At 52.3% G+C, this 68,672-nt stretch overlaps 2 protein-coding genes across 4 annotated transcripts; one reads left to right on the forward strand and one right to left on the reverse strand.

Annotated features, from left to right (window-relative positions):
• The first annotated feature begins 2,359 nt into the window (after positions 1-2,359).
• On the forward strand, positions 2,360-33,411 carry COL2A1 (collagen type II alpha 1 chain). 3 transcript variants are annotated; one of them, XM_016201193.2, is made up of 54 exons: positions 2,360-2,592; positions 6,631-6,837; positions 8,292-8,308; positions 8,503-8,535; positions 8,640-8,672; positions 8,769-8,822; positions 8,959-9,060; positions 10,039-10,116; positions 10,747-10,791; positions 10,890-10,943; positions 11,326-11,379; positions 12,149-12,202; positions 12,572-12,625; positions 12,756-12,809; positions 13,103-13,147; positions 13,665-13,718; positions 16,241-16,285; positions 16,977-17,030; positions 18,491-18,589; positions 18,893-18,937; positions 19,030-19,128; positions 19,305-19,358; positions 19,749-19,856; positions 20,230-20,283; positions 20,366-20,464; positions 20,609-20,662; positions 21,081-21,179; positions 21,561-21,614; positions 21,993-22,046; positions 22,388-22,441; positions 22,647-22,700; positions 22,920-22,964; positions 23,153-23,251; positions 23,536-23,643; positions 23,974-24,027; positions 24,347-24,400; positions 24,757-24,810; positions 25,210-25,263; positions 25,564-25,671; positions 26,259-26,312; positions 26,747-26,800; positions 27,568-27,729; positions 27,978-28,085; positions 28,310-28,417; positions 28,772-28,825; positions 29,000-29,107; positions 29,217-29,270; positions 29,430-29,537; positions 29,881-29,934; positions 30,325-30,432; positions 30,786-31,074; positions 31,534-31,721; positions 32,053-32,295; positions 32,828-33,411. In XM_016201193.2, exons 1-54 carry the CDS (start codon positions 2,508-2,510, stop codon positions 32,972-32,974), a joined length of 4,464 nt encoding a protein of 1,487 aa, XP_016056679.1. In that variant the 5' UTR covers positions 2,360-2,507; the 3' UTR covers positions 32,975-33,411. The 3 variants fall into 3 exon arrangements, with proteins under 3 accessions (XP_016056679.1, XP_016056680.1, XP_087670821.1); XM_087814695.1 differs by having other exon boundaries at positions 2,507-2,592; positions 6,636-6,837; XM_016201194.2 differs by lacking the exon at positions 6,631-6,837.
• A 3,352-nt stretch (positions 33,412-36,763) lies between these two features.
• Positions 36,764-41,815, reverse strand: TMEM106C (transmembrane protein 106C). Its single transcript, XM_016201065.2, has 7 exons — positions 41,612-41,815; positions 40,238-40,301; positions 39,593-39,752; positions 39,364-39,504; positions 38,873-38,922; positions 38,362-38,415; positions 36,764-37,462 (listed from the first exon to the last, which is right to left on the reverse strand). The coding sequence occupies exons 1-7, from the start codon at positions 41,793-41,795 to the stop codon at positions 37,366-37,368; spliced, it is 750 nt and encodes a 249-aa protein (XP_016056551.1). The 5' UTR covers positions 41,796-41,815; the 3' UTR covers positions 36,764-37,365.
• Positions 41,816-68,672: the final 26,857 nt, after the last annotated feature.

Below are 68,672 nucleotides of genomic sequence, written 5' to 3' on the forward strand. Positions count from 1 at the left end.
ACCAGAGTTGGAGAATAAAGTCAAGAGCAACTTAGCAATAAAACTATGTATCTCTTTGCTGCCCACTGACCTAGATCACTTTAAAATAGGCTTCAAGTTTTCACATATCCTAGTGTTTTCACCAAAACCCTTTATTTTTAACTTGAATTCTTATGAGACTGACGTGCTACCTACTGCGCTAATGAGGCACCTTAACTTGAATTCTTATGGACACTAGTAATTGAGGTCAGTAGTGGGAATGCCTAACTTTGCAGTTGCTGGTGTATTAAATCGTAGCTTGCATTTAAATGCATTAGTCCACAGAGGTTTAGATTGCTCTAGGCACTGTTCTTGTCCTCAAGGAGCTTCCAGGCTCATTGGTAAGATAAGATCAATGAATGCAAGGGGGAAAAATGAGAACTACACATAAAGTAGGTAGCTTAGAGTATAACTGTGGATACAGGGTATAAATGCCAGAGAGATGCAGAGAGGCAGGAAGACACTGCCTTCTAGAGATATCAGGGAAGGATTCTCAGAGGGGTTTAACCTAGACGGTCTTGAGAAATGAGTGGGATTTGGTCAATTTACCTTCCAGGTGGAGAAGATAGAACCCATGACCCCAAGGAGGGCACGGGACACTGTGGCCCTGAGATGAGCTTTCTCTTGGCAGAGGCTGGGGCTGGGAAGTGGCTCAGAGTTCAATGCAAGGACTTGAACAGAAGGATGGGAAAAGAGCCAAGGAAGGCCCATGGCCCAAGAGGAGAAGCTGGAATAGGTGGTTGAATCCTTCAGCCACCTCCATCCAGCCTGGACAAAACGTGGTAGGTGTCTTTAAACAATGAAACTTCTTTCCCTTTCCAGCAGCACACTTGCACAGAAGTTAAGTTCTGCACACTTGGAACTCAGAAGCTTCAAATCATGGGTGGGGTGGGGGGGACCCCTGTGGAAGCCTGCAACTTGGGGGGTGGGGGAGGGAATAGAAGCGGCATCTTCCAAGTGCCCTCAAATTCTAGGAGGAAAGCGCTGCAGAAACCTAACTGCTGGGGAGGGGAGTTCTGGTTAAGCCAGAGCCCAATTCTAAGTTTCATGAAAGTTTGCATTTGCCTGAAGTTATCTGGGGGAACCGTATAATCCTCAGGGACAGAAAACTATCTCCTCAAGAGGAAGAAGGTCACTTGAAGGCTTTTCCTCCCTCCTGTCAAAGGAGGCACCAGGAAGCACCCAAGTACAGCTGAGCCCTTGGGTGAAGGTGACAGAGGGTGCTCACCAGAGAAGGTGAGGTGAGGTGGGCAGTGCAGGGCCAAGGCGCCAACTAGGAAATTCTGGCTTTTCCCTCGGCTCCCGGAAATCTGTCCAGCTGGAGAGGCCTCCTCGCTCCCTGGACAGGGCTGCAGCAGTGACCAGCCGGCTCTGGCCAGGGCTGCTCAACCAGGGCGGCAGCGCCCACTCCTCCCGGGACTCCGGAGCCTGGCCAGGAAGGGCAGACACCACGTCTGAGCCTGGAACTAGACGGTCCCCCACCTCGGCAGCGTGCAAGGTTTAGTCTCGGCTTCCTCCGTTCTCTCTGGCTCCTCGATCCCCCTTCCCAGGACCTGTCCCCGCCCTCCCCCCGTCACACAGGTCTCCTTCTGTACTGGAACACACCGGCCCCTTGGCTGGCGACCTGCTCCGGCCAACGTCTGCTCAGGCTCCAGAGGAGGCTCTTTCATCGCCTAGCTGGGTGGGGGAGGGGTTCGGAGGCTGTGGTTCTGAACTTCCAGGTGGGAGCCCCGGGGGCCAGGTATCCCAGAAAGGAGCCCCCAAACCCGGCCCTGCTTGCCAGTCTCCAAGATTTAGGGCTCCAGATACCCTCGAGGGCTCCCCTTGCGCCTTAGCCCCCGTGCCCCCACCGCCCAAGGTCCCAGCGCGGTGCCCCCTCTTCCTCCCCCGCTGCTCCTTTCTACCACTTTTCCCTCCTCCTTCCCAAGTCTTTTCCGTCCGGGTCTAGGGCTCGCGGCCTGTGCCTCTGCAAACACCCCCCGCCCCTCCAATCCGGGCAGAACTCCGAGGGGAAGGGCCGGAGGCCCCCCTCCCCGACTGTGGTCGGAGGGGGCAGCGCCGCAGCCCCTGATGGGGTGGGAGGACAGGGGCCGACTCTGCGCCCCGCCTGATCAGGCCACTCGGCGCGCTAGGGGTGGGGGGCGGGAAGCAGGGCTAGCAGAGAGGGGGGTCCGGCGCAGGCAGGTGCGGGCGCTGGCTGGGCCTGGGCGGGCTCCGGGAGCGGGGTCTCAGGTTACAGCCTCGCGGGGGGCCGGGGGCGGCCCGCGGTTTGGGCCAGTTCACCAGCTTCGAGTGGGGCCCGGCGCATATAACGGGCGCCGCGGCGGGGAGAAGACGCAGAGCGCTGCTGGGCTGCCGGGTCCCTGCCCCCTCCTCCTGCCCCCAGGGCCTCCTGCATGAGGGCGCGGTAGAGACCCGGACCCACGCCGTGCTCCTGCCGCCTCGCTGAGCTCCGCTCGGCCCGGCTCTGCCAGGCCCCGCGGGGAGCCATGATCCGCCTCGGGGCTCCCCAGACGCTGGTGCTGCTGACGCTGCTCGTCGCCGCTGTCCTTCGGTGTCACGGCCAGGATGTCCGTAAGTCGCCCACAGCCCCTGCCCGCCACCCTTCCATGCAGTCCCTCCGCATCCTCTTACCCGGCCCTCTGTTGATTTGAAGCCCGCGGGTCCGGATTAGGTGGCTCCTGGGGTCACCGTGCGCCGAGACTCGGGCGCAGGATGGGCAGGAGCTCACCGAGCGGAGCTCTGCGAGGCGGCGGCTCTGTCCGATTGTCCTCCAGGCGGGCCACGGTTAGAGGCATTTGCGGGTCCCTACACTGCCTAGGAATATTAAACATGCAAAGTGTCGGATTGGAGAGGTTTGCGCGCAGGTTTATGCGCGCCCTTTTTCACCAACTTTGATAACTGGGAGCACACGCACACATCTCGCCTCGCCGAAGCACTCAGAGTTCAGCAAAACAGGTCGTGGCCCGTCGTTCTTAGAAGTAGGAGAGAAAGAGTGCTGGCGAAGGAGCGAGCAAGCGCCAAGGGGTGGACTTCTCAGTCGTGCCCAGGGGTTGGTCGCTGGTGGGTTCAAAGAGGAGGCAGACAAAGGAGATGCTCTGGAACTGGTGGGCTGAAATCCGAGGCCACAAAGAAAGGCTTCGGAGAGGCGCACTGAGCCCTCAGCGCCTCGCGGTTCCCTCCCCCTCCTGGCTGGCCCTGGAGCAAGGTGCAGCCCTCTGTCGCAGCTCGGCTTTCCCCCTGAAACTTCCCGTAAGAGAGGCCGGCTGAAAGGCGATAACATTCCAGGCAGACCTCGCAGTTCCAACGCCCGGGAAAAGAGCGCCCCCTCCCTGCGGGGTCTTCTCTCCTAAAAGCCCCCCCCTCCCCCACGAGGTACTACAACGAGTTACTTTCTTGTTTCTGAAACTCTCCGAGCCAGGCTGCGGGTGTGTGTGTGTGTGTGTGTGTGTGTGTGTGTGGTTGGTCTATTGCTATAACTATTTCAACCGAATATAGTTAAAGATAGATGACAGTTTTACAATCTGGTTCAAAGGCAATTCGGTCCCACCGTGCCATCGCCTCCTTCGGTAAAGTCCCCTGTCTGGGATTATATTCAGGACAAACGAAGCCTGGAAAGTGTATTAGGTAGAGAGATTTTTTTCCACGTGTTTGGGCACGTTTCCGATGGCTGGGATTCCAGCCCTGTCTTTGTATGTTACAGATTGTAAATCAATCGCAGGGCAAACTTTTTGGGGGGGGGGTGAATCAGAGTCCCTCCACGGGGCTCTATGCTGTCTCGTCTGCCACCAGGCTGTCTCCAGAGATGGTTTGGAAGGCTGCGGACCTGGGAGGACTTTCCGTTCATTAATGTGGCTGACCCGGGCGGGGGCAAGCCTGGAGCCCGCGCAGCCGCAGGGAGCCGAGGCCAGGTTGCTGCGTGGTGTGCAAAGTTGGCGGGTGCGCTCCTGGACACCTGTTGAATACGGTGTCTCTAAGATGTCATGTAAATTTAGGACTGACTGTATTTTTGTCCTAAATTTACATGAACACACCCACAAAGCTGTTTTCTTGACTGACTTCTGTTTTAGTGCATAATGGAATTAGCTAGGTGACTGTAAGATAATTCCCAAATTCTCCACCTGGTGTTGGAGGCGCTCACTTAAGTGGCAGAGCTCTCTCACCGCCGCCGCTTTCCCAGAAGGGAGTGAATTCCACAGTTTCTTGGGCCCAGCTCTTCCAGTCGCTGCTTCTCCTTCCCGGGCCAGTGCATCGGAGCAGCTGGTTTTGCGCCCTGGAGCATCCCAGCTCCATCGCTTATAGTCTGCGGACCTAAAAATGTGACACGGGGGAAAGGCGCAGTCTGCGTGGACGTCGGAAATGTCAGAGACCTGGAGCTCGGGCACGCCCCTCCTCCCCATCTTTCCAAGAGTTTGAGAAACTTATTGGCGGTGGCGTCTTTGACCCACATCTGCATTTCACAGCCCTCGCCTCCGAAAGTGCCCGTCGGCTGCGGGGAGAGACCTCAATCCTCCTTTGTGAGGCTTGTTTGCGTTGGGAGATTGGCAGCGATGGCTTCCAGATGGGGCTGAAACGCTGCCCGTATTTATTTAAACTGGTTCCTTGCGGAGACCCGTGAATCGGGCTCTGTGTGCGCTCGAGAAAAGCCCCATTCATGCGAGGCGAGGTCCAGTGGGTTCCCCTGGATTCCCCGACACCCTCTCCCACAATGCCCCCCTGTGCCCGCCCGCCGCCACCTCCCGGACTCCAGCCCTGCGCAATTCGGCCGGCGGAGCGAAACAGTTCCCCGAAAGAGGTAACTTTTTAATTGGCCTGCTACAAAGAATCACTTATACGGCGCTGCAGTAATGAGCGGAACCCGATCGGGCGCGCCGGGATGCTATCTGCAGTCGTTTGGAACAGCAATTATGGTGGTGCTGGGCTCCTCCGTCCACACCTAGGGGATCCGGTTACGGTGCTGGCTCCTTTCTGGGCCAGTCATTTAATCCCACTTTTCACCCTCCCAGTGTCTGTGGGCAAGCCATGTCCAGAGCCGCCTCCACAAAGAGTCACCCAGCGGCTCTCACACCCAGAGCCGCCGGGCCCCGCCCCTGCGCCCGCGCATCCCAGCTGCCCTGCCAAGCGAAATCCGATCTGCATTAGGGGTGCACCTCCTCCCGCCTGCATTTCCCTCTCTTTCCATCCTGGGCCCTCTTGGGTGAGAGTGGGCTCTCCCTTAGTCCGGACCGAGATCATTAACCTCTCCTTCCCATTCCCGGCTCGGGGCTTTCTACAGTGCCAGCACTTTGAGCGGTGGGTGTGTCCCAGCGGCTTCTGTATATCCCCTGGGATCCCCTCCCCTCCCCGTGATTGTCTTGCCTAAAGGCTGAGTGGATTTCTTCTAGTGGAAAAGAAAAAAAGAAAGGTTTATCTTTAGATTTTCAGAGTCTGCTTAAAGAGCAGGGGGCAGGCCCGTTTCTGTCTCCACCCACCTGGTTTGTGGCTCTTTCCTATTATTCATGCCCTGCAGTTGCCATTGCTTTGGGGATTTTGATGAGAAAAACAGTGCTGGGCGCTCCCTAGCACGTGGTGCGGGCTCTTCAGCCCTTGGCGCTCTCGCAGCGCTCTTGTCAGCACAGGTTTCATTTGCCGGGTGGATTCCAGATGGCAGGACGCTTGTGGAAGGGACTAGTCCCTGCCATTCTTGGTCTGCATTCTTGGTGGAGACCAGGCCGGCACTGGCTAATCTTAGCCCAGGCCCAGCATTCAAACCCCCCTGCCCTGCAAATTGGTGTGTTGTCTTCGGATGGGGGCAGGGCCTTTCCAGGGAGGGCTACAACTGGAGGTCAGCACTGGGAGCCCTTTGGCCCTGCTTGCCTCCCAAGGCATTTTATTAGTCTGCGTGTGTGTCCCAAGTGTATTATTTGAATAGGCCTATCCTTCCCAAATTGGCCTTAATCCTAATATAGTTTAAAGAATCGGACAAGATCCTAATTCTAATAGCTCCTTCTTTCAGCTGCCCCACCCCATATCCTCGGTTGGCACCTGACTCTTTATAGCTTCTCATTTTTGTGAGTAGAATTTTCTACATGTCCTCTGAATTTTAGCTGTCAGTGGTATTTAGCAAATCCCGTAATTCCTGGGGGAAGGCAGAAAAAAGAAGGCCTCTGCTCCTGTGCTGGTGTGTGTGTGTGTGTGTGTGTGTGTGTGTCTCCCTTTCCCCCTCTCCTCTATCTTTACAGCCCCCGAGTTGCCATTAGGAGCCTCATCTCCTCCTGCTCCCACTCTAGTTCGTTGCTGCCCCCCCATCAGGTCTCCCTCATGCTAGAGGCATGAGGAGAATACAGTGCAGTCAGTACAGTATCCCCCCCCCTTCATTGCTGGCTCAGGACTTTTGCTGGGGAATAGACAGCATGATGCCAGGCGCACAATAAATATTTGTTGAAAACATGGAAGATGAATGATGTCTTAGAAAAATAATTTTCAGGTTCTTTATGTCTGGAATAGCCCACGTCCACGGGCTTCAGCATTTGAATGACGTCAAGTTGACTGCAACCTTTCTCTTTTTCTCTTCTGACTCCCACCCCCTCCTTCCCTTCGCTCGCTGCTTCTCCTGCTCCACCCTTGGTGCAGAGAAGGCTGGCAGCTGTGTGCAGGATGGGCAGAGGTATAATGATAAGGATGTGTGGAAGCCCGAGCCCTGCCGGATCTGTGTCTGTGACACTGGGACTGTCCTCTGCGACGACATAATCTGTGAAGACATGAAAGACTGCCTCAGCCCCGAGACCCCCTTCGGAGAGTGCTGCCCCATCTGCTCAACTGACCTCGCCACTGCCAGTGGTCGTAATTTATTTATTTCCTGTTCCACATAAATAAATTACTTGCAGGTGCAGCAAATGCCCTCCCATGGATGCTGGTCATCTCTGCAAAGCGGAGGGGCTGGTTATCCATGGGACCCCAGCAGCTGAGGCGGAAAGGAAAGGCCACCTCTCGCAGGCTGAAACTGAGTGAGCATGAAACATGCTTCCTCACCTAACACCTCCAAAATATATGCTTCCCAGACACGTGGAAGGACGGATGTGATGCCACAGAGTGCCTCTCTGGAACCATCCCTGCAAATTATTAGAGCCACAGTGGAGATCGAATGCTCCATCTGGCCAAAGCACAGATGAGTTCCTCCTCTATGGCCCACACCTCGTCTTCTCCTTAGAAGACCTCCAAAGATGTGGTCTCCAGCGAGGAGAAGCCTCTGCTGGCTAGTGGGAGACAGAGGGCAGGCTCCCTCTTTGAAATGGGAACATTGACGGCAGCTTCCTTTGTTTCTGCCTCTCTTGGAGTTGGCTGCCAGTTATGAGAGGAAGAGCTGGGCTCTGGGAGTCCTCGTATGAAGGGTGAGATGGGGCTGGGACAGCGTCCCTGTGCCTGCACTCGGGCGGGCAGTTACTAACTCCCAGCTGGAATCAGTGCTGGCGGACGATATGTGTGCAGGTGATCCCCCAGCCCTTGAGCACTGGCCCTGTCTCCCTGCAGGGTGGATGGGGACCCACGTCTAGGCTTTGTGGGTGGGTTCACTGTCCCCTTCCTGTTCAGGTAGAGAAGAAGTTGAAAGGGAGGTGAGAGGTTGCCTTTCCTTAACACTTCATCAACACTGGGAAGCTGCTCCGGGAAGCCGCTTTTAGGGTCCAGGTTCCCAGATCATTTCTGAGGCGGCCTCTGAGTGAAGTGTTGGCTGCCTTTCCTGCTGCTGCTGCAAAGGGCAAGGGGTTGATTTGGGGTGGCGCTGGCTGCAATGCCCTTTATAACTCCTGTGCCCTACTGTGTTTTCTGTTTTTTTGTTGGTTTTTGTATGCTTGCTTCGAGGAGACCCAGCTTGAATGTAAGACCTTTTTAACTACCTAACTCTTTCTCTGGGAGGGCTTGGGCCGCGGGAAGAGCTTCCTACACTGTGGGGAAAGAAGAGACTGAACCTTCTGCCAGCTTTTGGTGCTTTCTGGGTGGCTGATTAGATCTCGAGCTCTTTGTTTCGTCTTTTCACTGGCCCCGCTCCATTCTTTTGCATGCTGGCTGCTTTTTGAATAACAAAGTCTGGGTCATCTCTGTTCCTCTTGGGACCTCAGCAACCCCAGGACCCCAGCGACTCTAACACCCCAGCAGAGGGTCCGGTGGAGTAACAGGAAGCTGCCTCCTTCCTCGGTTGTGTCCTTTGGTTTGATCCTTTAAAGACTGAGTGACAAGAACTTGTACTTTATCTCAGGAGTCTTACCTTCTCCTTCTCTATTTTTTTCCACTTGCAGGGCAACCAGGACCAAAGGTAAGGATTTTTTCTGGTTTTGCTTTTGCTTTTGCCTTTATAGTTCCTTCTTCAGGAGCTACGCTGTGCTCGTGCAGCCTGTCACTTCTTAGATGTCAGCAGAGGTCTATTTCAGAGGGCAGCTGGGGCAGGATTTTGTGTTTGGGGCTTGGTGGGCTTGCTCTGCTCAATCCTGAGACTGTGTCACATTTCAGGGACAGAAAGGAGAACCTGGAGACATCAAGGATGTAAGTAAAATTTATTTTCACAGCATGTTGCTTCTGTTGCTCTAACTGGGTCATTTTCTCGTGGTCCCCTCTCACTTGCCTTTGTGTGGGTCTCTCTCTCACAGATTGTAGGACCCAAAGGACCCCCTGGGCCTCAGGTAAGAAAGAGAGAAAGCCTTTCCTCCACTCCTTCCTCAAGCTGCTGATCTGCAGGCCCTGGTCTTGCTGTCATCTCAACATTTCTTCACCTTCAGGGACCTGCAGGTGAACAAGGACCCAGAGGTGATCGCGGCGACAAAGGTGAAAAAGTGAGTAGAGAAACAATGCTGCCCGACCCTCTGAGATCCCCTACATGCCAGACCACCACCTCAGGGGCAGCCAGTGGGCAGATGGCTCATGCATGAACACTGCTTCACATTGGTGCCTTTGTCTCTTTTTGCCAAGGGTGCTCCTGGACCTCGTGGCAGAGATGGAGAGCCTGGGACCCCTGGAAATCCTGGCCCCCCTGGCCCTCCCGGCCCCCCTGGCCCCCCTGGCCTTGGTGGAGTAAGTATCCTTATATCCCCTTTTTTCAGGATGTCCCTCCAGAAATGTGGCTTCTAAATTGCTACTCACCCTTACCTGGCTGGCTCCCAGGGCTGCCAACAGTGTGTACACAGCCTGTCCGTGGGCCTCTCCCCCAGGCCTGTAATTTAGTGGAATCACATATTAGGCATGAGACTGTGGCACTAAGAGTTGGCTTTTTTCACTCACTGGGTTTCTGCAAAGAAAAGTCTTCAGTTACCTGGCTCCCTGGCGTCTGTACTGTGTGGTCAATTCTTGGGAGTGGGTGTGGGGGTTGGGGGAGAGGATGACTGGGCACTTGTAGTTCCCTGGAAGAAGAGTGACCACTGTCCTTGGAAGACATTTATTCTTGGTTCTTGCCAAGTACATTCCAAGCAACTATTCATTCTCATGAAAGAGCCCCACTGAGTGAAGGTGTGTGGCTAAAGTCTGTTTTGGAATCAGACAAATCAACGAATTATATTATTGCCTACTTTTTTCAGGTTTGCCATTTTGATGTTTGCTATGTTTTAAATTTTTAAACTTTAAACTTGCAGACGCCTACTACATCCCTTGCTAAAATATTTCAAGACTGTTGATTTTAGTCTTTTGCTGGGCATTAAAATATTGGGGGGACACCACCTTTAAAAGTGAAGTTCCAGTCATATTTCTCAATATATGTTAAATAACATAGTTAATATTTTAGAATTAAAAATAATAACTTTATAAAATGAAATGCAAATAACTGATATACTCTTCCAAATAACACTTAATCTCCTGGGGATATTATTATGCCACTGTCATCTAATAACACATCTCCAAAGCCGGTTTTCAGGAATTGCTAGTAGTTCTGATCAATGATAGCTTAATCTCCAATGGAAAGAGTTTATCCAGAGTTTTTTCTCTCCATATATAGCTTACCTAGCCAAGTAGGAAAAAGCTGGCCTCTCAAGCTCCTAACGTTGTTGGGTTTATTTGCAGAACTTTGCTGCCCAGATGGCTGGTGGATTTGATGAGAAGGCTGGTGGTGCCCAGATGGGAGTGATGCAAGGACCAATGGTAAGAAAAGACACCAGTTCTTTGCAGCCAAAATGGCAGGAGGTGGCCCTTAGCAGAGCCAGAGACCCTGAAAACCTCACTTTACAGATAATTGCTTAGAGCAGCTCTTCCCCATCAGTTATGTAACCTCCCATTTAGTTAGCCCAAAGCGTTTGTTTTTTAATGGCCATGGGTGCCAGTTTTAATGATGCGCTGGGGCAACTAAGAAGAACCAGAATGGAGAGATGCATATAGGCCGATCTATTAGAAGGTCAGTTGCTATTGCTCTTGGAATGAGAACTGAAGCATGCAGACAGCAGGCACTGTTCTCCAGCATCCACAAGACTTCCAGCAGGAAATCTCAGCCCTGCAGCTCTGACTTGGCACAGGCTAAATGAAACTCAGACCTTAGTAAACATGGCTGCCGTCCAAGAGAAAGCAAGGCCAGCTTCTCTGTCCAAATGGTGCCTATAAATAAAAATGGACTGTTGCGTGGGGAGTGGGAAATGAGAGGGAGCAGCCACTGTAGGCCCCCTGCCCACAGAGTAGCTCCTTGTCCTTTGTCTGGGCTGCTGGCTGGGAGGAGGTGGCACACTGGAGGCTGCTGGTGAAGCATTTCCAGTAACCTCTTCATTTTCTGTCCCAACGCAGGGCCCCATGGGACCTCGAGGACCTCCAGGCCCTGCTGGTGCTCCCGTAAGTACTGGTCTTTTCTTCTTGGTTGCAGTGCAGCTGCTCTCAGGCTGTCGGTCAGTTCGTGGGGGTCAACCTTGTGTTCTCACATTACTTTCTAGGGACCTCAAGGATTTCAAGGCAACCCTGGTGAACCTGGGGAACCCGGCGTCTCTGTGAGTCCCAATGTGTGCCCTGCCCTCCTCCTGGGGAACCTCTAAGATGTACCACTCAGACCCCAGTCCTATCACTGCCCCCCTCCACCTGCCCTGGGATTTCCCACAGTCCAGATGTCACTTCTTAGCTATGGGGGACTCTGATAGAGAACCACATGTGCCAAGGACCACCAGGAGCTCCTTTGGTCCATTGCTGGCCTGTGCTGTCTGCTGTCTCCCACTAGGATCTGCTGTGCACCTTTGCTCTCTCTTAGCACAAAGTGAACTTTTCCATCTTTCTTCCATAGAAGGGAACTAGCTTCCAAAAGTATAGTCTCAAAGCTTTGTCCACTGATTCAGTGTCTTCCCCCTCAACCATCTCTCAACCTCTCTTACTTTGTAGGGTCCCATGGGTCCCCGTGGTCCTCCAGGCCCCCCTGGAAAACCTGGTGATGATGTGAGTATTTCTGAGTAGTCACGTGAGCAGCTGCCTCCGTGAAGGGCCTGGAGGGTGCGTGCTGGGCGGTGATGGGGTGGGCCCGGGATGGAGGCACCCCAAAGGCCAGGACTGGTCAGTCAGAGACGGGGACCCCATCTGCTGTCTACACTCCCGCTTGCAACTTAGCTTTCAAGTGTCCCAGGGAGTGCTGTGCACTCACTGGGAAGGGAAATAATTAAAACATCATTAGCTCCAGGAAGGGAAATTGAGAAATGAGAGAAGGGACAGGGCATACACCAGGGGAAAAGATACAGAGAATAAAAAACAAAGAAAGAAACGTTCAGCAACCCAACATTATCTTAATTGTAAATGAGTTAGGATGAGCTCAGCCTGAGTCAGGATGTCTACAAGGGATGCAAAGGAAGTGAAGAGACAAGAGATGGCACTCGGGCTGTGCTTACGAATAGCGAATGGCATTAGACAGCCAAGGTCTCCCAAGGTTAGGGAGCTCGAGCCCTGCCAGGAGAGCTCAGAAGAGCAGAGAGCCCACCAGGGAAGTGGGGGCTGGTAGGGATGAGAAGCTGGCCCACCCAGAGTGTAGCTGTCCTAAAGAATACCGTGACCTAGAAAAGGCATTTAGGGAAGTCTGGAAAGTAAAGGAGGCGAGGGAGGTGAGCAAGCAGGTGGCAAATGCATGGAGGGCTGAGAGAAGAGACGCCCACCGTTTGGAATGTGCCAGTTATGCTACCGTGTCTCCGAGGAAGCTGAGGTACATCTCTCCCTGCAGGGTGAAGCTGGAAAGCCTGGAAAATCTGGTGAAAGAGGCCCTCCCGGCCCTCAGGTAACCCCCGCTTTGCCAGCCTCAAGCCTCCCTTTTTGCTCATCCAGCTCAGTTAGCTCACTTCCAAAAGAAAATTCCAACAGTCCCCACATGTATCACACCTTCATGCTGATGGTCATGCCTATGATCCTAACATGGGCCCACTGGGGAGGCTCGGCAGTTGTCCTTTCTACCCATTTTGCATGAGATGGGGCGAAGCAAAGTGAGGGCTCCGTTCTGGTATTTACTGAAAGAACTGCCCTAGTGCTAGGCTTCTCCACAGCTCCCTGGCGGTTGGAGGGAGCTGGCTCCAAGGATGTCTAGCAGCTAAGGGCAGCCTTTACAGGGCTCTTCTGCTCTGTGCCCTGACATCTCCTTTTTGGATTTCAGGGTGCTCGGGGCTTCCCAGGAACCCCCGGCCTACCTGGTGTCAAAGGTCACAGAGTAAGTATTGTGTGTGAGGGTGTTGGAAGGAAGGGATTGCCCTGGGAGAGAGAAAAGCATGTGGGGGCATGTGTATTTCTTCCTTTTGGGGTTCCCCAGAAGTGTGATTGATGTTTTCTCTTGTCCCCAGGGTTACCCAGGCCTGGATGGTGCTAAGGGTGAAGCTGGTGCTCCAGGTGTGAAGGTGAGGACCAGAAAGCACTCTGGGATAGGGGGTGGAGGGAGGTGATGGGGAGTCTTCCCAGTCAAGGAGATGCTGCTGAGCTTAGTGGAGGCAGGACGTCAGAACAGCTTTGGCTGGCAACACCCAGTCCTGTATCCTGATGGACAAAGAGAGCTCAGGGAGTTGTCCCTCACAGAACTGATGCTTGGGGATGTCAGTGCTAGCTGAGATGACCAGAGCTTACAGCCACTCCCCTGGGAGTTTTCTGGGGTGGTAGTAGGGTCCCAGTCACTGACTGTGTGTGTCTTTTCCAGGGAGAGAGTGGTTCCCCTGGTGAGAATGGCTCTCCGGGCCCCATGGTGAGTATGAGCATCACCTCTGCGGGGCCCCAGACACTCTTCCAACACCTCCTGCAGCCCAGCAGAGGGCTCCTCCATAAATACCAGTGTTTTCTTTGTGCAAAGTAGATGTTCAATTTTATAGACTGATCTACATTATGAGCAAAAAGCAAAATGTATTAACAGATGATTTGGTCAAGGTTTCACCAACATTTCCTTGAAATAGCCCTAACACACTTTAAATGAGCTTGAATTTTTAAAAATTGTTATTCTCAACATTTGGGGGAGCTATTGCAAGAGGCAAGATGTGCCTGTAAGCAGGATCCGATGAGTAACGGGAGCATCTGCGTGTTCTTCCCGGGCAGACCAACCCTTGTTGTGCTACGTGTCCTGCGCGAGGCAGGGAGGCATCTGCACCTTTGCCTCCCGGGCGTCTGCATGCCCTCCCCTCGGTGCCTGGGAAGGGCCTGCGGGTAGAAATGACGGCACAGAGTGTTGTTGAGTCAGCTCACTCGAGCTGTCCTGGTGTGTGTTCCAGGGTCCCCGTGGCCTGCCTGGTGAGAGAGGAAGGACTGGCCCTGCAGGTGCTGTGGTGAGTAATTGACAAGGCCCAAAGCCACCACTTGCCGAGCACTTTAGAGTTTACAAGGCACTTTCACATGGAGTTGCTTCACTTGCCTTTCAAAACGACCCTATGAGGTGTAGGGTATCGTCATTTCGTAGGGTTTATCTGAGAGTGCGCCACAAATTCCCAGGCTGGGTCTGCTGGGTCGGAGGAGGGGGCGGCTGTGGGAGGGTTGGTCACGAGGGCAGGGGTCTCCCTCAACCAGGTAATCCCCTCAACAGCATGTACCCACTCCCAGGCCAATCCAGTTTGAATTTATGGACAGACTTACATTGGTTACAGCAGGGTCTACTCTTTGTCCTTTTGGTTGACTCAGATGATGCCCTAGAAAGTGCAACCATCCAGCATCATCTGACAGGGCCTGTATACAGGACACTGCTGCTGTTACTGTGACATAACGCCAGTGACCACTGTCTCTTGGGCACTTTCTATGTACAGTGCCTTACATGCTTTGTCTCATCTAATCTTATCCCAGATCCTGTGAGGTGGATTCTATTATTCTCCCCATTTTAGAGAAGAAGAAACTGAGGTACAGCTTAAGACCATGCTTGGCAGCCTCAGACTTTGGTGGCCTCTCGCTAATGTGGGAAATGAAAGGAGAGGGGATTTGCAACCGATGGAGGGCGCAAGAGCTTAGCTCTGATCCGAGCAATAGAGAGCCCTTGTAGGTGTCTGGTCAGGCGAGTGATGCGATGAAAGCCGGGTTTAAGAGATTATGCTTTCTGTTGATTCCATACCCCAACCACCCACGCACTGAGGCCCTTCACCGCTCCTCGCAGGGCTGGCCAAAGGAAACCAGTTTCACCCAGCTGTGCTGCTTTCCAGATAATATATCTGTTTGGCAGAAACTGCTCTCAAAAGCAGATCAATGAAGTAACAAGCAGCCTCGACCCCCATTTGTCACCCAGAATTGCTGAAGTGCCTTGTCCCAGGGTCACTTTGTATAAGGGGATTAGAGAGTGCTGAGGCTGCCAAAACATGCTGCTGTTTCTTCAGATTAGCAGAACCTGACTTGTGGCTCTTTGGCCAGGCCCAGAGCCAGCCCTCATGTGGGGCAAGGAAGAGCTGCATCCCCTGCCCTGTTTTCTCTTCTTCCTGGGCACAGAGGGCCCTGCTTCTTGGTCCACCTTTTTGATTCCTGTCCCCTTGGTAGTCAGGCTTGCAGGGTGTGCGTAGAATTTGGCATAGAATGTTCACAACGTCACATAGTTCCCAGTGCAGGCCTGATGTCAAGGCTGGGCCAGGAACAGGGCTGGGTTGGCCTCTGCCTGCTGCAGTCATGTGCCCCCCCCCCCCCCTTGGGCCAGATTGTGTCTTCCCCCAGGCTTGCTGCAGGGAGAGCCTCAGATGCTACGCTAGCTCTGGCCTCAGAGCTGCACCACAGCTCCCCTTTGTTCCTCTCCCCTGGCTGAGCCGCGGAGGGAGGGTGCCCCAGAGCTTCCAGAAGCAGCCAGGCCATCCCAGAAGGGGCTCTGGCCAATGCTGAGGCTTTATGTTCCCTCTGACATTTTTCTTTTAAGTCTTCTCTTGCTTTCCTGTTTAATGCCAACCTGGAGAGTCTTAGTCGGGAGAAATGGACCATAGCCAGGAAGAAGAGTTGAGTCTTATTTAAAACATGAGCTCCCCCTAAAGCATCCTTCTTCCTCAGCTTCTGTGGAGAGGCAGAGGCAGGTGGACAGGGAAAGGTTGCCTTCTGGCCTCCTCCTGTCCCCTGCCAAGGACCAGGGGCCAGGCCCACCTCGGCCTAGCCTAATGGTTCCTGGAGTTTGGGTACAAGTTCTCTGGGCCCTGAGGGGCCTTGAGAGAGGAACTGAAGGGTGCTCACCACAAACCTGGGGAAACCCCCCTCAAAGTGCAAGTCTCGTAGAGAAAGAGCCACAGCCTTGCCTGTGTAAAGAACCCTCAGGGGCACAAGCTTGGATATGGTCCTCTGGCCGTGCTGGGTGCCCTGTCCCCATCGTGGAGCTTCTTCCTGGGCTGGCGGCAGACATCCTGGGAGTATCTTAGTTTTCCTTAGGGACAGGTTGCCACAGAGGGGCCAGAGTGCAGAGGCAACTGGAGTTAACCAAGGGGAGGCCTTGATCAAGCCCTGGAGGCCTTCCTGCTATGAGCAGAAGAATCAAGTCAAGGTTTCTCCTTGGCTATTTCATTTTCCTTTGGCCCAGTTCTCTGAGTCTTTAAATGATAACTTGTCCTTGAAGTTGGGAATATTTGAGATCTACACAGAAGTTTAACAAGCAATGGAATAGCTGGGCAATTACCCAAGCTTTATTTAAGCAGAGAACTAGCTCTCTGAAGCCCCCGAGTACCCATTCATGCAGCCACCATGGAGGGGTGCTGGGCTGTCCACAGTTCCACTGTGCCAGCTTCAGGTTCAGCCCTGGGACACCCAGTCACAGTGTAGCCCACAGTTTCTGTGTGGGTGGGTGTGGGGAGGGAGGCACTGACATGGGCACTTCTCACAATGCCTGCTTCCTTCTTGCTCACAGGGTGCCCGGGGCAATGATGGTCAACCAGGCCCTGCAGGGCCTCCGGTAAGTTTGTTTCCTTCTCAGCAGGTGTGTGGTCTTGAGGCCCCTTCGGCAGCCCAGTGAGTCCCGGTGTTTGGTGTAAGCACAGCATGGCTCAGCTTCTTCTGGAAAGAGGAAGAATCATTGCAGGATACTTGAGTTTGCTGATCACGAGCTTTAAAGCAATGGGTTGTTTTTCTCAGCCACATTTTCAGCAGTTTTTTTGAGGAGGGATAGATAGAGCTGGGGGAGTTGTCTGCTCTCATCATGTATGACGTCAGAATCTTTTTTTATTTTTTAAATGTTTTTATTGATTTCAGAGAGAGGAAGGGAGAGGGAGAGAGAGATAGAAACATCAATGATGAGAGAGTCATTGATTGGTTGCCTCCTGTATGCCCCCTACTTGGGATTGAACCCCCAACCCGGGCATGTGCCCTGACCTGAAATCGAACCATGACTTCCAGGTTCATAGGTTGACATTCAACCACTGAGCAGCACCGGCAAGGCTGTAGTCAGAATCTTGCTTTGTCTTCTGAAGCCAGGCCTGGGGACACTGGCAGTGGGGACCATTTTCATCCAGAGACTTTAGCCACAGCAGATGTAGAGGCAAATCAGTACAAAGGTGGGAAGGAGTGTGAAGTGTGAGGGTGGCTCACTCTGGGGTCTTCAGAGATTCTGCCCAGCATTCATCTCTGTGCCCTCTTCTTTCCCCCAGGGTCCCGTGGGTCCTGCTGGCGGCCCTGGCTTCCCTGGGGCTCCCGGTGCCAAGGTGAGTGCCTGGTGGTCCCGTCGGAAACCCCTTTCCTCCATAACCTTTGCCGATTGTCCCCTGGACGATCTCCTTCCCTTCTGAGGAATGTCTCCCGCCCCCACCTGCGTTCTCCAAGGAAAAGAGCCAGGTGTTTCATGAAGTCGCCAGCTAGAAGGGAAAGGGAGATGGAAGGATCAGGAGCTAGAGGTACTATGGTTACAGCTTCAGAAGGAGCAGCCGAGAAAGTTGGGGAGACAGCCGAGACTGGGGAGGGAGCAGAAGACCAGGAATGGGAGGAAAGGAGGTGAAGCTCAGCCAACTCTGGACCCAGAAGAGAGTTGGAGGGAAGTGGGTAGGGGGCTGGGAGATGGGCCCATACTTCTGTCTCCCCTGCTTCATTCGGGAGGCTTGGCTCTTCCAAGCCTTGTTAATTGAGGTCTTCCAAGGATTCACAGAGGCCAGTGGAAGGGCAGCCAGTGCAGGGAACGGCCCCTGCAGCCCAGGAGAGATTCCAGTGCGCACGTCCCTGGGAATTCTCTCCTGTCACCGCTGGGAGATGAATAAGGAGCCTCCGTGTGGTCACTGGCATCAGGTTGCTTTTCCCCTCCTGGATGTTTCCATGGCAACCAGACAGTGTCTGGGGCCCTGGGAGCCGGGTGAAGGAGACCCATTGTGAAGAGGGACAGCGGAAGGTGAGGGGGCCTGACTTTTAGAAAATAATAATTACAAAAGTGAGCAAGAATGTTATGAGAAGAAACCTGAGGAGGCTCTGCCTTCCCTCCAGGTCAGCAGCCCTCCCCAGGGACTCTGCCTTCCAGAGAGCCCAGATCTCAGCCAGTTGCAACTTTCAGGAAAAAATGAAAGTAAAAGCAGAGGCCGTTTTAGGGGTGGGGGCTGCCAGAAGCCCCAGGAGAACTGGCTTGTAGTCTGAGCAGAGGAGGAGCGTGGGCGCTGTCCGGCTCGCATTGGCCCTGCTTTCTGTTCTCATGGGCCCTGCCCTGAGCCTGGGGCAGCAGTGCCTGCACATCGGCCAGTACCAGTGGAGCAGTGCCCTCAGCCGCGGTGGCCCAGGGCCTCCATCCCCTCAATAACAGACAAAAATAGGTGGAACTCGGAGATAGAGGAGCTGCCCCGTCTCAGCCATCTGTCCATCATCCACAACAATAGGATGGGGGGATCCCCCCAGCACAGACTTTCCAATGGGTGCTGATGGGACCCACATGTCGCCCATTGCCATAGCATGTAACTGTGCATTTGCTTGTGGTTCACAGCATCCAGGGGAGATGGTGATAGACAGGCAGGGGAGGAAGCCACCAGGCCGGGGAGCTTGGTCAGGTGACCTGATGCTTGAGTGCAGGGTGGACGTCCACACGTGACTCAGCTGTTTGGTGCATGGGTACAGCTGGCCCTAAACTGTTGCTGGTCCTCAAGAGGTCTGTGTCCCCTGTCTTCTCATTCCATCCCTCCATCTTTTCCAGGGAGAAGCTGGTCCCACCGGTGCTCGTGGTCCTGAAGGCGCTCAAGGTCCTCGCGGTGAACCTGGCACTCCTGGGTCCCCCGGACCGGCTGGCGCCTCTGTAAGTGCTTCTTCTCTTTAGCCTGAAGGGCCTGGGGACTGTGGCCCTGGCACTCTTGACTCTGTGCTTAGCTGTGAGGGAAGTGGAGCCCCAACACCAAACTTCCATTCTGACCCAGTGCCTGCTGCCCCATCCCAACCTCTACAGAGAGTTCTCCCTCCATCCCCAGTCCTGTCCTTGCAGCATCAGCAGGACGGTGCCCTGAAAGGGCAGCTGCTAGCCCAGCCCTGGGACCTGCGGCCTGGGAGGGCTGGGATTTATTCTTTGCTGCTTATTTTATAATGACCTTGTCTTCTTTTTCAGGGTAACCCCGGAACAGATGGAATTCCTGGAGCCAAAGGATCTGCTGTGAGTGTTGCCTATGGACTTGGCTCCTTCAGGTGGGGTGGTCCTCCCTCATACCCTCTCCTGATGCCCTTCTCTTCTGCTCACACTGACAGGGTGCTCCTGGCATTGCTGGTGCTCCCGGCTTCCCTGGGCCCCGGGGTCCTCCTGGCCCTCAAGGTGCAACTGGTCCTTTGGGCCCGAAAGGTCAGACGGTAAGAGCCTGGAGTGAATCCCAAGTTCTACGGATAGCCTGCATTCAGACCGCACACTCCCTCCTTCCCAGCAGGAACTGGGGGCCTTTGGCGGGTGCCTTTAAGGGTTTCTGGAGGTGGGGGCAGGGTCTGGGGAGAGAGCCCAGTGTGAGAACCTGCCTCTCTCTTTTGTTCAGGGTGAGCCTGGTATTGCTGGCTTCAAAGGTGAACAAGGCCCCAAGGGAGAACCTGTGAGTATCTGCCCGTCAGCCTCGCCTTTCCATGCCGCTGTTCTCTGGGGCCCAGGGCCATCCCCCTGCCCACTGCCCACCATCCCTGTGCCCCAGCCTCTTACCTGGAGCCTCTCAGACTGTGCCCAGAGGAGGGGATGTAACAAGGTTGAGAAGATGTTGCAGCTTTGGTCCTCATCTTTGGCTGGACCAGTTTGACCAGTTTGACCTTTACACCCTCTGTCTCCCCTGGGCCACTTCTGCTCTTCCATGGCTGATCCTTTAGGCCTCCCTTCCCCAAGGCCCCTGGCCCTGAAACAACAGTCAAGGCCATTTCCTCCATACGCCAGTCAGTGCCTGCCTAGGGCCAGGTGAGGGCTCACCCCGTCTCTCTGCTGTGTTGGTTCTCAGGGCCCCGCAGGCCCCCAAGGAGCCCCTGGTCCTGCTGGTGAAGAAGGCAAAAGAGGCGCCCGAGGAGAGCCTGGTGGCGCTGGGCCCATCGGCCCCCCTGGAGAAAGAGTAAGTGGGCCAGGAGTCCCTGCTTGCATTGGGGTGCGACCTCAGGAAGTCAAGTCCTTGCGGTTCTGTGCTCTTCCCAGGTCCTGTGACCTTCTGAATATCACATTTCCCTTTCTTCCACCCAACGCCATGGGAATAGGGCTCCCTTCTCCTAATTTGTGTCTCCCACTCCCAGGATGACATGAAATAGTTTGAGCTCCTTCCCAGAGAGGTGGAGACAAGCCCCAAAAGTTAATCTTTCAGAATCTTGCAAGCTGTAGCTACTGTTCCATAGAAGCTGTGGTGGGTGGGATGAGTCCTGGCTAGGCTCTCTGCAGCCACAGTTGATCAGGGGCCATTCAATTCAGTGCTTTTCCTCTCTACTTCTTCCTAGGGTGCTCCTGGCAACCGTGGTTTCCCTGGTCAAGATGGTCTGGCAGGTCCCAAGGTGAGTCGGGGAAGAGGGGCTGGGGTCCCTTCCTGCATCCCCAGTCTAATGGCCTCCTGCTGACTCCCTGCCTCTTGTATAGGGAGCCCCTGGAGAGCGAGGCCCCAGTGGCCTTGCTGGCCCCAAGGGAGCCAACGGTGACCCTGGCCGCCCCGGAGAGCCTGGCCTTCCTGGAGCCCGGGTAAGTACCAGATGCTTTTGCCCTTGGCTTCAGACTCTGAGCAGGATGCCCTTCCCCACTTGTTCCCATCAACCTGGTGCTGCCAGGATTGGGAGGTCCTGGGACTTGCTCTGACTCCTATCTTCTTCTCTCCTCTGAACAAAGGGTCTCACTGGCCGTCCTGGTGATGCTGGTCCTCAAGGCAAAGTTGGTCCTTCTGTAAGTCCATTATCTATTTTGTTGGGAGGGGTTGGGGGGTATCCTTGGGGAAGCGGGTGGGACGGCCTGTGAATTTTGAGAATTGAGGAGGGGGCTGATGGCAGGTGCTGGGGTCAGGTGTGGCTTGTGCAGTGGCTGTGAGGTCTGAAAATGTCACCCCTTGTGTGCTTGGGCCTTCCCTTGGGGAAGGATATAGCCTGGTATGCACTTTCAGAAGAAAACTTTGGAGCTAAGCAGTGCCTTGTCACTGATGGGGTCAATTGTGTGATGTGGGCTTCTGGAGCTACCTTGGTCAATCGCACATGCTGTGTCTGGCCCGTGTCTAGTCCTGTGCCTGCCACATGGTAGGCATTAGTAGATATTGGATGGATGAATGTGGTCAGAGTATCTGTTCTGAGAAAGGTATTCTCTCTTTCAGGGAGCCCCTGGTGAAGATGGTCGCCCTGGACCTCCAGGTCCTCAGGGGGCTCGTGGGCAGCCAGGTGTCATGGGTTTCCCCGGCCCCAAAGGTGCCAATGTAAGTAATAGTCTGCCCTTCCATTTCCTTCCACACGGTGCTATCTACCTCCCTGGGAAGAGGGCTGGCTCCTGAATAGAGTTAACTGAAGGGCAGGGCTGAGCAGGTCCCTGGCACCATGGGTAGCTCAGGCCTTCATATCCTGCAGGAGTATATGTGATCTGGGGAAACCCGGGGTTCCTAGAGCCTGAGACCTCTCAGCCATGACATTGTTCCATGGGCAGTGCTCCCAGTTCATACCTCTGAGCGTAAGAGAAGGTGCTTATTCTGGGCTCTGGCCTTTGCTGCCCATCAGGCCCCAAGCCTCAGTCTCCCCAGCCTGCTCTACCCTCCACTCCCACCTAAGCCATCCATCTCACAGTCCTGCACTCTCTCCTCCAGGGCGAGCCTGGGAAAGCTGGTGAGAAAGGACTGCCTGGTGCTCCTGGTCTGAGAGTAAGTTCCTACCCCACTGCTGAGGCTTGGTGTTGGCTGGACACTCATGAGGGAGAGGCATCCCTGCAGCATGCTCTTGGGACCCCTACTTAGCATGGTGGCTTTCTGTGGTCGAGCCCATCTGCTCTGGACCCTTCAGGAATTCCCACAGAGGGACTTCTAGTTGCTGTCAGTCAGCACCCAGGGAGACGGAATACCCGTGTGCTGAGAAAGACTGGGGGGAAATGAGGGGCCATGGGAAGAAGGGGAGGCATGGACAAGGAGTTCCAATGCGGGATAGTGGAGGGTGGGAACTCTAGGCCACAAAGTACCTGCCCAGTGCTGGGTCTGCAGAACTGAGGAAGTGTGTCATTACATCACCCTTCTCTCTCCCTCTAGGGTCTTCCTGGCAAAGATGGTGAGACAGGTGCTGCAGGCCCCCCTGGACCTGCTGTAAGTACCTGCAGAGCTACTCCAGGCGGCCCTGTGAACAGGGGCTTTGTGGGGTGGAGACGGGCCCACTCAGTAATGGAACTGACAGATGTGGATCTGGGGTGATCCAGGACACCAGGCCAACCCTGACCTGACGTGGGGTATCCCACCCTGAGGAGGCAGTGTGGACCCCGCCCTGGTTGTCCTTGGTGTGAGAACAGCGAGGCATACAGGCACACATACCGTGCTTGGGATGTGCAGGAAGCAGTCTCTCTTGCCTCCTGTGGCCACCCCCAGGGCTCTAGCTGAGGCTCTCTGGTGCTCTGGGGTGCTGGCTCAGTTCACTGTTGTTTCCTCTGCAGGGACCTTCTGGTGAACGAGGCGAGCAGGGTGCTCCTGGACCATCTGGTTTCCAGGTAGGCAGCTGAACCAGGCTTTCTCTTCCACGCGCAGGGCTCAGTGGGCAGCAGCAGGCACCGTGGGTGAAGGGTCCACCCCCTCAAGGGGGACTCAGGGAATGAGGTTTCCCTGCACCCTCAACCTCGCTCTGTGCTGGGTCTCCCTGAAGGGTAGGGGCAGCGAACTCACCCTTTTGCTAATGCTTGTCACTTTGATTTCTAGGGCCTTCCTGGCCCTCCTGGTCCCCCAGGTGAAGGTGGAAAACCAGGTGACCAGGTGAGTATGGGGCTCTTTGAATCTGCAAACTACTTAGATGGAAAGATCTCTTCTGATGCCCAAGAGACAAGGGCAGGGGAGCAGGAGGAGCCCCATGAGGCCCGGGATAGCTGGGACCAAATCCAGCTCCCCAAAATGACAGTTTGACCTCAGGGGAGGGATGCCCAGGCAGGGCTCAGACATAAAAGTTTTCACTCAAGCATCCTTCTTGTTCTCCAGGGCGTTCCCGGTGAAGCTGGAGCCCCCGGCCTTGTGGGTCCCAGAGTGAGTGTCCTGCTGACCATTCCTGGTGGTGTCCTTGGGCCTGCTGTCTCCCTGTGCAGTCTGCCAGCACCTCACAGCAGTACTGCTGCCTGGAGTCCTTGGTTTCCACTCTGCTCCCCACTTCCCTGCTTCTCCCTGGGCTTCTACCCCATCTCTTGCCTAATTGCTCCTTGGTGTCTCTGCCGCAGGGTGAACGAGGTTTCCCAGGTGAACGTGGCTCTCCAGGTGCCCAGGGCCTCCAGGGTCCCCGTGGCCTCCCCGGCACTCCCGGCACTGATGGTCCCAAAGTAAGTGAGGCTGGTCCTGCTGGCAGGGGTCCTCTGGGCTGGCCTGGGAGGCCTGCTGAGGGAGGAAGGGGAAGGGGAAGGGGAAGGGGAAGGGGAAGGGGAAGGGGAAGGGGGAAGGCAAGGGGAAGGGGAAAGGAAAGGGGAAGGGGAAGGGGAAGAGGGAGGGGTGGAAGATGACATAGAAGGTCTGAGCAGAGGAGGAAGAGAAGGGAAGGGGCACCTGGGCACTGGGGTCCCTGGAGGGTGCTGCCCACCACAGACTTTTTCTCTCCCCCACACCCTAGGGTGCATCTGGCCCAGCTGGTCCCCCTGGGGCTCAGGGCCCTCCAGGTCTGCAGGGGATGCCGGGTGAGAGAGGAGCAGCTGGTATTTCTGGGCCCAAGGGAGACAGGGTAAGTACCAGGCTGATGTGCCTGCCGCAAAGCCATGCTTCCCTGCCCCGCACTCACTCCCTCTCCCACAGCACCCAGGGTGAGGTCCCCAGCTGCCGTCTTGAGGAACTTGGAGCCCCCCAAAGTCTCTGCTTGCCTTTTAGTGATATCCTTTCCCCACCCTCCCCTCCATCTCACTCCTGTTACTCCTTGTCACTCACCCTTAGGCCGCAGCAAATCCCTCTTGGCCAGGGTCTGAGCTCTTCCTGTAGCCCATTCAGGGTGAGACTGAGCTGGCAAAGGGCTTCTTGGAATGGCCCGCTGAGGTGGCCCATTTTCTGTCTCCTGCAGGGTGATGTTGGTGAGAAAGGCCCAGAGGGAGCCCCTGGGAAGGATGGTGGACGAGTAAGTGAATGTTGGTTGTGGGCTTCTTGGGGACCGGGAGGTAGGGATAGATGCAGGGGACCCTGTAGGTCCCCAGCCCTGCACTCAGGGAAGAGAGGGGCCATGCATGTGTGCAGTCCCTCGTCCTATCTCAGCTGTCTGCGCTGGGCAACCACAGGGACTTCCCTGTCCAAACTGAGGGCCACAGGGTGAGAGGGAGTTCTGGGGCCAGGGGGGCACACCAAAGTCTATTGAGTGTGGGATCCCAGAGTCCCTGCTCGGCTCCACGTCCCCTACCAACTCTCCCTGCCTTCCTCACCTCTGCCTTTTCTCTCCCCAGGGTCTGACAGGTCCCATTGGGCCCCCTGGCCCAGCTGGTGCCAACGGTGAGAAGGTGAGTCCTGGCTCCCTTTTCCCCATCGAGCCTCCTTCTCATATCTTGCCAGAGACTGTTATTTATTCTCCTCACTCATCAATTGCCACCCTCCTGCCTACCAGGGGCTGCAAGGAGTAAAGGATGGGGTCTTAGAAGCAAAGTCATTGGCCGTGTGCCCTGTTGAGTGGAGCAGAGGGCCTGGGGGTGAAAGTGTATTAGGCAACCGCCCTGAGGAGGGTGCAGGTGTGGTGGTTAGGTCAATAGGAGAAAGGCTGTGGGTCAGGGGACCCCAAGCCCCTGTTCACTGTCAGGGTTTCTGGATGCACTTTGCTCCAAAGGGCCTCACTTTGACCCCTCCCCCCTCCCAACCTTAGGGAGAAGTTGGCCCTCCTGGTCCCGCGGGAACAGCTGGTGCTCGTGGCGCCCCGGTGAGTATCTGCCCCCTGAGCCTCTATGTCTTCAGGCCCCTGGGAGCAAGGGACCAAGCTCTTTGCCTGGCCCTGCTGTCCCTGGCACTGGCTCCTCTCCTGCCCTTTGGGTTTGGGGGTGGGAGGAGAGATGAGATATAAAGGGAGAAGGCACGTTGTCCCTATGATGTGATCAGGGTGGAGGGCCTTTGAGTCACTAGGTCCTCTGACCAAGACAGGCTCTCTGACCTGGGTCCCTTTATTTAGGACTGAACTTCCTGAAGCTACTTTCGGATGCCTTCTCTCTGGGGTTGCAGTGCAAGAGGCTGGGTTGGGCCGGCAGGGGCTCTGGGCTCGCAGGAGGGAATAGAGCAGGCAGGCAGTGGGGCCTTACCCCTCCTGGGCCCCCTTCTCTCACAGGGCGAACGTGGAGAGACTGGACCTCCTGGACCCGCTGGATTTGCTGGTCCTCCCGTGAGTGCCCCGGTGGACCCTCCCTGTCACCCCCTCCACTCAGGCCAGCTCCACATCCAGCACTTGAGCACACCTTGCAGCCTGTGGGGGAGGGAGGGACAGAATTTAAAGAGAGGAATGGTCACTTTCCTCCTCTCTTTTGACATCTGCACACTGATATAACAATCCTTAGACCCAACTTTCAGGCCCAGGGTGGACACACACATGCACACATACTCAGAGTCTCTGGCCCTTTTGGAAGGACCACAAGTATTTGGCTTGCCCCCTCACTCATCACTCCTTTCCTCCTTCCTGGGACAGGGTGCTGACGGCCAGCCAGGTGCCAAGGGTGAGCAAGGAGAGGCCGGCCAGAAAGGTGACGCTGGTGCCCCAGGTCCTCAGGGCCCCTCTGGAGCTCCTGGGCCTCAGGTGGGTAGTGCCGAGCTCCCCCAAGAACCATTCCCACAGGGCAGGGTGAGGGATAGACAGGCAGAGAATGGCTGGGAGGCCTGGGGATGCCCCACCTGAGTTTAGGACCCTCCACCCAGCAGACTGTGGAGCCTGCTGCTGCTGCCACCACAGGAGGGAAAGGCTGTGGGGAAGAGTTTGTACTTAGGGATAAAGGCTTCAGTAGCTAAGTTGGCTTTTATTTTCCTGCGTGTGGGTGTGGGGTGTGTGGTGGGGGTGCTGGGGGATGGACACAGAGTGCAGCTACATCCCCCTGAGTGCACAGCCCTGGACAGAGCAGCCAGTCTCCTGGGGGTAGGGGGCAGGGGAGACGTGACTGGCTCTGTGGATGCCTAATGGGCTTCTCCTCCCTGAGATCTCCTAGAACACTAATCACCTGGTGGCCGGGGTGGCAGGCCGGCCTGTGACATCTTCTCTAGGCTGCGAGTTTAGTGCTAAGAAAGCTGCTTCTTTGAAAACCTAGCTCTCAGGAGTCCACTGTTGGGGCTCAGACAGGCCCTCCCCCACGGTGACCAGGCCTCACCTCTCTCTCCCTTCTTCTTTCCCAGGGTCCTACTGGTGTGACTGGTCCTAAAGGAGCCCGAGGCGCTCAAGGCCCCCCGGTGAGTGAGGGCCCTGGTCCCACCCTGACCCAGGTGGGGAGAGTGCGGTGGGTGCAGCAGCTTCTCTCACACCCTGACCCCTGGCCTCACAAAGACAGCCTGGCCCCAGAGGCTGCACTGTGGTGTTCTGGGATTCACTCACCCCCTCCTTCCTCGTACCTGCTCCTGCTCCAGCCTGAGCCCATCCTAAGGGAGGGCGCCCCTCTCTGCTGGTGCACAGCCAATCTGGGAGACCCAGCCCTGGGTGCTAGGTGCCCAGCTGAGTGCCCCCTGCAGGAGCCCAGGGCAGAGAAGCTACAGCTGCCCAATCCTGTTGCCAGACCCCACTCCCTTTTCCCTCTCTGGTTTCCCATGCCCCTTTCCACACCGGCCTCTCAGAGTCTTGGACCTCCTGAGGGACCGAGGGATTCAGGGGCTGTCCTCTTTTCACACAGGGAGCCACCGGATTCCCCGGAGCTGCTGGTCGCGTTGGACCCCCAGGCTCCAATGTAAGTGCTGCTCCTGGCTGGTTCTTTACTTGGGGTATGTGAGGCACAGGCAGGGGCTGCGAGTCTTGCTTAGTCCTCCTGATGGGGCCCCAGAGAGCCCAGGCTCACCCCTCTGTGCCCATTTCCTCTCCTGGGAGGAGTAGCTAATCGGCCATGGGGGCCCATTCCCCTTGTGGACATCTGGGAGCAGGGGTGGCCCTCTTGTTGGCCGTGGGCAACATTATCAGCTGGCTGGGGCTCGAGCCCTCAGACTTCTGGCTTGGTGGGCAGGATGGGGCTGGCATAACTGCCTTTGTCACACACACACATTTCTTGCGCCTGCTCTGTGCACCTGGCCCTGTACAAGTCATACATTGTGCCGTTGGAGTTTGCAGTGGAGGGAGGAGAGATCAGGAAAAGCCACCCAGCTCACCAGCAACACAAAAAGAGTAGGGGGAGGGGGTGCACAGGCTTAGGGGACAAAGGAGCTGGGGTTGAGCCCCTGAGAAATGGGGATGAGGTGGGTGGGGGAATTGAGGCCGAAGGGAAAGAGGCAGGAGAGTCTCCAAGTAGATCAGAAAAAGCAAAGCTTGCAGGGGCTGGAGAAGCCAGGCTGGCTGCCCAGATCTCTCATGTTGGAGAGAAGATGGAACAGGGAGACTGGAGTAGGGGGAGGTCTAGCTGTCCTTCCCCAGGGGGAACTGCTATTCACGGTCCCTCAGTGGCTTTGGCAGCCCCGATGGACAAGGGTGAGTTGAGTCCTTAATTCCTGCATTTGCTCTTTCTAGGGCAACCCTGGACCCCCTGGTCCCCCTGGTCCTTCTGGAAAAGATGGTCCCAAAGGTGCTCGAGGAGACAGTGGTCCCCCTGGCAGAGCTGGTGATCCTGGCCTCCAAGGTCCTGCCGGAGCCCCTGGAGAGAAGGGAGAGCCTGGAGATGACGGTCCCTCTGTAAGTCCCTCGTCAGGCCTGGGCCAGCCCAGGGCCAAGGGGATGAGAGGTTTCTGAGCTCAGAGAGCATAGAGTATGGGGAGGGGAGCAGCAGGGTTCATGGGGGTGCGGGGAGGGGAGCGGAGCAGAGGCACATACTTGGAGCAGGAAGGGTGCTGCTCCCTGCAGTGCTAGCAGCCAGACCAGTGTGGGTGGGTGGGCAGCTCTGCGTCAGTTCTCAAGTTCTTGTCTCCCACTTTTCCTCTTAGGGTCCTGATGGTCCTCCAGGTCCCCAGGGTCTGGCTGGTCAGAGGGGCATAGTTGGTCTGCCCGGGCAGCGTGGTGAGAGAGGCTTTCCCGGCTTGCCTGGCCCATCGGTGAGTAAGGGGCGCGCCTTCCTCTGGGCGAGCTGGGCCCAGCCTGACTCAGGCTGGAAGCTCTTCATTCAGATCTCTGGGTGCAGTGGCCTGGACTCTGCAGCAGCAACACCACCCTAAGGCTGCCACTCACACAGCACCCTCGGAACTGTCCCTTCATCAGCCCTTTCCCCAGGGCAGGCACATTTAGAGTCCACTGATCGTCATTGTCATTGTTCCCTCAGGGTGAGCCTGGCAAGCAGGGAGCTCCTGGTGCATCTGGAGACCGAGGTCCCCCTGGCCCTGTGGGTCCCCCTGGCCTTACTGGTCCTGCTGGTGAACCTGGACGAGAGGTGAGTAGTGGGACCCATGGTGGGGTGGCCCTGACTAGGAAGAGGAGCCCCGTGCATCTCTGTGCCAGGCCAGGCAGGTCAAGTCCTGTTGCCCTGGAGAAGGGGTGACAGGATGGGCTGTGGCTGAGAGGCTCGAGCACCTGGGTGCAGTGGGAAGGCCGTGATGGGGGAGGAGGGCACAGAGACTTAGAAATGGGTGCGCGGGGAGGAGGGTGGAAGGAAGCTCTGTGGGGAAGCTTTGGCTCCCAAGTGTCAGCTAGACAGAGAGCAAGCCTGGGGCTTTGAGGGGGCACAGGGGAGCAGAGGGGGAGATGGGTAGGGGCAGCTCTAATGGCATCATCTCCCTTTGCCCAGGGAAGCCCTGGTGCTGACGGGCCCCCTGGCAGAGATGGTGCAGCTGGAGTCAAGGTAAGTATCTGGAGTCTCTGTGGGCCGTTGGGCCGGGAGGACATTCTGTCGGGCTTAATAGGTCAGCCTGGAGTAGCAGGTTGGGGTCATTGTTTTGTGTCAGTCTGAACAGACCTTCTTTCCTGGCCTCTTCTGGAACATTCTTCTCTGAGCCTGAGACCTCTCTCCTGATAGGGTGATCGTGGTGAGACTGGTCCCTTGGGTGCTCCTGGAGCCCCTGGGCCCCCCGGCTCTCCTGGCCCCGCCGGCCCAACTGGCAAACAGGGAGACCGAGGAGAAGCTGTGAGTATCGTGGGAGCAGCAGTCTGGGTGCCCAGTCTGAGGGCAGACGCAGAGGAGGCTGTCCCTGTTCCTGCCTTGCTCTGACACTGCTCTGGCTCTCTCCTTGCAGGGTGCACAAGGCCCCATGGGACCCGCAGGACCGGCTGGAGCCCGAGGAATCCCAGTGAGTATTTGAATGTCTTGAGCTAGGTCCCCAACAGGGGCAGGCTGCGAGGGCAGAGGGTGCCCTGGGGATCCGGGACTCCTGGCTCAGGTGAGGCCAGCAGAGGGCGCCCGCCCAGCCTGACCTGACCCAACCTATGTCTGTCTGTCTTGTTCCCAGGGCCCTCAAGGCCCCCGAGGTGACAAAGGAGAAACTGGAGAGGCTGGCGAGAGGGGACTGAAGGGACACCGTGGCTTCACTGGTCTGCAGGGTCTTCCCGGCCCTCCTGTGAGTGTTGCTGCCTGTGCTTGGCTCCCTAAGGCCTCCCACTGCTCAGAGCCCACTGGAGTTTCCTATGCTGCTAAGACCAGTTGGGATCATCCTAAGGAATTTCCAGGACTTCCTCAGGGTTGGAGGGAGGAGCAAATGGAATAGGAATCGGGGTAGGACACATAGCTATTCCTCCAACTCCACACACACACACACACACACACACACACACACACACGCACGCACGCGCGCACACACACACGCACACGCACACACACACATATTCAAGAGTGCCACCCATCCTGGAAGATGGGGCCCTGTCTGTGCTGACCTGTGACCTTTGCCTCTTTCTTCTGCACAGGGTCCTTCTGGAGACCAAGGTGCTTCTGGTCCTGCTGGTCCTTCTGGCCCTAGAGTAAGTGGGATGGAGTGAACCCTTCCTCGGAGTGGGGCCAGGGCGCTGGCCAGGCATCTGATTGGGAGGGAAGTGTGGCTGCTTCTGGGGAAGCCTTGGGCTCAGCAGCGGAGGTAGGACTCGCTCAGTGTGACTGTGGCCAGAAAAGCACCTGTGACCACAGGTAGGATGAACATGAGAGGAGCTCTGGGGAACAGGATTTTACAAAGAGGAGCTTAGGTGGACAGGAGAGCATGAAGCCCATTTGGAATTCTATGACTAAGAAATGTGGAGAACTGGGAGCAGAGTGGCTGGCACTATCAGAATGGCCATCTAATCAGCCCCGGCTGCTCCTGAACTTCCCTTTGCTGATGACCATTCTCTCCCTCCTCTCTCTCCCCTGGCCTACAGGGTCCTCCTGGCCCTGTTGGTCCCTCTGGCAAAGATGGCGCTAATGGAATCCCTGGCCCCATTGGACCTCCTGGTCCCCGTGGACGTTCAGGCGAAACAGGCCCTGCTGTAAGTGTCCTGACTCCTTCCCTGCTCCCTGGGGTGTGCCCAGCATCCCGGAGGCTTGAGCTTTCTGGTGCTAACAGCCTTGTGGGGCATCAGCCTACAGCTATGGTGATGGCATCCTTTATTCTGGGTCTCCATGGAAGTTCAAAGGGCCATGATTGGTTTGGTAAAAAAAGAAGAGAGGGCTAATGAAGACACTGGGAAGGTGCTATAGTTTTCTTGATCCTGGCCTGCTGTACCCCTCCCCCACCCATGGCACCTGGAAGAAAACACTCTCTTGCATTCTGACAGGTGGAATGGACACAGGAGGGGCACCTCCCCACAATCCTGGCTGATCTCTCTGTTTCCTGCTGCAGGGTCCTCCTGGAAACCCTGGACCCCCTGGCCCTCCAGGCCCCCCTGGCCCTGGCATTGACATGTCAGCCTTCGCTGGCTTAGGTGGGAGAGAGAAAGGCCCTGATCCCATGCAGTACATGCGGGCCGACCAGGCGGCTGGCAACCTGAGGCAGCATGATGCCGAGGTGGATGCCACGCTCAAGTCCCTCAACAACCAGATTGAGAGTATCCGCAGCCCTGAGGGCTCTCGCAAGAACCCTGCTCGCACCTGCCGGGACCTGAAACTCTGCCACCCCGAATGGAAGAGCGGTGAGCCTGGAGAGCAGGACCCCTGCCCCAGAGAGCGGGAAGGCAGCCCACTCGGCATGACCCCTTCAGAACAAGGGAGGGTGCAACCTTTAGTGCAAGGCAGAAGCAGGCCTGGAAGGGTTTGGCAGATGGTTGCTGCCCCATTTCACAGCAGAGAAATTGAGGCCTGGCTCCTCTCCTGCCATGGCTACATGGCGGAAGTGACTTCAGGGTAGAGTTCCATCTACCAGGCAGGCACTGCTCCTGCCTTACTGTCCAAGCCCCATGTAGCACCAGACTTTCCCATTCAGGTCTCCTTGCCCCTGATCTCTCCGTCTCCCCTGCCTTGGGCCACCTGTGGCCCTCACACCTTGCTCCTCTCCCCCTGGTGTCCCCATAGGCCTTTCTGTCTCTGACCCTCTTGGGAGGGTGTCTGTGCCTGTCGGAGCCCTGACAGGGTGTCGTCTCCTCCCCCTGTAGGAGACTACTGGATCGACCCCAACCAGGGCTGCACCTTGGATGCCATGAAGGTTTTCTGCAACATGGAGACTGGTGAGACCTGCGTCTACCCCAACCCAGCGAATGTCCCCAAGAAGAACTGGTGGAGCAGCAAGAGCAAAGACAAGAAACACATCTGGTTTGGAGAAACCATCAACGGCGGCTTCCACGTAAGAGCCTGACTGCTCTAGGCCAGAAGTGGCTCCTCAGATCTTTCTCTTCTCTCCCTGGAAGTTTTTAGCACCTTGCCCACATTCTTACCAGTTTCCTTTGGGGCTTAAGAGGAAGGAAGAGGAGGAATAGTATTTCTCCCATTTAGAGGTGGAGGAAGAGTTCCTTGGAGGCTTACTTTACACCCTAGAAGTAAAAATGTCCTCCCAGTGACCTGCTCCCCAGGCCCCTTCAGCTCCTCTGAACCCTGAACACTTGGCAGCCCCTGAAGCCCTTGGCCCCACTGAATGCCACTGCTGGGCCTCATACCACTGCTCTCTGCTCTAACAGTTCAGCTATGGAGATGACAACCTGGCTCCCAACACTGCCAACGTCCAGATGACCTTCCTGCGCCTGTTGTCCACCGAAGGCTCCCAGAACATCACTTACCACTGCAAGAACAGCATCGCCTACCTGGACGAAGCAGCTGGCAACCTCAAGAAGGCCCTGCTCATCCAGGGCTCCAACGACGTGGAGATCCGGGCTGAGGGCAACAGCAGGTTCACATATACGGTTCTGAAGGATGGCTGCACGGTGAGTCGGCCGGTGGGAGCTGCCAGAGAGATGAGCTGCCTGGGCCCAGGGCTCAGGTTAGAGTGGGTGGAGGCTTGGTCCCCAGAAGTGTTATGTTCCTAAGTGATGGGCTCATCAGAGGCGTGAGTGTGAGGGGTTATGTAGAGAAGACATGCAGAGTGACAGGTGAGGGAGAGGTGTGTGTGCCGTTCTCCCTTGGCTCCAGGGAAGTTAAGACCTTACCCAGTGTGCCCAATGACTCCTGTAGAATACCTGTAATGTGCATGGGCCGACTGGGAGAAGGAGTGATGAGGGCGTCACAGGCGGGGGCTCACTATGGGGAGCGGGGAGAGGAGCAGGGCAGGGTGGAAGAGGCCCTGCTGTGAGGACAGGAGTGGAGGTGGAGAGGGTCCTGGCCAGCCAAGAAGAGGCCTAAGGAGCACTAAGTGTGGTTTGCTCTTTGTGTTCTGAATGCTAAGTTTTGGGGTCCCAGGCAGCTGGCATTGGAATGTAAGACAACCACTAAATAGTGTCTCCTCTCTTTCTCCCCCAGAAACACACCGGTAAGTGGGGCAAGACTATGATCGAGTACCGGTCACAGAAGACCTCGCGCCTCCCTATCATTGACATTGCACCCATGGACATAGGAGGGCCCGAGCAGGAATTTGGTGTGGACATAGGGCCTGTCTGCTTCTTGTAAAAACCCGAACCCAGAAACAACACAATCCATTGCAAACCCAAAGGACCCAAGTACTTTCCAATCCCAGTCACTCTAGGACTCTGCACTGAATGGCTGACCCGACCTGATGTCCATTCATTCCAATCCTTTCACAGTTTGGACTTTTCTCCCTTCTTTCTAAGAGACCTGAACTGGGCAGACTGCAAAATAAAATCTCGGTGTTCTATTTATTTATTGTCTTCCTGTAAGACCTTTGGGTCAAAGCAGAGGCAGGAAACTAACTGGTGTGAGTCAAACGCCCCCTGAGTGACTGCCCCCCAGCCCAGGCAAGAAGACCCCCTTCAGGTGCCGGGCACAGGAACTGTGTGTCCTACACAATGGTGCTATTCTGTGTCAAACACCTCTGTATTTTTTAAAACATCGATTGATATTAAAAACAAAAAAATTATTGGAAAGTACATATTGACTTGAGCTTTGTTCTTTATTTTCCATTAGTCCTTGATTCTATAGGAGTGACCAGCCACCTTAAGGTTTTCTTCTGTTGACTTTTCAACCAAAGGGAGGGAACTGAAGCCACATTGCTTGGTTAAGTGACCTCACACAAACACAAACTTGCCTCTTTTTGTAAACCTTGGCACTGTGTGGAACCCAGGTGTGGACTGGGATGGGAGACCAAGATTTGGCACAAAAGAGGGATGGCCTTGTTCTTGAGAGTAAACACAGAACAGGACTTTGTTCAAGAGAAGTGACAGGCTCTGAGCTCGGGATGGGACAATGTGTGGGCTACGTCTTGCTGGATGGGAGAGATTGGAGCCACTCCTGAGGGAGTAGGGTGTAGAGGGAGTGGGGAGAAGAGGAGGGGAGAAGGGGAGGGGAGAGAATCTGAGGGGGCCCATGCCAAGTGCACACAATCAGGCAATCTTGATGACCTACTTGTGTCTTTTTCTAAGACTTTTAGGTCAAGGAGAGGTGGGAGTGTTGAATGCTTAACCCACCCCTATTCCTCTTTCCTGCCCCTGTACCTCTGCTCCCCTGCCCCCATTCTACATTTCCTGGACTACACTTAAAGCTTCTTTGGACTTCCTCCCTACATCAGGCTGATGAATAGACAGCCTCCCATTTCTCCCTACCATCAGGTGTCCCTTGCTTTCCAATGATGTGTATGTGTGGCAAAAATGAGGAAGCTATCACCTTCTCTACTAGACAGGGCTAGTTCATAATTTAAACAACCTTCAATCTTATCAAGAGAGCTAATGGGAGAGCAGTGAGGTGTACAGATGCTTATTAAAATATTTCCTTAGACAGCAGGTGGAACTGAAGAATTGAGTTTGGTTTGAACCTGTCAATCACACTCCAGGAGCCCATCCTGCTTCCTAGCTCACTTTGCTTCCCACAGTGGCATCAGAGCTGCCGCTTCTTACTAAAGCAGCGCAGTAGATTGTGGCCAGCAGCTCAGACCTTTGTAAGGTAAGTCCCAGCCCGGCAGGGTGTGGCTCAGCGGTTGAGCATTGACCTATGATCCAGGTGATCAGGGTTCGATTCCCAGTCAGGGCACATGCCCAGGTTGCGGGCTTGGTCCCCAGTTGGGGGCGTGCAGGAGGCAGCTGATCAGCGACTCTCTCATCATTGATGTTTCTATCTCTCTCTCCCTCTCCTTTCCTCTCTCAGAAATCAATAAAGATATATTTAAAAAAAAAAAAAAAAGATAAGTCCCATATGCACCAGGAGATCAAGGTGATCCCTCGCAGCCCATGCACTTCCTGGGCACCTGGCAAAATCTAGAAATTACAGTAACTGTTGCATAGTAATTGAGGAGTGAACCAGAGGAAGAACTTAAGGGAAGAGAAGCGGAGGAATAGAAAACCTTGCCTGTAAGGGGTCAAGTTGAAATGCACCACCCTGCTGCTCCCTTATCCCAAAGTGGCCCAGAGAGGAAGGTGAGATAACCGGGTTTGTACTAATTCCTGTGATCCCTGATGCCCCAGGAAAGGCAAAAGTTCTCTCCAGTTAGAATAACCTCATATAAAATCCTGACCCCAGCAGGACTGAGTGAACAGACCTGGCTTACTAATTGTGAGGCCTCAGTAAGGTTACTTTTCCTCTCTTGAGCTTCCTCAGCTCTACGAAAGTACCTGAAGGCTTTTAACTAGAAGTCAGGAGTCTGCTCCAGTCAAGACTTACTCAAGTGCCCTAGATCCTGGGTAAATTACAGAACAACTTCTGAAAATAGTTTCTCCTCTAAACAAGTGAGGAAACAGAAGATCTGAAGAGTGCTCTTGAGGTGATGAAATCTTACTTATAAAGGCAAAGAATAAGGATTATTTTGCACAGAGGAAATATTTGGGAACCCCAGGATTCATGGAGAGCATTTATAAATAGGCCAATACTTTTAGTAATTTGCTTCATACTTGGGTTTAGAATTCCTAGACAGTTGCCCTGGAGATTGCTGGGATCCTGCTTTGGGGTAACTAGAGTTGGGGAAGAGATGGGTTCCAGTGAGTATAAAGGCTTGTCATGATGTTTTAAACTTCTAGCTATGACTCTGGACAAAACACATCAGAAAATGCAATCCTTAGCATATAGCAGGTGCTCAATACATGCTTTTCTGGAATGAATGAGTAAGTGGAGATTTCAACCAAGTGACACAGTGTAAGCAGTCCGAGAGCAAGAAAGAGGTCACAGCAGAGGCCAAGCCAGAAGCTACAGAGAAAAAGAGATCTCTGATGAAGCCTCATTTCTAAGAAACATTCTTTACAAATTTCAATCCACTACAAATACAATGATGATGGCAGTGACACCCAAGCCAGCCACTTCCCTTTTCTATTTTGGTGTTGCTGAGAGCAAATCATATGCATTTGTTTAAGAACGGAAGGAAAGCAAAACACAACTATGCAGAGTAACCCACAGTGCAGCTTGGGAGGCTGAGTATAAACAGGTATACAAATTCATAGCATTATGAGGTGGGACTTACTGCTCTGTTTAAAACAATTAAGTGCTTTCATTTGAATATCACAGCTGGATTTAAAGATAATGCTAAGCAGCAAGAAATGCTATTGAGGCTCAGTCACAAGAATTATTAAAACTTAAGTACAAATATGAGTAGCTTTTCCAAAATTACAGTTATCACTCCTGTGATCACACAGACTGTTAAAGGAGCCAGTGAAACACTGAAACTCAGCTTTCAACTCTCAGTTTTGGACTCAATCATGGTCAGTGTTAGCAAAACAGTCACAAAATTTAGCCTTAGTTTCAATGTCAAAAGATTCAGCATCAAAATCGTTACTGAAGTACTGAAGATCAAGCTATGGTAATGAGGACTGATATAGATCCTGTCACCACCTGTTGCTGTTAGGGCTTCCAGATGCCACCTCAGCCGAGTTCTGAACCCCAAATACTCAACCTTCCCAACTAGATTCTCTGCCATTGTGGGGCTGGAGCTCACTCTTTGGTGGCTGAGAGCTTGGAGTCAGTTCAAGAAACTTTCAAACTCAAACTAGGCCCTTAATCAGAACTACAGTCAGTGGGGGGTGGGGGAGGGTGGAGTTATTCCTCAGGCACCTCTGCCCTACTTCTTCCCACCTCCAGGGGACATCAAGTGCTCTAATCTGGAAGCAACAGGGCAGCCTGTCACCACCAGAGGCAGATGGAGAAAGCTGAGGCTGTTCTCTGTGACAGGAGCCACCAGGGATGGTACCATCAGGGTTCCTCCTCTTCCCTTCCCATCCTGTGCTGACCTACTTAGCAGGCAACTAGTCTCCAGTTCCCTAGAGGCGTCTACTAAGGCATCCAGGCAAGCAAAGGAGACGCAGATCAATCAAAAGCAGGGTTTATTTTTCTACCAAATCCCCCATCCATGTTCCAGCCAATGGATGAAGGGTAAATCAAGCCCCACATAGACTCTTGGTAAAAACAATTATAACTTTCTACAAGAAAAAAAGTTTTGCTTTTCTTTTTTTCAAAGTTCCTAGGTATTTGGGAGCAGATTCACATGTTCCCTCCCTGCTGCCTCTTCTGTGCAGATGAAGTTCTGATGACAGCTGTGTAGCTGCACTAACAGTCCTACCTCCATGTCACTCCATGGTTTTATAACCTAGTACCACGGTCTGCTTTCCATTTATAATGCTCCAAGAACAGCAGAAAAGATCTGAATTAAATTCTTCAAACCTTGAGTGCCTACTATTTGCTGGGCATAGACTCGGTACTGGGCAGTGATTCTGCTGGTTCGGAGAAACAGAAATGGTGCTACTGGGGCAAGCTTTCCTCCCAAGTGGCAGGAGGGTGTTTGCTGGGGATTAAGAGAACCCGTTTCTCCTCTACTTCTTCCACCTGGGGTAGGTATGGAACTCAGGCCCTGGGAACAGATGTGGTGTCTCTTCCGACAGGTGCTGCCATGGAAGAATCAAAAGCAGTTTCTAAACAGCTGAGGAATTTGTTCCACAATCCACATAGTGATGTGTCTCCAGGGAGCTCTGGGTCATGTGGCCAATGTATGAAATCTTCACTGAAGTTCTAGGAAAAAGAAACCATGAAGAATTAATTCTGTTTTTGAGATGAAATAAGAAAAATTGCCTAAATAATTTATTGCAAGCTCAGGCAACAGTATCCACATGTCCCATATACATATCTTCATGGTTAGGCAACCAGGAACCCAGAGTCTTTCTACAGCCACAGAGATGCTGTGCCATGAAGTGACTTTCTACATAGCAGTTCTCAACTGGGGGCTGTTTCACCCCACAGCAGACTTCTGGCAATGTCTGCAGACATTTTGGGTTGTTACAACTGAGGGGTGAGGAAGTGGTGTTACTAGCATCTGGTGGATAGAGGCCAGAGATGCTGATAGATATCCTACTACGCACAGGAAAGCACCCACAACAAATTACTGTTACGGCCAAAATGTCAATAGTGATGAGGTTAGGAAACCTTGCTCTATAGCCTCCTATTTCAAATGTCTGCAGCAGACCCTTGTCATCTTCAAATTTAACAGTCATGGTACTAGGAGTACCCCTAAAGGTCCGTGACATGCAATAGGTAATTTGTGTGGCTAGTAAGTCAGTCTGGCCAAATGCTCAGTACTTATACCCTGAGGACGCTTTTTGTTCTTCACTAGTCTCATCAGGACTCTAAATGGATCATAGAACTAGACCTCATTTCACGGAAAACATTATATATCTAACTGTTTGCTGTGAGTCTGGCGATTTGCGAAGGAGGTTTGGACACGGCATCCAGAGGACACCGAGAGTTCACTGTATCTGTGCCTGAAGGCACTGGGCATCCCCTCTCTGGTTGGGTGCCCTGCCCTGTGGGTCACACGGGATCTCCTGAGCAGAGGCGGCAAGCTCGCACAGCCTGATGGTCAGGCTCAAAAACAAAGGCCATGGCACAGGAAGGAAGGAAGGAGAGTGACGTACCTCATGAAGATCACTATGTTGTGCACCTGGATATCAGGCAATGTGCAGAAGAAGCTACCAAACAGCAAAAACGGAGTCAGTTTAGTTTAAAAAAAAAAAAAGGAGAATCAGCAAAAGAGCACAGAGTTACACTGTCAAACTGAGGAGCAGTTAGCCCTGTTGGGCGCCTCCCCTTTCCCACACTCTCCTGACCTCAGCACTGCCCTGGCTCAGCAGCTCCCAATCCCCACAGTGTCTTTTCACCCTTCCGCTCCATACTTTTTGTTTTTTCAAACCTATCATACAAATATTGGAGCTTGGAAATATTTCTGGTGGCTTAATGTTCTCTTTTAGATATTCCAGCACTTCAGTCAAGTATCAAAAAACACATCCTCCAAGTAAATCTCAAGACAGCCAAAGCTAGGGAACCTATAGGCCAAAGGCTGGGACTTAAGGCAGAACTAGTCCCAATCAACTGAGCACAACTCTGCATCCCTTTCATCCAGAGAGCAACATAGAAAAGCGTCCTTACTATACATAGGAAAATGATCCTCCCATCTCCGCCTGCACGGTAAAATTCACCTGAAAGGAAAACATCAGAGTTGGTCTGTGGCCAAGCAAGATTGACACAGAACAGTACTGTCATCAGCATCCAAAGACCTGGGAGCATCCTTCCATCACATACAAACATTTCTCCAAGACTGTCCCTCACACAGACGATGAGTTCTAACAAATTCTTCCTACCTCTTCCCTTCTGAGAGGCTGGTGGACCTCAGACTATCCTTCTGCCTCTTCTTGATTTGTACCAAATTTCTTTGTTTTACATATTCTTTTGTTCCCTTAATACTTAAATGCTAACTAATTTTCCCCCTTAGTTTTCCATGATTACAGAGCCCACCAGGTCTCTCTCATCAACCAGTCCTTACAAGTGGAAATGAGAGGAAAAGGAGAGAGGCTACAGCATTCCCACAGCCCCCACTCTTCTCAGGCCTTTGGGGCAAGATTCCTAAAAGAACAGCATACCAGTTGCTCGCTCCGAGGTGGAATAAGGGAGACATTAGTTGTCACATTTGACCCAACCACTGTGTTCATGTATTGAACTTGGCTGGACAAGCTGGTCACTGCCACAGAGTAGAAGTTGGAGTTCTTGATTTTCAGGGTGACCTGCAACAGGGCAAGTGAGGAAACAACTAAGTTTCCTGGGTTGAGACTTGCAGGTGCACAACCCAGGAAGGGGGGCCCTAAGTCTTACCTTGATGGCGAGGATTACAAGGGAGTCCTGCTTATTAAACGTGACTTTCATTACTCTGATGCCGTCATCATCCACGAGGACTGAATGTGGAAACAGGAAGAAAGCCACCAAACCAAATGCCAGAAGACAGAGCAGCACAGACAGAAGGACATACTGCTTACTGCAAATGACAAAGCATATGACCAACTCAGGTAGTCAGATATCAAAGTCCAATTGGTTAAGATTAAATGCACAACCAGGACTGACGGCGAAGGGACAGGAAAGTAAGTACAACAGTCTAGGAACCACAAGCCAGGCAAGAATGAGTGGAGTGATAAAAGCCTTTGCTGTTTGCAATCTGGGAAGGGAAGCTGAAGAGAGGAGTTATGTGGACAGAAACATTCTTTTCACCTCCCATGACACCCCTCTTCTCCAAATCCTTCCAATTCAGTTCCTTCCCTTCAAGCTTCAAGTTTCTAGCTTCAAGTTTCCCTCCCCAGAGGGTGATGGGGGCAGAGATATCTTTCTTGAGCAAATAGTATTAAAGAGAATAGATGAATTTACAAGAATAGATAAAAGTTTTAGAAAAGTTACCTAGCACTCATATGTATAAAAAGGGACTAGGAGTAGAAGTAGGTATTAACAGGAGAGAGGCAGGTAACTCACGTTCTCTGAGGGCGCAATCTCTGATCACTGTGTGGGATCAAAGCCACCAACTCATTTACTTGCTCTATGAAAGAACCAAACAATTATTTTAGTAAAATAAATCCTGTGTGTTGGTAGTACTTTCCTTCCCACTGCACATTAGCCTGTCTCAACATATACTTGTTTGGAATTAGACATTTCTAAGACACTAGTTTCATATTTTTGGGCTAATAAACAAGAAACAAGCAAATCTATAGAGTGCCACAAATTATAAAATATCTATCAGTGCTGCCAGGGCAGTGACGTGGAAGTTGAGAAATCTAGGATCTTGTTCTGGCTTTCCTGCATGGCCTTGAGGAAGGCATCACCCCTCTAGGCCACTGTCTCCTACCTCTAATATGAAAGCTTTGGAGTAGATGGTTCTTACTGCTCTAAACCTCTGTGACTATCAAAGCTGTTACAACTTTCTGAGAACCAGCTTTGTGGTACATGATTCTGCACCTAATCCAGGCTCCACCTCCTGAGCATTTGATTTTCTCTCTCCATGTGATATACATATAGTTCAGATCTTAGGTTGTTAATGATTCAACATCTGCTTCCTTGAACAGAAGCTTCCAAGGTGGTGTCCTACCTCCCACTAGCAAAGCTGTTCCGAGTCTTATAAGTGACAGCAATAAAGAAATGTGCCTGTCAACAAATCCCACAATGTACAGCAAACTGTTAGGAGACAACCACAAGCCCAAAATGGAGTCACTTGTGCTAAAAACCATGACAATGAACCTAGACTTAATACCTGACCTAACTGCAGTTTCAGTCTTCTCCAGGAATATAATCTTAACCAGTCAGTCTGGAATTTTCTGGCCAGTACCAATGGGATAATCTGTCATGTGGACCCTTTCCATTAACTCCCCCCTCACCCCCCAAAACAATCCCCTTTGACTGAAATAATCCTTTCTTTTTTTTGCTAACAACTTTCATGTTCCACCCAGTTTCTGCCTATAAAAGCCTTCCACGCTGCACAGCTCCTTGCAGCTCCTCTACACTTGCTAAATGGGATGCTGCTCGATTTATGAAATGCTCACTAAAGTCAATTAGATCTTCCAATTTACTCAAGTGAATCTTTGTTCTTTAACAAAACCAAACGTTCCAAACCAAGGAAACAAAGAAGAAAAGAGTGGAAGTGAAAAAAAGAAAGGCTTTCAAATATAAGGAAACCAAGAGAAGTCATTGAACCTGCCCAAATTTATTAAATCAGCCAAGCTGGCTCCTGTTCAGGGCACCATCTACAACGATATTACCGCCTAGAAAAAAAGCTCTGTCTGGGAGACAGAAGCCCTGTGGGTACCCTGGGATTCTCACTGGGAAATCATCCTTCCCATGATCAAAGATTCTCACCTGTTGGAATGTAGCCTGTCCCTTGACACGTGAGACAGGTGATGCTGTCCCGCCCAGTGAACTCCACATATGGGAACTGGGCAATGGCTTCTTCCTGCTCCCTATCATCCAGCATATCCTCTCTGTCATCTCTCTTTCGCTTGTAGGAAGGAGGGCGAGCACAGGTGGAATGCTGAGACCCCATGGCCAGGATGTGCCACCTGTGTCATGTCCTAGGATGCAAAGAGTCAAGGTAGTGCATGTTAATAGTCACACTGCACAAGGGGAGAAGAAACTGTATCAATGAGAAAAGTGAAAGCACAAAAATGACCAAACTGCTGTCCTAAGTGTGATCCCAGACACTTGTACAATTTCTACCAACTTCTGCCACTTTGTGGCAGTGCTCCCAGCCCCCTCCTACGCCTCCACACAGCAGGAAGCACAGGGTCGCCTCCGCCAACCCGCCCAGCTCCTCACCGTCCCACCGAGCTCCCGTCTGGTCTAGCTTTGTCCCTTCCCTGTCCGCTGCTGCAAACTCTGTGCCTTCCTCAAGAAAACCTCCCTAAACAAAGAGCGGACCCCAAATTAATAACAAGCCTTAGAGATCCCCCCACTCGCCTCTCAGCCCGGGAGGCGGGCTCAGGTCACGCCCCCCCGGCAAAAAGCGAAACTCACTCGCCCAGAGGGGAGCGAAAGCCCAAGTCCCTGGACCTGCAAAGCGCGAAGCCCCAGCAATTCCTTCCTGGGCAACCCCCGCCACCTGCCCGACTCAGTCCGCTTACCTGCCTCTCGGGTCCCCGGACCTTTCCCGCACTCGGTGCGCAGGCGCCGAATGATAAGCCGGCCCGGGAGGCCCGCGTGCGCGCGCGTGCGCTCTTCGTGGCCCCGCAGGCGGCGCCGCTAGAGGGCCGCAGCGAGCGGGCAGAGCAGCGCCCCGCGCGGCCTGGGGGAGTTAACCGCGCAGAGAGCGCGCGGCGCTCCGCGGGTCCGCAGAAGTGTTGGGAGACCCTCCAGCCAAGTTTCAGGAGCGGAATGTCTCTCCGCCCGAGAGGAATGAGGGGGCTCCGGCGGCCAGAGCCATTCTCAGCGATTGTGTTGAGCCCAGGGGCTGTGCTGTCATCCTGCTCTCGCCCGGCTGCGGGACCTGCCCTGCCCCCCAGCCTCCCCGCGCCCAAAGGCACGCACCGCAAGGGTGAGTTCCTCTGCAGGCACCACCGGACTGAGCTCAGCCTGCGGCAGGCGGGGCGAGGGCGGACGTTGAGCAGGTGCAGTTCCTGAAGGTGATGCTTGGGGCGAGGAGAGGACCCAGCGGAGTGGACGCGGGGCCTGTTTGGCAGCGCAGTGAGGCGGGACGCCTCCGAGACCCCGCCACCTCCGCCTCTCTCCTCATTCTCGCCGGGGGAAGGCTCAAGTCCCTGCGTCTGTCTAGCCACCTGCCAACCGCTGGGCACAGTCACCGCACTGAGCCTTAGAGTAAGACGCAGGGACTTAAAGAAAAAACTGTTGCATGACAGTTGTTGAAGACAGTGAGGCGGACTTTATTCAAAGGGGTCATGGCAATAGCTGTAGGGACCGCTGCAGCAGGGCCCTGCTGTGGGAAAGGGCGATTGGGCTCAAGGCTGGATGCAACACGCGCAAGTAGGAATTCATAGCTAGGAGCAGGGTGAGGTCAGTGGGTGTGAATTACTAAGAGGAGACATCAGGGGTAAGGGGAATTCTGGCTAAAATGACCTAATAGGATTCGTGCTGAAGACAGGCCAGGGTGATCAGACTTCACCTGGGGGATGGTGGAGGTCGAGGAATGCCATCAGGTTAGAAGGTGATCAGATATGGAGGGTGGGGAGTTCTTGCTAGAACTGGATTTTTCAATAAATGAACAGAGGGGCCCAGGAGAAGGTTCAGGAGCCTTAATAAAGTTTGGTCAAGCAAGATATATTTGTCAGGAGCAACAAGGAGCCATTGCTTCTCTTTTCCCACCCCTGCCCACACCTTCTCCTTCCTGAAATCTGGTCTTCACCTCTCTCCTTGCAAGCACTATACTAGTTTATATTCCTTATTTATACAAATCTGATTTTGTTGGGGGCAGCAGTGTGCTCAATTAAAAATATATTTCCCAGCCTTTCTTGCCAATTCAAACCAATGAGATGTAAGTAGAGTTTGGGTGGGACTACCAGGAAAGCTTCTTAAAAGGGATGGAGACTCAACTAGTCCTATGACTTTCCTCTTTCTGTTTGAAATTTGGAATTGATGTTGGAGGTGGGGCATCCATCTTGTGGCCGGGAGGCAAGAAGTGTATGCTAAGAAAGGATGGGCAGAAGGAGCCCAGCTTCCTGATGGCATTTGGAGCCACATCAGGCCCTGGACTCCCTATCTTTTGACTTTTCATTACATGAAAAAAATAACCACCCCCTCCAAATTGTGGGGTTTTTTTCATTGTCTCTTTCTTACAGCATGATGCAATCCTAAAAGATGCAGGCACGGAGTAAAAGGAAAGCCTGGGTTTTAACACAAGCAGTCTGATTGCTTTAACCACAGACCATGTAGCCCACACTTAGGTTTCTACCCCTTTTTAATGTCTGCCCTTGGGGCACATGCCCTTAGACAGAGGGATGCCCCTTGCCTGCCTGAGGCCTGTCTTCCAAGTTCAGTTTTCTTTTCTGAGGACTCACTTCTGACAGGGAATTCACCTGGGGAATCTGGGGAATGAGCCCATCCTTTAGCAACTTGGGTGTCACCCCACTTTGTGGCCTCTGCTGGAACCCTGCCGAGGACAGGGTACAATAAGCCTAATGTTACAGAGGGTTGTCCAGGCTGCCCCAGGAGCAGGGAGGGTGAGGAGACAGCAGCAGCCTGATGCATACCAGCTTAAGAGGAAGAGTAGGCCTGAGGAAGGTTGGGGGCTATGGATGCTTTGGAAGGAAGAGAAAGAGGCTAAGGGATGCGGCCTGTGGGGAGGAAAAGATAGAGCTTTGGGTTGGTGAGGACTGTAAGGGGCCTTGGGGGCTTCACCAGGAGAACCCTCGAGGCTTTCTGACCATCTGCTTCCAAAGGTGTGTCTAGGACAGGTGGACTGTACTCTGGTGTGGCTCTTATTCCTCGCTGTCTCCCCAGCGCCCAGCTCAACACTTGGCGCATAGTAGGCCCTCAATAAATGCTTGCAGACCGACTCATCCTGGAGGCTGGCCAGCATGGCCTGGGGAAAAGTCCCAGCATCCACATGAGCCATCCGGGAGGCAGTTTTAATTGGGCAGCACATTCCTCAAGAGACACCCATCACTTCTCACCTGGGCCTGGCTGCCAGCTTTATTTCATCATCCTGGTTATGAGCAGTGAGGCTACTGCAGACATGAGCTCACTGGGGCTCTCCAGGTGGGCCAGAGCAGAGCTGGGGCCCCTGCACCCCCAGCCCCCTCAGTTTCTCCATGTGCATTGTGTCCCCCTAGCCCCACAAGTTGAGGGGAGTAAAGACCTCAAAAGGCTGCTGCCCTGAAAGGCTCTGAGGGTCAGGGGAGGCCAGGCACTAGCTCTGCACCTTCTCTGCTCACACGCAGGACAGGACTGGGCAGGGGAATGTCTAGGACTGTGTTAACCTCCCTCTGCACTGACAGGGAAACTGAGGGTCTAGAGTTGGAAGCTCTCTTCATGGTCTTCATTCTGCCCCCTTTATATATCCCACAGTTGGGAAAACTTGCTTGAGGTTAAATGACACTGAGTAAGCGAAAGAATCAGACCTGGAACTAAATCTGCTGTTTCCTCGTTCCATATACTTTCCAAAGAGATCAGGGACTTGCTAGAGCTTGGACAGGTAAGGGTAGTCCTAGCCCCACTGCTGCAGCCACTGTGGTACAACAGGTGGATTTAAGGGCCACACAAACCTTTTTATGTAATAGATTCTGTGTTTATTCTAACGTGAATCGGGGATCTCAGTGTGCAAAGCTCTAGCCCATGTGATGTCCAGATAAGAGAAAACGGCCTCATGTCCTGAGCGCCAGGTTTGATTCTAAAGAAGGTAAAGGGAGAAGGGGGAGAAGCTGGTGCCTTGCATTTAAGAACCTCCTATAGCAGTGGAGCATTTGGCCACTCACCGGGCACTTCCTTTGCTGTGGAGCAGCTCTCACTCCCATTTTACACCGAGACACAACCAGGGAAGCAGATTGCCCAGCTCTAGTGCTAAGGTCAGAACTGGATCATGGGTTTTCTGCTCCTGAGGCCTATCTCTTTTTACTATGCTATTTCCTGGGATGAAAGGTCACAGGAAGGTCACAAGATGAAAGGTCATCCTAGGAAGAAGAGTGGCACAGAGGGAGCTTATATGAAAGGGGGGTGGGGATGTCTGTACCTGTGTGCTATACACCACAGCAGTTGTAGGCAGGTGGCTCTGCTCAGATAAGTCACCTGTGAGGGGGGAACTCACTGGGGGTGCAGGGGCTTGTGTGTTCAAGGAACTGACAATTCACTACAACCTGGTAAAAGGGACCCCTGAAGCCATGTCATTCAAGGTGGTCTGCAAGGCCAGGGTCTCCTCAGAAACTTTCCTGGGGGACATAAAGGAGGCTGGCTGTAGGGCTCACATTTACCTGGCTCAGGGATGTGCCCTGGAACAGCGTCCTGAGTGCTGGCTGCAGCAGGAGGTAGAATCTTCCTCTACAAACCTGGGCGGACAAAGGATTTTCTATTTTTAAAAAATGGAAACCAGATGAGATTGGATACATTTAAATCCAACTCAGCCCCATTCCAACTGGCTGGCAGGGAGTTTAATCTCCTCGGTTATCGAGGCTTCCTTCCTTTCCCAAGGTCACTCAAGAGTCCTGGAGACTTGCTTCTTAGAGCCCAGGAAGCAAGGGCAGAAGGGCCTCTCGCTCAGCCCACCGGTCACGCTCTCTCCTCCTTGTCCAAGATCACACAGGCCTCTGATTTGGATGTTGTTACTGCTACCTCAGGGCCCAGGAACCTCTGCCCAGGCTGGCAGAGCTGGTGCCCAGGGTCTGGCATGCCCAGTTTCCCAGTGCAGCATTCCCCTCGGCCCTGCCAGGGGAGGGTCTCAGTCCTCACAGCCCTGCCAGAAGGCTCCCCACTAGAGGCCCCTTCCCCACCTGACCAGGCTCCACTCTCCCTGCTCTCCTCATGTTTTCCTTTCTCTTTTCAATGGCAACTCAGGAATACCTGATACTGCCTCTCCAACAAACTGAGCCATTGATGGAAGGCAATTCAAGGTGATGTCTTAAAGTAATCTTTTCAGAAATATTTCTGCCCCACAGAAATCAAAGTAACTCAAAGGGCTATTATCTCCTTGGAACAGGGGACAGAAGTAAAGGGAAAACCCAGACACAAGCTGGCATCTTAAGGGAACACCTAAGCCAGGCTCTTGCAGGGGGACTTGCAGGCTGAGAAGATGAATACCTGGCCCTGTTAATAGTAAACACTATTAACAGCTGTCCCCAGGCTCTGTGTGATGGCTCCAGAACCTTGGTCCTTAATAATTGCCAAATGTCCCTGTTCTGCCTGCAACCTCAGATGAACACACACTCTGAGTCACATCAGTGTGCATGCTGTACATGTGCAGACAGCGTGGCCCTCTCTTCCCCAGGATGCCCCTGAGCACCCCTCCCCAAAAGTCCTGGACCACCTCCTGAATGGGAACTGTGTTAGGAGCAGGTAACCTCGGGGCAGGTGCGGCAGGAAGGGGACCTGTGCTGGAGAATTTGGGAAGCTCTGCCTGAAGGGAGGCCAGGGGCGGGCTTGCCGAATTTTAACTCTGCAGTAAGTGTTTGATGAAACCCAGGCAATAGTCAGCCAGTCTTTGAGGTCAGCCTCCTCCAGCACTGCCTTTCTCACCCACCATGCCAGCTTCAGGGACAAACCTGGTGATTGAACAGATCCACACGTGACTTTCTTCAGAAACTGCCACTCAGTTCCCATCTGCGTCTGCTGCGCTGCTGGGCGTTGTGCCTGGGGCCTCAGCCAGCAGAGCCTCTGCCTTACCCCGAGCAGCCTCCGCTTGAGAACCAGCCAGACAAACTGAAGAGGGACAAGCACTGAACGAGGGAACACCCTGTACAGAGCAGCCCGTGAAAAACATGGGAGGGTGACAGGAGCGAGGGAGCCACAGGGCATGGCCTGAGGACAGAAGGCAGAGATGGACTTCAAGAGGTTTTTAGAAAAACAAAATCCATACCCAACCCCATTCCAAAAGTCAACAGTCTGAAATAGCTCTTGGTGTCTCCTCCCCATCCACAGTCATGGTTAAATTCAGGCCCTCTACATTTTTGCCTAGACAGTGGCAGTGGCCTTCTGAGTAGGCTTTCTGGCTTTAAAAAATTATCATTTACTATTATGTGTCAGGTGCTACAGTAGGTACTGCACATGATCTCATTTAGTCCTCTCGACAGCTCCGCAGGCTGGGCATCAACTCCCCTTTGATGGATGCGGCGTCTGTGGCTCAGAGAAGTGAAGTGGCTTGCCCAGTGTCACACAGCTGGGGTACAAGCACTATATTATTTCCAGCCACGAGCTCTTCCTCCACACTCCACTGGTCTAGCGCTCTAGTCTCCTGGTCCTTTCCTAAAGTGCAAATGCGGTCATATTATTCTGTTTCTTAAAACCTTCTGTGGCTCCTCACAGGCTGCAGGAAAGACCCAGCCCCCTCCCACAGCTTGCAAGGCCCTTTCCACTCTCTCGCTCCCTCTCCCCACTAACCACACACTCCTGCCACAGAAGACTATTTGTAGCTCCCTAAACATGCTGGTACTTTACACGCTTGCTCGCGCTGTCCTCTCTGCAGAGGAGATTCTTTTCTCCCTGGCCCACCTCACTCCACAGCCCATTTCCTGTGCCTAGAGAGAGCCTACACAACCGTTTAAGCCCAGCCCATTCTGGATGTCACTCTGAAATCTTCCCTGCAAACCCATCTCCTGCTGCTACACACACACACACACACACACACACACACACACACACACAGCCCAGTGTCCGTGCAGCTATCCGCACACCTGCCTGTCTCCTCCTCTGAGCTCTTCTCTAACATCTGTTAACACCCTACTGCAATTGCCTGTGAGCCTGCCTGGGTGTCCTGTTAGACTGTAAACCCATGAGGGCTGGGATGGTGTCCCTGGAGCCGAGAGGAGAGCCTGGCAGAGAGTAGGAGCTTCATAAGTATTTTATTGAGTGAGGGAGTTGAGGTGAGTGAATGGATGGGTAGCACCTTGGGGCAGGGACAGAGTCACAGTCACAGGACACAAGTATGTGTTCCCATCTCATGGCAGTGCCCTGCACCCAGTGGACGTGCAGTCAGGATGAATGAATAGAGGCAAAAGAAGGAGAGAGGATGGAGAGGAGGAGAGGCTGGAAAGATTGGACTCATGGCAGTGCAGGCCTGGGCACAACTCTGTTTCTCCGCCAGGGGGTGCCAGAGGCCCAGTAGTTGGGGGCCTCCAGACTGATAGTTTTCTTCTCCCTAAGGCTTAGCCTTAAAACCCAGCTGAGGTGTGGGTTGGTTGTTTCCCTCCACAGAAGGGTTCAGAAGGCAGCCAGGATCCGAGGGAAGGAGCCCACCCAAAGCTGGGTTACCACAGCAGCAAGCTAGGGACTGGCCTGGCTTGCCCTTGCCCTGGGACAGGAAGGAGCCACCTCCCAGTTCGGGGTTCAGGATACACCCCAGGTGAGGTCCACCTTGGGACAGGTATGTCCTTGCAGCTGAAGGCTGTGGCTAGAGTCAGATTGGCCCAGAACTGGGAAAAGGCTCAGAGACCTTTATATCATGGGGGGAAGAAGTTTGCACAAATTCCTGGACACTAGTACCTCATTAGAACTCACAGCTTTGTCTCCCCACTACACCCCACACCAGTCAAGGCCAACCAATCTCCCAGAAAGTTGGGGCCCTGGGAGACAATGAGGAGCAGGACATAGTCCCTTCCCTCCAGGACCCCCTTCCTCCAACGGAAGCCCTGCACCTGTGTCCTTCCAGTGGCTGTGGAGGCCAGGTGGCCTGCATGGGAATCCTGGCTCAGCACCTCACTAGCTGTGTGACCCCTTCTGTGCCTCAGTTTCTTCATGAGTAATGCTATGGAACAAGAAAATAAGTTATTCCATGAGAGCCTCTTAGAATAGTGCCTGTCAAGTCGCAAACATTCAATAAATGGAAACTATCATCACAATGATGATTTTCTGGCAGCAGGTCCTTAGACGCTTACAGGTGAAGGCACACGGGACACCAGCTGGACCTGTATCTTGGCAGTATTGCCACCATCTTTGGGTTAGTCTTGAGTTTTACCGAGCTGGTCATTCTATGACAAGTCCTTAGCTGTGCAGAAGAGCACTTAGTACTCTGAGCTCACCGGGCTTTTGGTCCTAAAAAGGAGCACATCAGACAGGTCCAGAGAGAGAACTGTGGCCCAGAGATGCCATGTGACCTGGAAAAGGTCTCAGAGACAAGTGGAAACAGAAGGGAGAAGGGACCAGTCCACTGACCAACGACTCTTTCTCTTGGGTTCCTAGGGCCACATGGCTGTGTGGCCGCCCTACTGGGTCATCCATCCCAACCAAGTCAGCTTGGTGCTTTTTGTCTAAATTAGGTGCCACCAATACTTGTATTATAAACAGTTTTTGCAGTATTGTGGCTTTTGTCTTTTACCCTGCCCTGTGAACAGGTTTGCAAGGAGACCAGTGCAAATGGTAAGAGTGAGAGGATTGAATGGGCAGGGAGGTATCAGAGGGAGGTGAGAAAGCAGCTCAGGATGCTGGAGAGATGGAGTGTGAGTCGGAATCACTGTCCACAATGGCTGGGTCTGGCCTGGCTGCTCATCCTTTCCCTCTGGACACCGGGCCGCTGTGAGGACAGCCTCTTGAGTGGTGGGCGGTCACTCACTGGGAGCTGGGCCTCTTGGGTCTTGTTTCTGCCTCTGCTCCTGCCCCAGCTTTCTCTGCTATATGCCTTCTGACGCTCCCTCTGAACATAGGCTCAAAATCCCCACTATTCTTCCAGGAGCAGCACATATGTTACTTCCTCCGTGAAGCACTGCTTGATTCTGACCCTCTGTCAAAGATCATCTCCCCCTTCTTTGTTTGTTCATTTGTACTTCTCTCCTGGGTTTGTAGTTCTCAAGGGTTTTTGCCTCACCCTTGAATGATCATATACAGAGGTGGGCAAAAGTAGGTTTACAGTTGTGAGTACATGACACAGATTATTCTTGTTATTATTTATTGTATTACTTATTACAAACAACTGTAAACCTACTTTGTCCACCCCTGTAGGGTGCACAGCACAGTGACTGAGAGCACGGATTCTGGACAGACTCCTTGGGCCCGGAGGCTAACCCCACCATTTACCAGTTGTACGGGGGTGTGAGAGTTTCCTAACTTCTGTGTGCCTCAGTTTCCTCTTCTGTAAGATGGGGATGCCCAGACAGTGTGGCTCAGCTGGTTGAGCATTGCCCCATGCACCAGGAGAGATCACTGGTTCGATTCCCAGTCAGGCTTGATCCCCAGTCAGGGCCATGCAGGAGGCAGCCGATCAATGTTTCTCTCTCATTGAGGTTTCTATCTCTCTCCCTCTCCCTTCCTCTCTCTGAAATTGATAAAAATATATTTTTAAATATTTTAAAAGATGGGGATAACAATACCTTCCTTACAGGGTTGATAGGGCTTTAAGTGGGTTCATGACCCTGTACATAGGAAACACTTTCTAAGTGTGTGCTATGGTTGTCATTGGAGTGTTTGTGTCAGTCTGTGTCTTGTCTCTAATGAAGCCCACAACTTCTGAGATCAGTCTCTTTCACTTAAACCAATTTGTGTCCTCATGTGGTCTCAGCACATGGCCTGGCCACAGGGGGTCCTCACTGACTATCTATGGAATGACTGGACCCAAGTGCCCTCTTCTTTCATCTGCTGTCCCTGCCTCGGTCCCCTGCAGAGTGGGGCTGTCTCCGTGGCTGTGGCCCTTCCTCCCACAGCCCCGCCTGAACTCCGGCAATTTTCCCTGGCAGCTCCCACGTTCTGAACTAACTTTAGCGTTGGTTTCCAGCTGCGGTTGGATTTTTCTGTTTGAAAATATTTTAAGCAGCTGGTGGGGAAGAGGTGGAGAGGTGGGAAAAGAATAATAAATAAGCTTGTGAAAGGAAGATTGTCTGAATGGCTTGGAGCTGCTGTGGCCTGCAGCTTGGCTCTGGGTCAGGTCGTGCCAAGCACTGGGGAGCTATCAGGTGGTTGGGGGTGGGGAGGGGACACAATGGTGGCTTCATAGGCCAAGGAGAAAGATTGCCCCTCATAAGCACCTCTTGCACATGCTTCCACTTACGCCCTGCATGGATTCTGAGGATGCAAGGATTCAATGGATGGGAAAGAGCTAGTTTTACAACAGGCAGGGTTGAGGTTAGACACTGAAAAGAACTTAATATCAGAACCTATCCCAGAAACCCACATTTATGTCCCCCAAGACTCTTTTTTTCTCCAGAACTCAACTTCCATCTTAGCTCTCATTACGTAACACCGCAGACGGCCTGCCCCCCGTCAACACTGTCCCACCTCCTGCACCTCAGGTTTCATCCTTCCTCTGCCCTTTGAGTTCTGCTCCGCCACTCCTCACCTCCCTGGGTGGGGGTGGGGCCTGAGGCGGGGAGACCCCCAGCAGGAGCAGGCAGCCCCAGGCTGACAGCCAGGAGCAGGGCCCACGGGCCACCCGCACATCGCACATCGATGGAGGCCGCTGCTGCCCCTGTGCTGACGGGGGAGCACTGTAGAGACAGGCACACAGGAAATCAGGGATGAGAGAGAAGCTAAATCATAGAGTCGAACAGAAGCCAAGTCAGAAAGAGACAGGAGCAAGTCAGATGTGGCCGTAGGGAGTTGACTGTCACCAGGCAGTGCCCCTGGCCACATGGACATTCCTGTGGCCTCTGATGGTAGGGTGGGCTCAGCCCTGAGGGCTGCCTGGTGCCTGCGGGGGCTGGGACCCAGCATGGGGGCTCAGACAGGGAAGCCCTGCCCTCAACGCCCAGCTCTCCTGAGGGCTCCCTCCACTGGAGTCAGAGCTGGCAGTGGGGTGATGCCTTGAGGAGCTGTGGGTGGCAGAGAGTGCCTCCCAGGCTAGGGGAGCCAGCAGTTGGGGTGAGGGGGTGTAGGAAAGGCTGGGAAGTGGGGAGCCAACCTTCTAGGAACAAGGTGGGATACCAGTGCAACAGGTAAGCGGACCAATGGAGGGGCTGTGCTGTTGAGGATTGGGGGGATGGGCAGGTGTGGAAAGGAGGTTTGGGGTTTAGGGAGCTTTGCAGGGGTGAGTATACAACAGCCAGGAAGTCTGGGTGGGAAGGTGTGCGTGAAGTTCTCAGAAGTCTGAGGCGGGGGAAGAACCATGGGGAAGGGAAAGCTCACTCTGTTTTTTGTTTTTAAAGATTTTTTAAAAATTGATTTTTAGAGAGAGGAAGGGAGAGGGAGAAAGAGAAACATCCATGTGAGAGAGAAACATACATCAGCTGCCTCCTGCATGCTCCCTACTGGGGATCAAGCCCACAACCTGGGCATGTGCCCTGACTGGGAATGGAACTGGCAACCTTTTGGTGCACAGGATGATGCCCAACCAACTGAGCCACACCAGCAGGGCATAGCTCACTCAGTTTTGAGTGGATTGACAGCTTTCTTCAAGGCCTTCCCCATAGCCATCCACACCCCTTAGGCACCTCTGCCCTCCTAAGCCTCCTCCAGCAGGGAGAATAGCACTAGTCTAGATTTATAACTGAAATCTCTACTTATTAGCTGATCCTTGCCACTGGCTAACTCAGACCACAGCAAAATTTAAGTCCCAGAAGCTACTCAGAGTGTAGGAAGATGGGACTTGGCTCTTCCTAATATCATTTTATATTACACTGAACATGAAAATTTCCAAAGCATTCTTTCCTATTATGAAACATAATGCACACATATATAAATATATATTACAGTTTAATAAATAATTATAAGTCTATTGCCAGGTTAAGAAATAGATTACTGCCAGCGCCCCAAAAGTTCCTGTATCTTTCCCTGATCACAACTCCATCCCTCCTCCCTGGAGGAAACCAGTATCCTGACTTTTGTGATTGTCATTTCCTTGTTTGTTTTTCCAAAGCATTTAGTCCCTTAGATATTATCATCTTTGAGTTTGCCAACAACCTTATTATTTTACAGGTAAAGAAACTGAGGCTCAGGAAGATTAAATAACTAGTGCAAGGATATCCAACCAGTAAGCACCGGGATCATGTTTGGATTGGCTGATTGCCTCCAGGAAGGTTCCACAGCCCCAGCATTGGAGACCATTGCCCCGGTGCCTCAGAGAAGAGGGAGGCCATCTTCATAGCCAGGCCAGGTACGCCCCTCCTGGATTGGTTGACTGTTTGGATTCCCCAGGGTTCTGCTCTCTGAGGACCTGGCAGGAGACGATGGAAGCCCAGCAGAGAGCAACTGGAGGTCTGGGAAGCAAGAGGAGCTGGGATGAGATGGGATCAATGCCTAGAGAGAGCTTTGGGCCCTGCCTGACACATGCCAAGGGCACCCGGGATGGGAGAATGTGCCTGAGCCAGGTGTGTGCCCAAGTGTTTGCCAGATTTACCAGGTGTGCCCACCTTGGTGGGCCAGGTGTGCTTGGTGTGAACATGCGTGTGTGTGTTTGTATGTGCGCGCGTGCACCTGGAATGTATGTGTGTGTGCCCAGCTCTGCTACACACTTGGATCACTCTGAACCACTCCCCCCCTCATCTTTTTCTTTTCATTCTAAAATTATACATGCTCATTATAAAAAATTCAAATACAAAAGTCTGTCCTCTAATTCTAATCCAAATGACCCTAGACATAATTTCCAAATGCAGCAATTTTAGGTTTAATTATTTTTAACAAAATAGTCTACTTAAATTTTTTCAACTTTTTTCACTTAGTATTCCTTTGCCATCTTTCCTATCAGTATGCATGGATTTATTCCACTTTTTTTTTTTTTTTAACAGCTGAAGAGTACTCCATTAAATAGATGTATCATCATGTGTTTAACTGGGTGGACCTCTTTGTGTCCTAGCTCCCTTAGTCTCCTAGAAGCTGAGAGACTAAGGTGCAAGGGGAGGGGTTGCAAGGAGACTGGCTCCTCAAAAGTTAGCCCCGCCCTGGGAGGCAGCCCAGTCCCAGCTGCCCTTTGACCTCCTGCAAATAGGTTCCACTACAGCCCCACCCACCCAAAGTCTACCGACTCTTCTGTCCTCTGTCTCCTTCCCTTTCTTCTCCAGTCCCCTTCCCCTTCTCCCTCCTGACCCTGGACCCCTCTGCAGGGCTGCAGGTTTGGGAGCTGCTGGGTGAGCTCCTGGCCTCTGAGACTGTCTGATCTCAGAGAGCTGGGAGGAATTGGGCCTAAGGGACCCAGAGTTCAGGAGGCTCTGAGCACACAGCCTGCATGGGCCCAGGCTTCCCCAAGAGAAGGAGCTATGCTCATGGTGAGGCTGGCGCTGCCTCGTGCCCAGATGGCAGCTTCCTGCTTCCCAGAGAGTATGGGTGACGGGAACTGCGCCAGGTAGGCACAGTGCCCCCGCCTCTGCACCAGTGTCATGGAAAATCCAAAGCTTTGATCTTTGTTCTTGATTGCTCCTCCCTGATTTTTACTACTGGAAACTTTCCACTTCTTTGTTCCCATCAGCTTGGGAGGGAGCTGTTGAGGGGGGACAGTGGGAGGTGGCTCAGTCAGCAGCCAGGTACAGAACTTGGTACTTCTGAGGATCAACCCGACGCCTTCTCTCTCTCACACACACACTCACATAGTTTACCTATAAACAGATCACACTTCTTTGGGGGGTTGGGCAGAGGGAACAGGATGGGCACAGCCTTTGTTGTCCTTCCTGGGTCAGTTGCCTTCCTCACTCAGGATCGGCCTCCAGTCGTCCAGGGCCATGGTTCCCCTTGTTCCAAATGCCTCTGATTCCCCTAATGTCCCAGTGGCAAGTGTTCCCAGTCCTTCTCATTCCTCAGGGCAGGTCCAGGGTGTCTGTTTACCATGGGATCCAATTAGAAGTTGACTGCAAGGAAACCACAGGTTGCTTCCCTCCCCAGCACCTTGCCCAGCTCCTGCTGCCCTGCCCCCTCCCTTCTCCCTCATGGCCAGGGTTCATGGAAACTTCTCAGGTCATTGATTCTCACCTTCCTTTCCTCCTCAAGATAGAAGGGCCCAACCCCCCATTCTCAGGGACCTGGCACCTTCCTTCCTCAGGGATGGCATGCTGTGGGTAGACCTTGGGGTTAAACCCAGAGAACACCCTCCTCAGGCCTCCCCTCCCCTCCCAGTGTTGTCTGCTGGATGAGCAGATGTGCCTGTTGCTTCTTGCCACCTTAGAGGTGAGACTGGGGAGGGAAAGGTGAAGCAGAGAGAGATGAGGGAGACCAGCCCAAGATGAGGGAAGACAGAGGTGCTGAATCAAAAGGGAGAAAGGCCCAATCTTCATTCAGCAGCTTCTGCGCTCAAAAACCAACCTGTCCTTCATCAATCCCTAAAGGCTGTTAGAAGATCAGCATCCTGTCGAGGAACCTGTGATCCAGCTGTGTGTGGAGGTGTGTGTGTGGGGGAGATGTGTGGCATCGGATGGGATGTTTAAGGCCTCAGAAGAGGGAGATCTGAGAGAGGCTGGCACAGTCAAGGCCTGCTTCCTGGAGCGGTGAAGACTGGGCCAGCTGATGTGGTCAGAGAGGAGGTGGCAAGTGGGGTGGAGGGAGGCCAGGTGGCTTATCTGGAATCCTGTGCCCAGGCCTTGTCTGCCTGGGTGGGACTCGGTGAGCTCTGCCCTGTCTGTCCGTCTGGATGGTGCACTTGCCTGGAGTCTGGGGCAGACAGTGGTTGCATGGCAGAGGCAGTGAAGCTTGCTGGCTGGGTGCTGAGTGCATGGCCTTCACTTGATGCTGTGTCTACCGGGAACCCGGCTGGGCCAGAGCGGAACCGAGAAGAGCGGTGCTCACCCCTGCAGGCCAGAAAGGGGTGCTGTGGGCTGACAGACGACAGGCCAGGCCTCTCCACCAACCACATCCGATTCGCCTTGCTGCCCAAGCAGGGCAGATTATTTTTGCTCCTTCAGACTCTGCCAGTGCTTTGCCCCCTCTCCATGAGTTATTCAGTTACCAGTGTCGGTTTTCTATTTCCAGAGAGGCAGGCCCTCCCACCGGGCTTTCTCCACCCTGAGCCTCCATAGGCGTTTCCCTTCCATCTAGCCCTGGACAAGCCTGGTGCCTGGGTCCAGATCCAAGGGTAGGGTTGCCCTCATCGCATCTGAGGGAGGGTTAACCCCTCTCTCCTTCACACCTTCATTTTCCTGCTTCCTCCTAGACCATTCCCATCAGCGCATGAGCATGTTCTAACACATCTTAAAAAAAAATCCCTCTCTAAGATCCAGGCCCCTCCAGCCACAGCCCATCACTCTTCTCCTTTCACAGCCACGCTCCTCACCAGAGTGGGGACACTTGCACCTGCTACTTCGTCCCCAAACTTACCCTCTTCACCATCCCCCACCTCCATGTGCCTTCTGTCCCACCACCCTCTCCACCAAACCTGCTCATATTAAATTCACCAGAGCCAAGGCCTGGCTGGCTAGCCAAGTTGGGATGTTGTCCCCATATGCCAAAGTTGCAGGTTCGAACCTGGGTCAGGGCATATATAAGAAGCAACTAATGAATGCATAAATAAGTGGAACAACAAATGGATGTTTCTCTCTCTCCCTTCCTCTCTTTCTCTAAAATCAATAAATAAAAATTTAAAAAAATTCACCAGAGCCAATGAACACTACTGGGCTTCCCTTATCCCCTCTTTCAGTAGCTTAAACTCAGCCGACCCCCACCCTGAAGCCCTCTCCTCCCTGTTCCCCCATGTGGTGCGCCCCTGGTTTCCCTCCTGCCCTGCTGGTGGCTCCTCCTCAGGCTTCTTGGCAGGTTCCTCTTCAAAGCAACTCTAATGCCTGTGCCCTTGGACTCGGTCCTGAGCTCCTCTCTCTGTTTCCGTGGCTGCAGACACCACTCACATGGTGGCAAGTCCATGTTTCTGACTCTAGCCTGTTCCTCCTGTTTGAGCTCTGACTTCCAGAATGAGTGCCCACTTGGTATTTCTACTTGAGGTCTCCCAGACATTTTGAACTTAACCTGTCTCAGCAAGAATTCTTTTTTTAAAAAAATATAGGTCTTTATTGATTTCAGGGAGAGGAAGGGAGAGGGAGAGAGAGAGAAACATCACTGATGAGTGAGTCATTGATCGGCTCCCCCCTGCACACCCCCGACTGGGGGTCGAGCCCGCAACCCGGGCATGTGCCTTGACCAGGAATCGAACCCTGATCTTCTGGACCCTAGGTCGATGCTCAACCGCTGAGCCATGCCTGGCCGGCTCAGCAAGAATTCTTGATTCACGTCCTGTTACCGTCTAGTCTTGCCTATGTCACCTCCACCTCCTTAACTGCTGAAGACTGCGGTTCTTGATTCCTTCTCACCTTTCACATCTGATTTATATTAAGTCTAGCAAACCCTAGCTCCAAAGCGTACTTCTGCTTCCACCATCTCTCTCCATTGCCACCTCGATCCCGTGCTTTTCCCCTCTACCATCCTTTCTTATCTGGATTCTGGGGGCCTCGTAACAGGTCTCCCTGCTTCCAACTCGAGGCTCCTCTATTTCAGTGTCCATGAAGCATTAAGATTAGTCATTCAGACCCTAAAACCCTTTCCCCATAAGCCTTTTGATGTATGTGTGTGTGTGTTCACAATGTTATTGTAGCCAATTAGACTCTGAATGAATCTTGACTTTTCCCATTTCCCCAGCTTCATCTCATGCCCTCCCCACTGGCCAGGCATTGGGTCTGCTTTCAGTTCCTAATGGTCAAAGTTCTTCTCCTGCCTTAGGGCCGAGAATTTCTCCCCCAGCCTATTCTCACCCTTCAGGCTGGCCCCAGTATCATCTCCTCAGAGAGTTTTCCTCACTGTCCCATCCAAAACCTTTATTTCTATTCAATCCTCTGTTTAGTTTATTTGCATACTAGCACTTACTACATTTAGAATCATTTTATTTGTTTACTTACTTTTACTTTTGTCGAATGGAAGCTCCACGAGGGCGGGACTATGACATTTTCACCATTGTACCCCTGATACTTAGCAGAAGGCTTGGTGCTTGGTGGACACGCAATGAAACCAAAATGAGTGAACAAATAAGTGAATGAATGGTCTCAGCTACTAAAGTGAGTTAGGTTCTGGTGGGGCCATAAGAAAGGTATGGAGGAAGGAAAGACGGTGGTTGGTAGAAAGACACTCCTTGGGTAGGGTTTCCAGATTGTCCAGTTAAACTCAAATTTCAGATAAACAATAAATCATTTTTTAAAAATATATGTGTGTCTGAAATTAAAATTTAATTGGGCATCCTGTATTTTATCTGACAAGCAGGTGTGTGACAGGGTGGGGTGGGTGAGGAGGGTGGGGTGGGAGGGGGCCGGAGCCTGATGGCATAGTGGGCTGAGGGACGGTGTGCAGAACCAGTGGAGCCAGTGGGCTGTCATGAGACCTAATCAGGTAAGAGCAGAGCATGTGAGCTGTGTACCGGTATGCGGTGCCCTCGGGGTGAGGTGCAGAGGAAGCTCTGGGAGACCTTGATTGAGATCTGGGTGGGGGCTGCGGGACTGGGTCCTGAGTTGGTGGTGGGAATTCAGGTCCTTGCCCTTGTAAGTCACAGACAAAACCTATCAGACCCTTCATCTTCCATGACCTTCTTACTTGTCAAGTTTAGTGTTTCAACAAACACTTGCAGGATGTCCTAGGGCATGCTGGGCACTGGGCCAGGTACTGAGAGCACAAAGATGAGCGAGACTTGTCCCTTCCTTTCAGTCCCTGTGCCTGAGCACCGGACAACAAGACCTGCCCTGGGAGGCAAGCCATCACCAGCACCCATGGTCCCCAGACGTGGGGCTGAGCGCCTTCCTTGTTTCATCTCGTCTCATCTTCCAGACACCCCCACAAGAGAAGGCATTTTTGCTGCCATTTCATAAACAAGGAAATAACTGTTCAGCTGATTCTGTAACTTAACAAACATTCCACAGGAAGTAAGAAATGGAGCTGGATGCAAACCTGGTTTTCTGGACCCTTGGAGTGGATCTCCTCCCTCTCAGAGCCAGGTCAGAGCTGGCGCCGCAGGAGGCAAGTGGGCAGGACTGTCCCTTGTGCTCTGCAACAAGGGCCAGAGCACAAACTTCCTAAAAGTCTCTTTTCACCCAGGCCCTTTACACCCAGGCCCAGAGGAGCTGCCTGGACATGTGTTAGGACAGGCCATTGCACACATCTTGGTCTCACCAGCCTCTCCCAGTGACATTAAACATACTGTCTACTGACTTCAGTCCCCCCCCAAAGCTTCTAAACCCTGGGGAGTACCAGCAGTATGTAAGGAGAGGCTGGTGAAATGCTAAACCCTTCTGACCTCCTCCCACCCTGAAAGTCCATGTCCCTTCTAACCCTGGGCTGTAGCTGGGCTCACATTCCTTTGCTTGGAGACCCCATGTCTTATAGACTCTCAGATCAGGCTGGGCTCCTTCTTCCTCCATGAAGGCCAGGTTCTCCTCCACTCTGACAAGTAGGCTCTTGTGACATCAGAAATTCCTGGGAAAGAGAAGCTGCATAGCCCACCTTGCTCACCTTCCCAGCGCCTTCTATGCCTAAGGAGTAGAAGCTTCTACCCAGCTTTGTCCCTTGCAGTGGCATTTGTGGCAACTTGCTAGAGCCTGTGTCTCTGAGAACCAGGATGACCTTGAAACTTCTTATTCAACTAATTCTTTTTTTGTCTTTCCAGTTTCCCACGGCTCTATATCTTTTTTAAAAAATATGTTTTTGTGGATTTCAAAGAGAGAAAGGGAGAGGGAGAGAGAGATAGAAACATGACGAGAGTCACTGATCGGCTGCCTCCTGCACACCCCCTACTGGGGATGGAGCCTACAACCTGTGCATGTGCCTTGACCTGGAATCGAACAGTGATCTCCTGGTTCATGGGTCGACTTCCTAAAAGTCTCTTTTCCATGGCTCAACAACAGAGCCATGCCAGCTGGGCCCACAGCTCTATATCTTTATTTTCCTTGTGTCTCTATGTTGCTTCCCAATTAATTAATAATTAATATTCAAGGAGATATAGCTTGAGTGTGGAGGATCTCCTTGAGTCCATGGGACTGACACATGGGATTTCTCAGCATTGGGTTCAACACCTAATAAGTGAGTCTAGACACACACTTTACACATTTTCTTAATTACATTTGGTCTAATTCTTAGGGCTGCTTCCTACACGTGCATGCACATACATAGTCACACATGCACACAGTTGCACATACATGTTCTCTCACTCATGCTTGCACATGCATTCATACGGTTACACCAGCACCTGGATGCCATCTGTCTACCTTATAACAGAAGGCATTGGTGTGTCAGGAGAGGGCCCACTGTCACTGACAGTCTATGGGAAAATTCATCCTTGGGCTCTTTGTTGAACAAACATCATGATGGGCCATTTGGGTTGAGGAAGGCAGTCCTTGAATGGGATGGGCTTGGACTGAGACAGAGAGGTAATCAACATAGGAATTTGTGGTCAGGGCTGTTTAGTTTAGGAGGAGCTTGGATGAGGAAGGAGCCATAACATAATAGGAGGCTTGAGCCCAAGTAGAAGATAATTCCCCGGAGTGGGAATGTGGGGAAAGAGAATAACTGAAAGACTTTTAAGGACAAAGATTCTAGTAATCATCATTATGATTTATTTTATTGTGCAGCAAATAACTGCCCCTGGGTTACTTTCGTATCTGCAGGGAAAGTGTATTGCATCCACAGACCCTGATGAGTGATGTTGTGAAGAAAGTGTGGTAAATGGACTGAATTAGATGTTTGATACAATGAAGGAGGAGAGTGGAAATGTTTACAGGAGGCAAGGCATAAGAGAGAGAATTCCACAGAAGCAAGAACTTAGAGCCAGAAGTGATGGGGAGAGGTGGTGGGAGAGAAACACAAGCTCATCTCCATTCCCACCCCAAACATTTCTAGAGATATTGAGAGGGACCTGTGGGATGAATGTTTGAGTTCATATTATCTCATTTCAAAGAACAAAATGACCCAAGCTGAATTACATATTAAATACATATTACATAAATAATACATATTAAAATACATGTGCATTCACATTCATGAGCATTTCTTTCCCTAGATAGAATGTGAATGAGGCAGTGATTTGGCAAGTATCGGGTTAACTTTAGAAATGAAGACAGCCAAACCAGAATATTTAGGTTCAGAAAATCTACCACTGGCCTGAATTATTGGTTTGGCCATCTAGACTTAGCAAATTAACCAGAAAATTGCCAAAGTCCTGCACTTATGCTGGGCAGACACAGTTTTTGGGTGGCCCACATCCTTGCAGATACATAGATATCTCTCCACACGTTATTATTAAACCTATCCCTCCACATGTTATTACATCTAATATGTATTTGTAACCAACTCAGTGATTGCCCCAGATTATCTAGGACCAATCTTTCATACAAGGCTGATTTTCTGCAGCTGCCTGTCCTGTGACTGAACCATGGATATAAAACACTGAGAAAGTAGGACATACTAAACAAAGAAAAGGCCATGATTGCTTCTGTTCTTATTGTTTTTATTTCCTATTATGTGTGCTCAGAAAATGCAGTGAAGTTAACTATTAGCCTGAACTGCACATGCCTGGCAAAGAAAGCCTGCCTTTAAAGCAGAACCCAAAATAAATAGCAGAAATATGAAACTAAAAAAGAAAAAGAAGTAGGAAGAGGGCAGGTATAATGAAGGCTTCTGAGGCAGAGGAGAGATGTGGGCTTTCACCTCAGTTCTGCTAGAGACTTGTTCTGAAAATCTGTCAGCGTCATGATTTGCATCATGATGGGGTAGGTCCAGGAGCTTTTGAGAAGTCCCTTCCAGCTCTGAAATATTGAGAACACCCCCAAAGAATGTGAAACTCAAGTAGACCATCAGGTGTTCTGAACGGCGGTCTGATATGGTGCTTCCCATGTGCATGTTAAATGTGAATCACCTGGGGATCTTGCTAAACTGTGGATTCTGACGCACTAGGTCTCCGTTTGAGATTCTTTATTTCTAACAAGCTCCCAGGTTGGCCGATGCTGCTATCCGAGGACCACGCTTGAAGAAGCAAAGGCATAAAACATACTGGGTCTCGACTGAGAAGTCCAGGCCTGTTCATCCTTTCTTACCTTTGCTGAGCCTTAGTTTCCTCTTTTGAAAAATAAAAGCAGCCCGGCCGGGCGTGGCTCAGAGGTTGAGCGTTGACCTAGGATCCGGGCGATCAGGGTTGATTCCTGGTCAGGGCGCATGCCCGGGTTGCGGGCTCGCTCCCCAGTCGGGGGCATGCAGGAGGCAGCTGATCAATGACTCTCATCATTGATGTTTCTCTCTCTCTCCCCCTCTCCTTTCCTCTCTCTGAAATCAATAAAGATATATTAAAAAAAAAGAAAAGAAAAAGAAAAGAAAAAGAAAAAGTCATAAACACACACTCCCAGAGGATGATGTGAGGCTACAGGAGATAGCCTTCTCCATATCATCAAGTGCCTTACAGTGTTGTCACTGTTTCAGGGCTGCCCGCCTTACCTTCAGATACCCCTGGGAGCTGCTGACCAGGCCGGGGGCGATGGGGCAATAGCTGCGCACCCCCTCCCTTCCGGCCCGCAGCCCGCTCACGTGCAGCTGTTTCCGGGAAGCTGCTATTTGCAGTCAGATGCTCTGTGCATCCCCTTCTGCCCTCTGATTGCGGGTCAGTTTGTGCTCCAGGCCATGACCCAGGGAGGCCGGATGGCTTCCAGCTATGCCGGGGCATCTGGAACCAGTTCTTCCCCCTCCCAGCATGTGGGCTCTCCCTTTAGCTCACCGCACAGCCCGGGCTGGCCCTGCGGAACTCTGCACTCGGCAGTTTTTCCTGTTTTCCCCTCGGGCAGCCAGCACCCTCACGCCCTCCTGCCCTCCTGCCCTCAGCTCACCCCGTCCAACCCGCCCCCATCAAACCTCAGGTCAGGAAAGCGCCTGATACTCAAATTCACAGAGTTGGCAATGGCAGATAAGGCGTAGGGGTGACCTCTCCTTAGGGAACAAAGCCAAGACGAGGGTTAGAACCACAAGGGAGCGGTTCAGGCGGCAGAGCCTGGAAGGGGTGGCGTTCTGGGGAGGGTTGAAGGCCTCTTTACTACCTCTGAAATCCTAGACTTCAGTGTCCCGCATGGGTCTGCCTTGCCATTTTCCATTTCCAGCCAGAAACAACCAACCTTGCTGTGTTCCTGATCTTGCTCCCGACCCGCTTGGGTGTTTGTGAAAGCTGAGACCCACTCCTTTGATTTTATAGACTGATGTGAAAATCCAGCAGGTCCGGGTTTCTTGGCCACGTGGAAGCTTGGGCACAGCTGTCATTACCAACCAGGGGTTCTCAATCTGCTTCCTCAGGGACAGCCTTGCAGGCGATGCTCCCGTGTGGGACACAGTCTTTTCCAAGTGCCCTGGGCAATGACGATCACTCCCCACCCTGGCCCCCAGCCCAGCTATGGCTCTACCCTTTTCTCTCTTGTTCAGGCCAATCTCATCCAAATAAGGGAGAAGAATATTATTATAAGGATAACCTTGATTTGCTCTGATTATTATTTTTTAAAGTATAGCATGCCTAAACTTTGGTGCTTTATTGAACTACTTATGGAACAAACAGTGACATATGGGTACTCTGTTGAGAACTCTGTCCACAGACTCTTTGCTTCAATACTGGGGCCAGGGACAGCCTGCTCAAAAAGGGGATTTGATTTTGTACAACAGATCCACTGAACATCTATCATGCGCCAGGCTGCCAGCCTTGGAAGATCCAGAGATAAGATGTGGGCACTCCGAGGCCAGCTGGAAAGGGGGAGAGATCTGTCTCCTCTAAGGGCATGATATTCTCGCAGGCTTTTATCAGACTACACTACCTCCAGTTGCTGTTAAGGCTGTTTTGCCACCTCCTTCTGTTTTTTCTTTCTTTCTTTCTTCTTCCTAGATGAATCTTGCTATTTTATTTTTCTTTTTGTCAGGTTTAGTAATCTTTTCAGAAACCAGCTTTTGAATTTGTTTCCTGATTCACCAATTTTTGCTTTCATTTTTGTTTCTACTTTCTTTGAATATCCTCTTGATTTTTAAACGTGGAATATGTAGCTCATTAACATTCAACCTTATTTGCTAATCAATAGATTTAAAACTATACATTTTCTAATAAACACTGCTTTCACTGCCTCCACCGATTTTGATACATATTGATCTCATTATTTGGTTATAACTTTCATAGCTATCATTATTTTTCTTTAATTTTTTTTCTTAAAAAATTATACATTTTTTTTATTTGGCAAACTCTAAGCACTTTAAGAGAGCGCTTAGAGTTCGCCAAATAAAAAAAATTATTTATCTTTTTGAAATTGAATTTTTATTTTACTTCAGGTGGTCACAAAAGATATAAAAATTTTTTAAAAACCTTTTTGAGACTTGCTTTATGGTCTACTTTTGTAAATATTGTGTCACATGTTCTTGAAAAGAACATGTATTTGCAGGTTTTGGGGTGCAAGCTTTTATATATGTCCTTCAGATCAATATGCAAGAATAAGTTCCATTAAAATGACTGTGTTCTTATTTAGTTTGGACTCCTTACTCTTTGAGTTTCTGACAAAGAAGAGGTAAGTCTCCCACTCTAGGCGCCACGCTGAGGGGAGACCAAGACGAATTCTACTCTCAGGTCCTTACGGCCCAGTAATAAAGCATCACGAGGGCCCACATCCAAGAGACGGTCACTTGATCTACCCAATCTAATGGCAGAGGGTCAGAGCTGTCTCCTCACTTTTATGAAAACTTGACATGATGTTTTTTCAAATAGGCTTATTGAGGTATAGTTGACATACAATAAATGACACCTACTCAGAGTACAACTTGATGAGTTTTGACATATACGTGTGAAGCCATCAGTGTGGCCAAGGTAATGAGCACGCCTATCACGCCCAGAAGCTGGCTTGTGCCTCCTTTGAATCCTGCGTCTCCCTGCTCCCACCCTGCCCCCAAGCAAACACTGATCTACCCTCTGTAGCCATGAATTAATTTGCAGGTTCTAGAATATTATAAATGGAATCATATAGTAGGTACCTTTTTGAAAATCTGGCTTCTTTGGCTCTGCATAATTGATTCATAGATGTGTTTGCATGCATCAATAGTTAATTCCTCTTTATCGGTGGGTAGTCTTCTCTGTGGGGATATTCCACAGTTTATCCACTCACATTGATAGGCATTGGCGTGCCTTCCTCTTTCAGCTCTTACGAATACAGCTGCTGAATGTTCATGTAAAAAAAAAAAATCTCCTACTCTAATTGTGGATTTGTTGATTTCTCCTTGTAATTTTGTCAATTTTTGCTCCATGTATTTCAAGACTATATTGCTAAATGCACACAGATTTGGTTATTACAATATCTTCCTGGTATAATATCTTTAAATAACGATCCTCTTTACTTTTGTATTACTTGTATTTTTTTCTTGCTTTAAAGTCTATTTGGTCTGACGTTAATGTTGCTACGAAAACTGCCTTTTTATATCCTTTTACTTTTCAACAATTGGGAGTTACTACGAATTACTACAAAATATGAACCGACTTAAAAAAATCCAATCTGAGAGTCTCTGTCCTTTAGCAGATCCATTATATTCATTATCATGATGCACATTTATTTTTTTAGTACCCCTGGGTTTTGAGCAGGAAGTTTCCAGAGGAATTGAGGATGACATTGCCATTCCCAGGAAAATGAATGTGAATCATTCTCTGACAGTTCTCCTGAGACCTAGCCCTGGAAGTTACCTTATCCTGCATTTATTTTACATTTATCTTCCATTTAAGGTGCCACCTGCATCTATTAGTCCTGGATCTCTCCTCTGTCCCCCACTGCTTGGCTCGAACAGTCCATAGGAGGGTATTTTACTCAGCATGCCCATATCCTTCAGCATGCAGGAAGGATGGACAAAGGGGCTGGCTCGGTGCCCACAGTGAGCCTTACTGGCATCTATAGTCTCGGCCAAACCCTCTGCTCTCCCAGGCTTTGTCCACCTGGATCTTCTCTGGCCTTCTCTTCCTGTGTTAATGTGGTTTCTCATAGTTTCCTCCGCAACCCCCCTTCTTGCACACATAGGAGTGTGTGCGTGCACACACACACACACGTGCCTGCAGATTGCAATGCTGGCTCCAGTGTAAACTGACTAGGGAGAATTTCGCTCTTATGAGTTCCATTGGCAGAAATGTGTCTGCTTTTATTGAAGTCAGCAAAGCAAATATTTTGGTTTGGGAGTGAGAGTGGGCAAAAGGGAAGTGTAGGTAGGGCCACTGATCTGGTGACCAAATGGTACTGGTGGATTTAAGAAGCACCCATATTTACTCAGTTGCAAGCCCCATGTTTCCTGCCCGCAACAGGGTTGGGATTGGAGTGTCCAGGCTATCTCCCCATCCAACCTGAGGTTTGGCCTCAGAAGCCTTAGCTGAGCTTGAGTGGAGAGGTGGTATCGTTTCTGAAAGTCCCATCCTGGTGGCTTAGAGGTTGAAAACTGTGGAGGCCTTGTGAGTGTCTGTGGTCTAGAGAAAGCCCTGAAAGGCAGGAGGCAGGGGCCCTGATGTGCTTGTGTGGGGCCCTGATGTGCACAAGCACATCAGGAGTCTGCAGGGGATGTGATGTGGACAAGTCAAGGGAGGCCCCAAGAGACCTTGTGAACAAAACAGCACTTAACCTTCGCATACACCACTGTATCTTTCAGCCCGGCAGGAGGGGGCTCTCCTAGGGCCTGATCAGGTGCCAGGTGAAGTACAGGGACCCAGGGAGACAGGGATGACAGAGCCTGGGCATGGGAGTGACAAAGCACCATCACCACCATTCAAACTTCACGGACCTGGCAGGATCTGAAGACCAGCTCTTCAGAGACCCTACCAGGAGTGGGAGCAATAGATGGCTTCCATTGCTGGAAAGCCTTCCTGTTTGTGGAACCAGTTTTGTTTGCTTGTTTGTTTAACAAGAAGTTTCTCAGAAGCTATAGCCAACCTATGCTTAGGAACCAAAATATATGTTCACATAAATCAATGACCCAAATGACACATTGAAACAGTTTCTAAACAATGTCTTCTGGCCAATCATCCTGGTCTTCAGTACTCAAGGATGGGATGGGCACATCTGCACAACACGTGGCGCTGTTGAAACTAAGAGATCAAAGCTTCTTCAGGTGCTGATCCCAAGGGAGCTCTCTGGCCCTCTCACCTACAACAGGGACTGTGTCATGTTCTCACTTAATAACTTCCTTTCTTACTTTGGTTTGTCCCAAGCACACCCAGGCATAACCAAGCAGCCTAGCATCAGCAGATCAGGACCGACCTGGATGGACAGAGCTAGATAAGGACAGCATTCTCGGTTCTGGGCACGGGGCAGGAAGAACGCTGGGTTGGGGGCAGCAGCCCACAGCATAGAGTAGTATGTGTCTAAATTTTAGGATCCCTTGATCACCCCGGATCTCAGGTTTTCTCCAGGCAGCTTAGCACAAACCCAAATCTTTTGATAGGCCCTGTGCACCCCCATGTCACCCACTTGCTTGGCTGAGACAGACTCGAGGTTTGTCTGTAGCATCTTGGGGGTGGGGAGTGCTCTCTGCCCCCCTTGACGTGTCTTGGGTCCTATCTCTCTGGTGGCAGTGGGGAAGGGAGCTTTTGGGAGCAGTGGGTACACCAAGTTCCTGGAGAGCACCCATGTATCAGCCCCACTCACAGCTCTGGAAGAAAGTATCTCAGCAGCGGGTGTGTGGGTGGGTCTCTTCCTCCCAGCACCCGGCAGTTAGAGTAATTGGCCCGATTACTGATTAGCCCCGTGGCAGGTGAGGTGTGTAATTGTGCTAGGGCGTGTGTGTCACGGGGTGGGAGGGGGCTGCAGGGAGGGTGTTGAACCTAAGGAAGTGAGTTTAGGACACTGAAAGCTGACTCTTGCACCTGGTACCTCGAGAAGGAAGAATCTGTTCCAGGGAGCCTTAGGACCTGGAGTTGGTGGTTAGAGTGAGGATG

This window comes from Miniopterus natalensis, chromosome 2 (genome assembly GCF_054644295.1).
Source record: "Miniopterus natalensis isolate mMinNat1 chromosome 2, mMinNat1.hap1, whole genome shotgun sequence".
In the NCBI taxonomy this organism is placed as follows: domain Eukaryota; kingdom Metazoa; phylum Chordata; class Mammalia; order Chiroptera; family Miniopteridae; genus Miniopterus; species Miniopterus natalensis.

Excerpts from the sequence above, each read along its gene's own strand:
- COL2A1 (XM_016201193.2), top strand. The coding sequence starts at position 2,508 with ATGATCCGCCTCGGGGCTCCCCAGACGCTGGTGCTGCTGACGCTGCTC. Across the intron at positions 28,086-28,309 it reads CCGGCTTGCCTGGCCCATCG|GGTGAGCCTGGCAAGCAGGG; the intron begins GTGAGTAAGGGG and ends TTGTTCCCTCAG. Across the intron at positions 32,296-32,827 it reads TTCTGAAGGATGGCTGCACG|AAACACACCGGTAAGTGGGG; the intron begins GTGAGTCGGCCG and ends TTTCTCCCCCAG.
- TMEM106C (XM_016201065.2), bottom strand. The coding sequence starts at position 41,795 with ATGGGGTCTCAGCATTCCACCTGTGCTCGCCCTCCTTCCTACAAGCGA. Across the intron at positions 40,302-41,611 it reads GACAGGCTACATTCCAACAG|AGCAAGTAAATGAGTTGGTG; the intron begins GTGAGAATCTTT and ends GTTCTTTCATAG. Across the intron at positions 38,416-38,872 it reads GGATCATTTTCCTATGTATA|CTTCTTCTGCACATTGCCTG; the intron begins GTAAGGACGCTT and ends GCTGTTTGGTAG.